This window comes from Panicum virgatum, chromosome 3K (assembly GCF_016808335.1).
Source record: "Panicum virgatum strain AP13 chromosome 3K, P.virgatum_v5, whole genome shotgun sequence".
NCBI lineage: Eukaryota > Viridiplantae > Streptophyta > Magnoliopsida > Poales > Poaceae > Panicum > Panicum virgatum.
Genome location: NC_053138.1, coordinates 8,855,941 through 8,925,813, shown reverse-complemented (window position 1 = coordinate 8,925,813; position 69,873 = coordinate 8,855,941). Strand labels below are relative to the sequence as shown.

The window sequence follows — 69,873 nt, the reverse complement described above, 5'->3', positions numbered from 1 at the left end:
AAAACAGAACTAAAACGGTGATTCTATGAGATAAACGATGCTTCAGGGATCTAGTCGCGATTAACTATAGAGTTAAGAGCTAGCGGAAAAGATTTGTAAGACACAGAAAATTGTGCTCACAGAGGATGAAAAGGTTATAAAGCTATCGCACACGTCACAAGGATCACGTGAGCGCGAGAATCGATGAAAACGGAGTTAAAACGTGGAAGATATGGCTAAAACAAGGTTCTAGGGGCTTATTTGCGAAGAAACAGAGCTTCCAGGGGTTAGATTTGAAGAAACCAGGGGCTAAAACCTAATTAACCATAGACTTCAAGGGCTAGCACGTAAAAACACCTAAGCAGGACTGCGGGTTCTATTTTGGAAAAGCAGAGGGGTTAAACCATAAAAGAAAGGACTGGTTTGTAAATTCTTTTCACCTGGAATGGACCGCGGGTTGAAACTGGGTAAACAGAGGGGCCTTTTTGAAAGTATGCAAAAGTTGACCGGTATCTTGGGGCTGACTCCGGTTGGATAGATCTGATCCCATCCGTTGGATCGGGGTCGGGCGGCCAGAGGTCGATCAGGCGAGCGGGCGGCGGCGCTGGGCGCCCGACGGCGAGGCGTGGCGGCGGCGTGCGGCGGTGGGTCACCGGAGTTGGCGTTCTAGGCGCCTCAGGCCCGATTTGGCTCGGGACCAGGACAGGGAGCACGGGTATGCCATGGCGAACTCAATTTGGGCCGCGGCGCGGGCTATAACGGGCGGGGTGGATCTCGCGGCGGCGCATGGCGAAACGACAGCGACGGCGAGCGGTTCCAGGCGGAGCAGAGTGAGAAGGAGGGGGAGAACGAGCCTGCGGCTTCACTACCTTGAGGCGGAACTCCGGGGCGGCTCGAGGTCGTCGGGAAAGCGGAGGAACTGCGGCGCGGCGGAGAGCTCCGAGCTCGGGCGGAGCTTCAACAATGGCGGCTAGGGTTTGCGCGTGAAGGGGCGGCGGCTTCGGCTTGATAGGGTTCCAGGGGAGGTGCGAGTCCCTGCTTATATAGGGGCGGGGATCCTTGGCGTGCGGCCCAAGGCCGGCAGGCGCGGCCGGACTCGGGAGAGTCCCGGTCCGTCCCGAGCTCGGGGACGACCCCGACAGGCGGGCCCCGCCTGTCGGTGGGCTGCGGGAGGGGGCGGCGTCGGGTTGGGCCTAGACGAGGAGATGGGCCGCGCGCGGGGGAGGTGCTGGGCCGCGAGGAAAGCGAAGCGGGCTGCGGGAGAGGGAAACGGGCGGGCCGCCGGGGAAGGAAAAAAATGCTGGGCCGGCTTGGAGTTTTAGGCTGAAAGAGGTTTTTTTTTCCATTTGCAAGAGATTCAAACAAATTCAATTTGAATTCAAATTTGAAGAATTCTAATTCAAATTGAACCAAAACATTAAAACAATGCAAGGGTAGCATGAGTGCAACACGCAACAAACTTCATTTTATTTTATTTTTTAAATCCAAACAAACTTTATTTATTTTTGCTAAATTCCCTGTGAACAAAAGAAAATGTTGCAAAATTTTAAAACTATGAGAAAATTGTTTATTTATTTTTAATTTTAATCACATCCTGAAATCCAAAAATTTCAGGGTGTGACAAAGACACGGAGGACCATGGTCCTCTTGCGCTTGTGCAAGGACTCGGAGGATGTGACCTCGAGAACGGCGCCGAAGATCCGCTTGAGTGACTCCGGGTACCAGATTTGGAAGGCCCTGTTGTCTTGCCTGAGCACGTAGCTGTTGACCTCAGGGTCAAGGGATACAATCATGTCTTTGCCTACCAAGTTAGTCTTGAAAACAGGACCATACCTGGAAATAAAAAAAGATTATATATGTGTGCAAAGTTCTCTAATGAAGTAAAGTTTCTATACATTGGGCACCCACGAGATAAGATTGACGATGCCGTTACCGTACCTCTCCAGCCGTCTCTTGAAGAAGGGAAGCACTTCAAGCGATGGTATCCGGGCAAAGAACTCAAGGGACTCCCCAAGGAGAGGAAGGCCCATCGAGCCAGGTGGCAGCGTGAGCTCACACCGCCGTCGGCGTCGATGGCCGCTGCTCCATTTCAGGAGCAGGTGGAACCACCAGGCGGCGATCAGGGTCACACACATGATGACTAGAAGAAGATCCGTTTCCATCGAAACGTACCTAGCTAGCTAGTTAATCGACGACAAGCTAAGTGTATGATGTGCTCGATTCTTTTGCACGGTGCATGACTTGATATATATAGGCAGGGCGTAGCAGAGGGTCCTCTGCTCAGTTTGCAGCCAGCCAACCAGGTGATGTTATGCTAAAATCTTGTCCGTCACAATATCAGCAGGTGCACCAGAAGTGTTAATTATGTAGAAATGCGATCCTGCATTTATCTATCTATTATATAAATATTTGAGTGTTAGAAAAAGTCACCACGTTCGCTGAGAGAGACTAGAAATTCCCACATTAATCTAAAAAAGAGAAAAATTCGGACCATTGGATTTTATAAAGATCTAATGGCTTAGATTAATCAAAGAGTCCATGCCAAATATAATCAAAGATATTTAGTTATTGTAAAAAAGAGTATGCATATATTAGATATAGAAAAGAAAAGTATTATATAAATATTTGAGTGTTAGAAGAAGCCACCACGTTCGCCGAGACAGGCTAGAAATTCCCACATTAATCTAAAAAAGAGAAGAATTTGGACCGTTGGATTTTATGAAGATCTAATGGCTTAGATTAATCAAAGAGTCCATGCCAAATACAATCAAAGATATTTAGTTATTGTAAAAAAGAGTATGCATATATTAGATATAGAAAAGAAAAAAATGTAAGATTAATACAAAGAGTCCATGCCAAATATGATCAAAGATGTTTAGTTATTGTAAAAAATAGTATGCATATATTAAATATAGAAAAAGAAAAGAATTTAAGATTAATTCAAAGAATCCATGCTGAATACGATCAAAGATATTAAATTATTGTAAAAAATAGTATGCATATATTAATTATAGAAAATTAAAAGAATATAAGAGTAATAAGATCAATATATCTCTTTACTAATTTCTCATATGTTCTTTCCAAAAAAAGAGAAACAACAACCAGTCATACTAATAAAAATAGAAAATTAGGGCTTTATTTTTTGTTTTTATAAGGAAATAGTAGAGAGGCAAACGTACCATCTTTAACTAATTTCATTGGCCGAATTGACCAGATCAAAACTAAAACAAATTTATAGAGGGTGCAAATCATAAAAATGTAGAAGGGAAGGTAGAGAGGTTAAGGCTATCTAATTTCATGCACTAGGTTTAATTTGGACATCAATAAAAAATCATGTTTCTTGGAGTGTGCAATCGATCTCACAAATATGACATAAATGACAACAAACTGTACTCGGCAGTATATTAGTTTTGAAAGAAAAAATGAGGACAATTACATATGCATGTGTCAATCAAGCCAACCATGCAGCACTCTAAAATTTGTTTTGGATCATCATCATCTTCCTTTGCCTCGCATGTCAATCTTCAGTCTGTTTGCTTGATTCTTAATTACAAAACATCCTTGGTGAGAATGGCTCAAGGAGCCAAAGTCGAACTAGATATGTGGATATCGATTATCACATATTTGAGGCTTTTTTAGTGAATCATCATCCATATTCGCCTCGCGGTCTTCATATTTGCTTGATTCTTTATTGTGAAAGCATCCTTGATGAGATTGGCTCGAGGAGCCAAAGTTGAACTAGATAGATGCATGGAGATCGATACATCATAAATCCAAGGCAATGAGATGCATGTCACCAATAGCATAACCATCAAGAGGGACGAAAAAGGGTGTGGCACTCATCCAGTTACCGCCGAAAGAACAGGCAAGGGAGCGTTAAAAGAAGCCACCACGTTCGCCAAAAGCATCTAGAAATTTCCACGTTAATTTTAAAAAGAGACACCGTATGCCATGAAGAATGAACGGTCTAAACTAGCCTAAAAAGGCCATGTTTAAAACTAGCCCAAAGAGTCCATATTAAATACGTTCATCGAGAGGGTCTATAAATTCACACATTAATCTAAAAAAAAGAATATACACCGTTGGATTTAATGGACATCTAACAATAAAAATTAATAAAAAAAATCTATATAAAATATAATTAATAAATATCTAATTTTAGAATAAAAAAATAGGATATGACCGTTCGAGATCGGCTGGATGTTACTCAGGTGCTCTAACAACTAGGCTAGACTTTCTTTCACTTAATATTATTCAAAATATTGCACAAATCAAAGTTCAACATCTAAGTTACAAGTTGTTGGCTTCAACATCACTAACACATACATATAAATATATTTGGTACCTACATATAAAAACTTTGTAAAAAGATAAACATGTATCCAAGTTGATCCCATCTTTTGAATATCGAATTTAAATATTATGTGCTACAATATGCGTCCACATTCAAGGTTACCTAATATTATTGAATCATCATATTTAGATTTTGCAAGTTAAAATATTATAAATATAGAAATGTGATATATAACAAAGAAATTTAAAATATGATGATTTAATACAAACCCATAGGAAGCTGCAAGTAGTATTCAACGAGAGCGAACGAGAGGTACGGTAAATAAAATACCAAATAGACTATTCTGTTAAGATAAAAAATTTAAGAAAATAAATAAAAAATTAGCTACCCGCGCTAGCACGGTCCACCATGAAAAAAATGTGGTTTCACCATTAAAGTCAAAACTAAAGAAGTTTTAGGAGGAGATGATGTCCAACCAAATAAATTGTTAGTGTGCGATCTAGGAAGAATGTTAGCAACTAAAAAACCATTGGCATGGCCATAGAGAAGTATAATTTAATAGCATTGTTTAAAAAAAAACTATGAGTAGAAAAAAGTGAATACGGGTGAGACTTTGAGAGAGTGATGACGACCATAGAGGATGGTGAACATAAAGAAGGAGATTGTACCTTGTCGGCTGTAATAATAAATTTGTAGAGCCCGTAAACAGCATGTAATAGAGAAAATATACTGTGACTATAAAATAAAATAAATGCATATATGCATAAATTTTGGGGAACTACAGATGGAAGAATAAAAATAAAAAATAGCCACCCGCGCTATTTGCGCGGGCCACCTTGCTAGTTAATCTAAAATAAAGAGACTCTTTACAAGACTGTAAATGAAAATTTCCAGAAATGGGGGAGAGGGAGAGAGAGGGGACAGGCGAGCCACTTTGCCTCTGACTTGTGGACCTCAAAAGGATGGCACATGCATAGTTAACATGCCAATTATGTGATTAAATTTTGATTATGAGGTTTCGATGGAGTAAAACACTAACAAGTTGAATGACATAAAACTATAAATTAGTACTAGTTTGGAGACCTAGATAACAGCTCCAAACAAGCTATTATACTTTCGTTTACTCTTTTATAGACTTTTAACCTCTACAAATATTTAATGTGGTGATTCCATTGGATTACCAATAGTTTCGACCAGATACATATTATACCTACCCAAAGTCCAATCAAAACTCAAAAAAAATCCCAATCAAAACTGAAAAGATCTAAATTGACAAATGATGGCTATTAAGAGAGAGTTGCGGGATTCAATCAAAGAATGGGCCTCATCACTACAAATAATTGGCTTTGAGCTCTCACCCATTGAGTGCTGAGGCCGGATATTTTCCTGAATCTAAAAAAATCACTAAAAATAAATACCCGTTCAGGACATTGATGCAGAGAGTTACACCCTCATAGGCCTCTATCACAATACTAACTGATGGTTCCGTTGCTCAGGGATAAATTGACGTGCCGATGAACGGACAAGTTCGAATCCAAGACTACTTCCGTGTACCGCTTGGTTGACTGCTATATGACAAGACCCATTTCTTGGTGAATGAATTTTCTTTTCAAAAAAAAATCTTGGTGAATGATATGATGATGATACACACATCAGCAAGATTTTATCTCAAGACTTCTAGCCATATACATCCAAGCAAGAAAAGCAGCCAAGCAGGCATGTCCCGTCCCGTATCCTCTAAACAACGGCAGTGCCAGCAACCTCACACACTTTACCATCGTCCTCGCATGCTAGCAAATCCTTGATTGCGTTGCAGGTCATCTTTCAGCTTTTAATTATTTCCTTATTACAGAGACTAATACTATGAGCCTCGAATGCTAGCAAACTCGATCGCACACTTACCAATACCCTCTCCTCACCTTGGTATAGAGAAGTGATCCTTTGCAAACTTTCCACACAAAAAGTTCAGACACGCCAAGAACCTGATGTCTAGTTCCGTCGAAACTTTATTTTAAAAAAAGTTTCTGTCGAAACGAGACAAGGCAATGTCTTGCCTGATCAAATAGCTTACACATTCTCAGATACTACTACCCTTTTAGTTTGTATCCAAATGAATCTTTTCAAAAAAAATTGTATCCAAATGTAAATACAGTGTTCCCTAATTCACCGCACTAGTCTATCAACCCGTGCTCCCGCACAGGCTAGTTAGAGATATCTAATAATTATCTACCTTACGCTCTCTTTAACTAATTAAATATTTTAATTCAATACTGTAAAGATACATATTTATCATTATGTAGTTCTAATAAACGTGATAGGTTTAGATACTAACAATGTTTTCTTACTTTGCATCACATCTCCATATATGTTTCATATGTATTTAATTGAATATTTTGTTTGAGCTATGTGAACAACATAAAAATTGGTATTCTTATCTCTTCTCTTATACATGAATATATGGTGACACACACATTATGGTTAGTATTTTTATATAAATAATAACATATGATAGAAATAGTAATTTAGAATTTTATATTGATGCATTTTAAAATTTTATTATAATAATATAATTTTGATTCAGATTTGGGATTTATTTTAACTTTTTATTATGATATCATTGGATAATATATATATAACTTTATATATATATATATAACTTTTTATTATGATATCATTGGATAATATATATATATATATATATATTATCCAATGATATCATAATAAAAAGTTAAAATAAATCCCAAATCTGAATCAAAATTATATATATATATATATATATATATGAAAATTTATGAGGTTACTTAATATTATTTTATAATGGCATAAGTGAGTAATTTACATGAAGATTAGGGGGTTACTTTAGATTATTTTTTTATAATGGCAGAGGTGAGTAATTTAGATACATGTTGAGGGGTTACTTTATTCTATATTCATAATGGTAAAGGTGAATAATTTATTAGAAAAATATAGCAGATCTTATGGCTATTATGATTAGAATTGCTCAATTGATGGCTGAATGTTTCTGATTTTTGTGACAATTTATAGAATTTTTTTATTTTTTTAGACTGACCGTCTAGGATTCTAGGTGGCTTCATCTGGAGGCTTCAAAAGGAGCCTCCAATTAGTAATAGTAAGATACTGTGAAAATAATATGCACCATTCATAGGGAAAAATTATCAGACATCAATTTCCTATCTTAGGGAGACAAGACATGTTTTTTTTTTCTTTCAAAAACACACAACACGCACGTAAGGTGTGTAGGTTCAGCTATTTCAGTCAAAAATGACCAATCGATGCCAATTTTCCACCCACAATAATGACAATTGGACGGTCCCTCTCACGGAGGAGTCTATTCATCGCACTTGCTGTTGGAATTTTGGCAAGACAAGTGCCCCAGCCCCACCCTCTGTCCATCATCTCCGCCGCCCACCTACTCCGACATCGAGCTTCCCCGCTTTAGTCCTAGTCCACCGGTTATCCTCACCGGTGGCCAGAGGCGCTCGTAGCACCCCGTTCCCGAAGTCCAGCCGCCGCAGCTGGAGGAAGAAGATGAACATGGTCTTCTGATACGTGCACAATGAATAGAAATTCCACCTTTGCCCCCTTCCCCTGTCCTCCAAAAAAAAAACAGTGTGATGCATATATCTATCTTACTATTACTAATTGGATACTCCTTTTGATCCTCTACGTGAAGCCACCTAGAATCCTAGGTGGACACTTAAAAATAGAGAAATCCTATAATTCTCATAAAAATTAGAAACATCCGGCTATCCATTCGACAACTCTAACAATAATAGTCATTGGATCTATTATTTTTCTTAATAAATTACCCACCTCCGCCGTTATAAAAATAGATAAAGTAACCCTCTAAGTAGTATCTAAATTACCCACCTATGCCATTATAAAAATAATGCAAATAACCTCCTAAATTTGTATATAAATTATCTAATTATGTCATTATTAAAAGTTAAAGATGACCCCTAAATCTGAATCTAAATTATATAATTATAGAAAATATTAAAGTGCACCAATGTAAAAATCTAAATTACTATTCATATTGTTAATAATATATTATTTATGTTATTGTTTATATAAAAATAACATCCATGATATGTCTCGCCATGTATTCATATATGATGAAAGAGATAAGAATACAAATTCACAAACAATTGGTTCAAAATATATATTGAACAACACATGGAGAGAGGTGTGTTGAAAAATAAAATCTATTGCAACTAGATAATGATAATATATATTTAAAGTATGTGACAGAATATTTACTAGATGAGAGAGCGCATGTGATAGATAATTATAATTATTAGCTACAAATATTATTTTTATATTAATTCTAATTAGTTCGGGTGGGAGCACGAGTTATTAGGTTAGTTATATTAATAAGGGTGTGTTTAAAAAAAGCCACCACGCCCATGCTGACTATCAAGTTTTCAAGAATGGAGCAAATTTTGGTTCATAGGGTTCTAGAAATTCTCTCGGCGAATATAATGATTTCTTTTAACACTCCCTTATTAATAAAATATGATAGATAATAATTCTTGAAAACTCTTGAAGCGTGTGCATACCATTTCCCTAAAAATTATTACACCGTTTTCAAATGTTTATCTTGTTTTTTTCACATGATGAGAAAATTACGCAATGCGTACCAAAAAGCTAACCATGGCCGCATACCATTTCCGTAAAAATTATTACAGCGAGGAGGCGTGAAGTAGTACGGCACGCCTGCTTCTTTCTTCAGTTTCAACGAACGCTGATGCTGGTCGTTCAGCCGTCCCCGTCTTGGACTTGGACGGCGGCGAACACTTAACCTGCTCATCAATATTCTTTGGCGACACTGGTCCGGTCAGGACATTCGTCTGCTGGCCCATTCACTCCTTCTCAGCAGTAAATTTTGACAAACTTGCACAAACAAATCGACAAGGCTGGACCAGATCACGCAGCCAGTAAATTCAGGAGCGTTCCAGGCAGCAGCAGCAGCTCTGAATCTCTGATCAGACCAGGAAGTAGTGGGCTTCACAGGTGGTTGAGGTCTCATGTTACCACTTGCCAGGCATGGCAGCCCCCATCTCGATGAATTCTCCCAAGACCTGGTTTCTCTCTCGATTAATCCGTGTGCTTGACTTTCCGAAAGGGAGACAGCAGGTTGATTACTGCTCTTTGTGACGCAAATGCGGCGGCTAATTAGTGTTGATTAGTTCTCCAATTTATGCAGAAGCAATCGGTGTTTTCTCAGTCAATATTGACTGACGTATGAGTTGTCTGACTTCTGCTTGCTTCGTTTCTGACTTTTACCATACGTAGCGATTACACGAAGGAAAATTCTTTGCGACTGTGATCGAGACGGTTGTGCTCTGAATATTTGGAGAAAACCAAGATCCAACATTTTCTGGATGTCTTACTACTTGCAATTTACAAACAGGAATCTCTCTTCCGATCCGAAGACTTACACATGGCAATCAAGTGTACGTTATCAGATCAACGAAAGTTCCATGACCAAAAAAAAGTCAAAACGCATCCCAAAAATAACGACGGATAATCGTTATCATCAATCATCCACACCTTCTACGGTTCTACCTGGCCTCTACCCCACTCACTGAGAGCTGGTTCAGCGAGAACGGCGACTTGTCCGAGCTCGACAGAAGAGACGTCGATCCTGAGCCGTCGCTCTTCGCGTTGGACCCCTTCACATCGATGAACGGGGGCTGTGTGGGCCGGGGAAGCACCTTGTCCCTGCCGCTAAGCATCTCAACCACCTTCCACATCGGCGGCCTCAGGTTCGGCGACGCCTGGGCGCAGAGCAGCCCGACGTGGAACACCTGCAGGGCTTCCTCCTCCGAGCACTGCTCGCGAAGGTTCGGGTCCAAGAGTTCAATCAGGGTCCCTGCGTTGTAGTGCTTCCATATCTGAAGAAAGAAAGACAGAGCAGTGACAGCTCTATCAGGTTTCCTGAAAATGCTGCAGTAGTAGGTAGCACTACTGCTTGACAGAATTTGTACCAGTGCCATGAGGGAAAGGCCTTCTGCCGATGAAGCCACCGAGTTGTGGTTCTTCCGACCGGTGACGATCTCGAGGACCAGCACGCCGTAGCTGTAGATATCGGCCTTCTCTGTCAGTTGCCCGTGCACGATGTACTCTGGAGCCATGTATCCACTGTGCAAGAGAAATGGAGTATGAGTGCCATTTCTTCAGACAAAATTTGGTCCATGTAGTATTTTTTTTTCTCCCTTCGTCGCATCGCCTGATCTTGCGATCATTTTATGATATCTTGAGGGGATCGAACTTACAAGGTCCCAGCCAGACCAGTGCTGAGGTGGCTCTGATCTTCCATGAAGTTCCTCGCCAGGCCGAAATCGGCGATCTTAGGCCTGAACCTCTCGTCCAGCAGTATGTTGCTGGCCTTGATGTCCCTGTGAATGATCCTGATCTCCGAAGCGTTGTGCAGGTAGGAAAGGCCCTCCGCCGTCCCGAGGATGATCTCGAACCTCCGCTCCCAATCCAGTGCGTTCTTCTTGAACGCGTCTGCATCGCCATCGCGAGCACGGAAGTTATTCAGAGATATGCACCCACACGTTTTCAGGTGCGGCGGAGATTCAGAGAAGGCTATTCAGGATTACCAAACAGGTAGTGGTCGAGGCTGGTGTTGCAGAGGTACTCGTAGACGAGGAGGCTCTCGGGGCCCTCGACGCTGCAGCCGAGCAGCTTCACCAGGTTCTTGTGCTGCACCTGGCTGACGAGCCGCACCTCGTTGAAGAACTGGTCCGCCCACTGCCGCGTGTTGAAGAAGAGCCGCTTCACCGCCACCTCCCGGCCGTCCGGCAGCACACCCTGCGCCACCATGCAGGTCAGAAACCAAAGCCGTCGTTGCAATCACAAACAATTCACAGGACTAGTAACAGCAGTAGTTGCAGACTTGCAGTACAGTAAATGTTCAGACAATTCACGAATCTGAACATTTTTCAGAAAGGTGTCAGCGTAGGATAATGTACTGACCTTGTAAACCGCCCCGTAGCCACCCTGGCCGAGCTTGTTGATCTGGTTGAACTCGTCGGTCGCCCGGCGCAGCTCCTGGTACTTGAAGCTGAGGTGCGACGCGGCGATGGCACGGATGATCTCGCCGGAGCCGTCCATGTCTGTGCAGTGTGGCCAATGGCATGGCGCAATGTCACTATGTCAGTTATCATAGGGATGTGGCATCAGGTGTCCAATGGCATGTTGCAGTTTACATACCGTCATGGAGATTGTCTCTTCTCGACCGCATTTTCGTCCAGACTAACGCTATGCCGATGACGGCCAGTGCAGAGAAGACCGAAGCGATGACGATGATAACTATGTGCCGTGCTGACATGAAAAACCAGAGGAAAAAAAAAGATGTTAAGCTCAGAAAAAAAAGATGTTAAGCTCATAATAACTTTGGAGGAAGTAATGTGATGTCCTTATCTACGGACTTTGCAGTTTAACCCAATGGATCTTTTCTATTTTCATTATACTCGCATATCCACACAACAAGCACATGATTTGTTGCCATCACTAAAATTCAGACACGGCACGCATCTCTGATCTTCCCCGTGAAACTTTTTGGACCAAGAACAGACCAGAAAGTCCAACAAAACGTCCTTTTTCCAGGAAGAAATAATGGGGGCACTTAATAATAATACAAAGAAATGTACTCACAGGATGATCCGCCGCCGCCGCTGGCGGCCTCCGCCGGCAGGTAGAACGGCCGCGTCGAGTACCTGACGACGCAGCCGGCGTTCAGGCCGTACCCCTCGGCGGCGCCCGGCAGGCACTGGCGGAGCACCCGGTCGCGCGCGCTCTCCACGCACGCCGCGCACGCGCTGGCGTTGAGCGATCTCCAGCACTGCGCCGCGGCGTACGCGCGCCCGGGCTCCGCGGACGCCGACGCGTAGTAGTAGTCCCTCGCGCCCGGCGCGGCCGCCGTGACGTTCCGCACCAGCGCCGCGGCGGCCGCCGCGAACGCGAACCCCGGCGCGGGCGCCCCGCCGCCGGCGGTGGAGTTGGAGCCGCACACCGCGGTGTCGCTGGCGTCGGTGGCGGCGGCGGCGAAGTTGTCGGCGCCGTAGCGGAGGAAGCAGCCGTCGAGGTAGATGCGGCCGGCGTCGGCCGGGAGGCAGTGGGGCAGCTTCACGCGGCTCTGCGCGTAGCAGAGCTGGCAGTCGGTCGGGGAGAGGTAGGCGAGGCACTGGCCGAGGCCGAAGACGGTGTTGTTGCCGGCGCCGGAGCCCGCGGCGCCGAAGCCGGAGCGCGTCACGTTCTGGTAGATCATCTCCAGGGTGGTGACGAAGCTGACGTCGAAGCCCTCCGGGTCCGGCGTCTGCGTGGCCCCGCACACCGTGGCCAGGATCGCCGGCGTGCCCTGTTCATCGGCGGCGGCGAGGAGGAGGAGGAGGAGGAGGAGGAGGAGGTGGGTCAGGACGGCCGCCGCCGCCGCCGGGAGCAAGGGGTGGAGGTGCGCACTTCCAGCTCGCCGCCGGGGCATGGCGCCGCGGTCGTCGTGTCGCGCCGAAGCAGCCGCCGCGCTCGTGCGACTGTTTCGTTCTGGGCTTCATTTTTGTACGAGTCGTGGCGCGTGCCCGTTCTGGGTTTGGACTTGGCTGTCTGAACTGGACGAAATAGCAGCTGGCTGGCTTCTTTGCACTGGCGTCAGAGAATGGATTTTTTCGGTTTGAATATTGGCGTAAGTAACGTGAACATCAAGTGTTAGGGTGGTGACGTTAGTCACTAACAAAATGGACCGCCCAAAATCAAGAATTGATCATCTACGCATCTAGAACATAGTCTTGTGTATGGACATTTCAAACGATTACATGGTCCAATGTATATTTTCTAGCTTGCGTAGTGTTGACTGTTGAACGTAATGGACAACATTCCGTGTTCGAACTTCGTTCAGTGGCGACATTTTGTCAGTTCCGCTGCAAAAAGAATGTTAAGCATACGTAAATAATTACAGTATCATATTTTATTTTTATACAATATAGGATATCTACTAACATAATACTGTATTGCGTATGAGGGGTTTCTTAACCCCAGTGTCCTAAAACAAGAAATTGCTTTTATTTTTTATGCTTTCCGTAATAATTGTTTGCATTAATCTATTCTATGTGCTAAACAGTTTTTTTTAAGGTACTATGTGCTAAACAGTTGTGCACTGTTCATCAAGCTTAGATCTCACCACGGCGGCGCTGACATTGGGCGAGGCGAGATTAATGGCAACCGGCCGGCCAGCGAACTCTGGCGACCCCTGACGTCGACGCCGGCCGCCTAGTCGATACGCGTGGCACGGGCAGTGCAGCTCCGCGACCGCCACCACACTTGGCGTCGTCGATCCCCTGCCGACGCGCGGCGGCTACCCTGATTCGTGTGGCCGGCATCGCGCCAGCACCCGGCCACGCGCACCGGCCCCTCACCGGTCGCCGACTCGCCGCGCCGGCGGCCACAGGCGGCGATGTGCTACTGCTACATGCCTACATCAAAAAGGATTGCAGTGGGGGTCGAAGGGTCATGTATTGTATATGTCATCATCGGCTGATCTTTTTGGTTGTTGCGCGCTGCACAAAATTAACTTGAGTCCGAGGCTCCGAGCTCATTTTGGAGGCACCGGTTTTGAATTCAAATTCCGTACTCAAATATGAGGCAGTACAAATTTGCGTGCAATGTCCGCGCAGGAGCCAGCAACACACCAGTGTCTAGCGCGCTGGTGACAATGAAATCAGATGGGTGCAACCCAAGTGGAAATGGCACAAAGATCGAAAATAGTTAAAAAATCATCCAAAACATACTTTGAATTCTTCTTTTAAAAAAAATCAAGACGGGCACACCCATACTTTATCTATGGTTATGTTTTGTTGCAAAGTCTGACATTCAAAGTTGCCTCTAAAATTATACAAAAATGGTGAATTTAGGTCTCGTTTGGTTTTTTAAGTTACTGACACATCGAATATTTGGATGTCAATTCGAATGTTCAGATGCCAAATAAATATAAAACTAATTGCATAAGTTGCAATTAGCGCTCTAGACGAATCTATTAAGTATAATTAATACACATTTAGTGGATCTTAGCTGGGCTTCTGACCAGAATCAGGTATGGGGCCTAGTTAACTAGCTACTTCTCCCCCTGGCTCTCTCTTTCCGTTGTATCTCTAAACTACTTGGATTTCTGTTATTGTAATGGGAATGGGGTGTGACCTCGATTAAAAAAAACACAGTTAGCGGATGGTTACAGTAGCAATCAGTGGTCAAATTATAAACTAATTAGACTTAATAGATTCATCTCATGATTAAGTCACGACTTATAAAATTAGTTTTGTAATAAGTCTATGTTCTAATTGGTGTGGAAACATACAATGTGACGGGACGGAAAAAAACCAAACGTGTGCTTATCAAACTCCACGGTTTTTTGTTTGTTTGCTCAAACTCAAATTGTGGGTGACGCGTATTTGTAAAGACTGGCCCAGGCCCAGGACTAGAGAGAAACCTTTGGGCTTAAAATTCACATGCCTAAAGCCCACATCCCGAAACCACCACCAGCAAACCGCAGCAGCAAGCAGAGCTCTTCTCCCCCGACGGACGACGGCTCGACTCCGCTAGAGTCTCTAGAGCCTTCCGGAAGCCGCGCCTCCACCTCCCTTCGCCGTTCCCCGTGCGGCGGCGCGGGATCCGCCCTGAGGGAGAAGGGCGTCCCCCTCACGTAATGCTTCCCCGCGATGTTTTTCTTCATCTTGATGCTTGCTTCTGACCGCTGGGCGCTTCCGTCCGTTCTCGCCCCTCTTAAGATATATGAGCCCTCCTTTGATTTTCGGTTGTTTGGTGTGGATTTTCAGGGGCTGCTCGGATAACCTAACACGCAGGATTGGGCTGCGATTTTTGAGCAAGAGGCGGCGCCGATATGGTAAGAACCCTCGTAGACGGCCACCACCTCAGTAGGCTAGTGTGAAACTCTGCTGCTCTCAAGCAATATGGTTAGATAGTTAGTGGAATCCTCTTTCTGCGCCAATGCGGATTTAAAATCGACTGCTTTTTGAAATTTGGGGATACTGCAGAATATTTAGTTGATCAGAATGCCGAGATTTATTGGTGAATAACTGAATTTAGCTTAGGCTGTAGTTCATGAGCTTATTTCCTATGTGATTGCCTGAAATGGCGTGTGTCCAAAATCTCAACTTATACCTGTAGCTAGTTCTTTGAAACGTCAAATTATCTTGCTCCCTCCATCTTTGATTCTTTGTTGACTTGGACACGTGGTAGCTTTAGCTTAGCACTCCTGTTTTTTATAACTCTGGCTTAAAATTAAGAACAACCCTACAGGAGTATAAGGCGAGATCAAATGGGACTTCGGGAACTTCCGCTGGAAGTTTTGGCGGTCTGTGCAGTATGAAGTATTCAAGCTACTTAAACGATGAACCAATGCCTGATGCTGCGTCAGAAAAGGAGCAGGTTGGGACAAGTGTCGACTCTCTGCCATTTCTGCTTGAGGCTGTGGCAGAGACAAGCTTTGGTGAAGCTTAACCTGTTGTTTCCTGTGTTTTGTTTCCAGGGAAATGAATATTTCAAACAGAAGAAGTTTGCTGAAGCAATCGAGTGCTACTCCAGAAGTATTGGGTTGTCTCCTACAGCAGTTGCTTTTGCAAATAGAGCTATGGCATATCTTAAACTAAGAAGGCAAGTTATTCGGAGACTGTATGCATTCACTTCAGCTTATATTTATTCATTTTCTATGCTTTTTCTGCAAGTAGTTCACCTCAGTTGAATCTGGAACCTTTATTTTGGTTGGCATCATCAATTTAAGACTGTTGAATAGGGCATATTTTGTTTACGCTTGCTTATGATATATTTCATACTCTTACCAATCTGTCGTGGAACCTGGAAGTTGTATTTCCCAAAAGTTGATGTCTAGTGAGGTCTTATACTAGAAATTCATCAGATTCAAGGAGGCAGAGGACGATTGCACTGAAGCTCTGAATCTGGATGATCGATATATTAAAGCATACTCACGGAGAATTACAGCACGGAAAGAACTTGGGAAGTTTAAGGAAGCAATGGATGGTATCCACACTCTGACCCTCCTTTCTTTCTTTTTAAATTTTTTTGTTGTCTGTATATATGAACATTGACCACTATTGTACATCGATTATGTGTATAGATGCTGAATTTGCCATCAGTCTTGAGCCAACCAATCCAGAGCTAAGGAAGCAGTATTCTGAGATAAAAGCTTTGCACACGGAGGTGAAGAAACTCTACTTCAGAAAATCTTCACCTTATGTTTTGTTAATAGTTTAGCATTCTGGCAATGTACTAGTCTTTTATTATAAATTCTCAATATTTCCATTTGAGTTATGATGTTGAAATATTTGGCTTTTTAAGTTGCATGAATGTATGATTATTTGGTGGCAGCACCATGTGGATAATATCTGCAGAGATTATAAATATTTTTGCCCCCTCAAGAACACTGATGGGCCTATTAATTCTGCAGAAGTTGGCTAAAAAAACCCAGGTTCCAGCTAAACGTGCAGTTTGTGGATTTGACAAACCTGCTGATAAAAAGGAAATCACTTCTCATCCGCCGACTATCTCCCAGAAGGTAGGCTCAGCTGCAATACAGTCCCATAGTACTTAAGTAGTTTTTGTGTATGGATGATTCATATATTTAATGGTATCAGTTGAAATGTTGAATACAGTTTGCTTGGAAGTAAAATCATGGCTTTCATTGCCTAAAAACCTTGAACATGACATGACATGGCTTTACTCATTTAAACTAGCGTTTTGCCGTTTTCTCTGCTCCTTGGCCACCTTGGGTAGATGGTTGCATTCCTCAGTAGGTCTGTCTAAGGCTTTGGCCAACCAATTTCAGCCTATTTTGCTGGACATATATACCTGATGTCTGGATCTGACTCTACAGGACAGTTTCATGGAAGTTGATTTGCCTATTAGAGCTGCAGTGGATATCAAAGAGAGTGCTGGTGGCAGGTCTAAAGGAGGGTCTGGAGCAATCATCAATGAGAATATCATGCAGGTCTTTATTTTTACAGCTTTTCTGACTATTATACTATCCATGTTTATTTCTGTCTTGGCACTTGTTGAAGTCGTGCCATGGCAAGTTAGAATTCACCTATTTGTATAATAGTATGTAGTAGCTATGTCATTTGGGTAGTTTTTCTTGCAATTTTTTTAAGATGCAGTATGTGCATTTTTCTACTTTGCTTGAAAAAAAAAATCTGTCTTCTTGGATAAGGAAATAGCTTGCCATGCATATGCATTTATAACTTATGATGTGGGTGGATGGAAAACCTGAAGGAGCAGGTAGAGCTGTAGGGGCAACCCTGCCTCTACCCACTGCAAGATGAAACTACACACCTGAGAACTGGGTACTCTAGAGTTCTGTATGGAGGTTTATGCTTGTGGTTTAACAGTTTAAGAGTATTGATGTTTCTTTATGCCACATGTCATATGCTTGATGCAGCAGTCTCGGAATGCTAATCAGAAGCCTGGGCCAGAAGCTTCAATTCAAGAGCTTGCATCGCGAGCTGCTTCACGGTATATGGCAAGCACTGCAAAAAGCGTCAAGATACCGAAGACAGCTTATGACTTTGAGGTTTCTTGGAGAGCTCTTTCTGATGACACTGCTCAGCAAATACAGTTGTTAAAGGTTTAATTCCAGCTCTTTCTTTTCTACCGCGCCATTGCTTATCAAATCTTGCTGTCTAATTTCCTGCCAATGTTTTGCAAGCAGTCAATTCCACCTGCAAGTCTACCAGAGATTTTCAAGAACGCACTTTCTGCTCCTTTTCTCATTGACATCGTGAAGTGTTCAGCCTCAATTTTCCGGTGTGCTCACTTTTTATGTCCTTTTGCATGATGCCAATCTGGGATCATGGCTGATATAATTTGTACATATTACATACTCAGGGATGATGCAGCGTTAGCTGTGAGCATTTTGGAGAATTTGGCAAAAGTTCCACGCTTTGACTTGATAATCATGTGCCTTTCATCCATGCACAAATCTGGTGAGTTGAACTCGTGCCTCTAAATTTGTTTTCTTTTCCCCATTATGGTTGGCTAGAACTTATACTGTTCAAAGACTGGTAAACCATAAGAGGAATGGGTGGATAAGCTAACTGGGGAGTGGGAAGTAATTTGATATGCTTGTGTTGTTTTTGTGAGATGATAAAAGCGCAGAAGACAACTTGTTTCTTATTGCCCAATAGTTGGACAATATATTTTGGGCAACTCTTCTAATTGACGCTTTCATTTTTTTTTCATCAGAACTGAGGAAGATATGGGATCAAGTATTCTTTGCTGAAAAAGCATCAGCTGATCAGGTGGAAGTTCTTAGGCAGCTGCGAGGCAGATATATTCAGGGAGGATGGCAGGATAACATGTTCACTTCAAGCTAATGATGATGTAAAGACAAAACATTAGAAACCTTGTACACCCTTCTCTTGATTGCCGTCAAATGTTAGCAGCAAATGGTTGTGAGATTCTCGTCTACCTGGATGCACGCTCCCCAGTTGCAGTGAATGGCCGAATCATTTAGTTTAGGAACATATGCTCGCAGCAAGTAGTTCTTTGTACCTGGCGGAGATGGAACGAATGTATGTATGCTCATGTTGCTTCGGAACCTCTTACGTACTACTATCTGATTATATATCGCCATAAACACTTTACTGATCAGATAGATTATCTTAAATGTCGTGCATTTAGAAATGGAGAGTTGCAACAACGATTCTCCTGGGTATGTAGGATCATGTATGATGTATGTTATGAGTTTAGGACGTCATCGTTAGCTTGTTCCTTTGCCAGTGACTCGCCGTTATTGCATCTCTTCAAATTTTGTAATGCCATTTTATCTCGTTTATGGGCTTGATTCTGCCACGGGCCTGCATGTATGTGATGACGAGGGATGGATGAAAATAATACACCTGAAACTGCTGCAGTCTGGATGCATGCATCACTAGGAACACGCAGTGTTTCAGATGTTTCCGATGCACAAAGCAGTGTGAGTTTCTAACGACCCTTTGTGCACAATTGCCAGCACACTCACCTGGAGACCGTGGACCTTAATCTTCAGAAACAATGTAAGCACCAAAGACCAACAATGCAAACGAGTGACCAATCAAATCAGAGTAGAAAGGAACAGCAATTCAGGATGTCACTGGCGCCGATGCCGAAGCGCACCCCACCTTGTGCAGGAGGCTGTCGTCCTCGGCCCTGTAGGGATGGCAATTTTAGCTGACGGGTGAGGGTATGAGTATGAAATTTTATCCACGGGTACGAGTACGGATACAGAATTTTATCTGCGGATAAAATATGGGTAAAAATTTTTACCCGCAGGGACCCAACGGGTGCCCGAAATACAATAATTATAATCTAGTGAACTCATGTATTCTCAAATTTTATATCTCATTTTAGCCCTGCTAATGGGTTGGATTGAAATAGGTTTTATGGTGTGAGTTTTAATGTAGAGTGTGTTTGGATGGGTTAATATGGGTTGTATTAGTTAATGTGGTGGGACGGGATGGGTTCTATATAAATGCGGGTTGGTGCGGGTTGGGATGGGTTGAAACGGATATTCTATGCAAAGCAGTATAACTGTATATAAATGTGAGTCCCACAATGAGAGTTGGACACTAAAATTAAAAACAACACATTCACACCATAAAATTTTATCGAAATTGACTGAAATTTGTTGGAGATAACTCAGTATGACTGGCAGCTACTCTGTGTAAAGTAGTGTGGTTAGAACTACACGTGGGCCCACGTCAAGAGTCGGACCCTAAAAATAAAACCTCATGTTCACATTATAAAATTTTATCAAAATTGATTGAAATTTGTTGGAAATGACTTAATATGACTGGCAGCTACTTTGTGTAATCTGTGTGGCTGGAACTACATGTGGGCTCCGCGTTAAGAGCCGGACCCTGGAAATAAAACCTCACGTTCACATTATAAAATTTTATTCAAATTGACTGAAATTTGTTGGAGATGACATAGCATGACTGGCAGCTACTCGGTGCAAAGCTAGGTGGCTAGAACTACATGTGGGCCTGTAACACCCCAGGTGTTAATTATCAGTAATTAGGATTTATCATGTGTTTAACTTCATCATTAACACTAACTGTGCAATCATAAAATCATTTAATTTTATTTTTGCTAGTTGTTAACACATGAAATGATGACTAGTTCTCTAATCCAATGAAAAATGTTTTGAAGATAACTTTTAAATTCTTGCTCAAACGAGCTTTTGCCCAAAACCAAGGTTATAGGCTTTCGAATGACAAACAACTTTCATGTTCAAAGTTTTTTGAGTTACCACACAAAAATGGGAGAAAAATTTAAATTCCGAAGTGTATAGGATATTTTTTCAAATGCACTCAAGTTTAAAAATTTTATCTTTCAAATTAAGCTTCAAATGAATTTGTGCCTGAAACGAAAGTTGTAGTATTTGAAATTTTGAACAACTTTCATATTTAAAAGTTTTTCTTTTGAAGCCAAAAAGAAGGAGAAAAACTGAATTTACCAATTGCATTTTGAACTTCAGTTTATTTACGAAACTGCCCCATGTCCCTCTCTCCCCTTTCCTCCCTCTCTGTTTCTCGCCGTGACGGCGTTCGCCGCCGGCGTCGACGCCCGGCCGCCCCACGCGTCGTGCCCCTGTCAAACCCGCCCTGCGCGCCTCTGGTTTCGTCCGAAACCGCTCCTTGCTGTCACCTCGCGCGGCTGCCACGCGCTCCTGCCGTCCTCCGCCTCTGCCGCGCCGTCGCCGCTCTCGACGTCTGGGCCAACACACGTCGCCCGTCGATCCATTCCGCCGCCGTTCAAGTCGTCCTCATCCGTTTCCGAGCCAAATCCATTTTGGCTCTCCACTCTCGTTCCTCAGAGCCCGAGCTTCCTTTCCTCTGTGCCAGAGCGAGCCTCGCCGCCCGCCATGGCCGCCGCCCCGCCGAGCTCGCCGCAGGGCTCCTTCTTCCAGCCTCCCTCGACCCTGACCAACCCCGGGAACAGGATCCCCGCCTCCCAGCGAACCTCCCGAGCCCCGACGCCACCACCCAGGGCCATCGGCCGGCCGCCGCCGCGCCCTATGGCCGCCGACCGCCCTGCTCCATGGCATCGCCGTTCCACCCACACACGGCCCTGATTTGGCACCCCAGCTAGCTTCCTCACCTCCCACTGAACCTCCCGGACCCAACCGCCCCATCACAATGCCGCCGGAGCGCCGCCACCACGGAGCAGAGCTCCCGCCCCGCCCCCTTCCGCGGCGAGCCCGCCTCCAGTCGTCCTAGCCCGCGCCGAGTGCACCAGAGGTAGCCCACGACCCCCTCTTGCTCCTCCGCCCCGGGCCCTCGCCGCCGGCGAGCTCCCTCGCCGGGAAACGGCGGCGCCGCCCTCCCTGTCGCCCTCCCCTTTCCCGTCCGGCCAAGGGTCTGGATGCAAGGAATTAAAAGTTTCCAGGGGCCTGTTTGCAGAGTTCTTTTTCCTTTTTAGTTTTAAAAATAGTGAACTTCTAAATTCAATTAAAAATCATAGAAATTTATGCAGTGGCCTAATCTTTGTATGTGTAATCCACTGTAAAAATTTTAGGTGCTGGTGCTATGCACTTTTGTGTAAATCTAATCATGTTTAGTTTAACTTGCTAGGGTTAAAATAAATACTTTCTATCATTAATAAATATTGGAAAAATTTTGTGGCATGCTTTATCAAAATCATGTTATTTTGATAAATTCTTGTTTCTGGATCACATCTGTAAGTTAGGTCCTTGCTTTTAATTTGTTCCTAGCTATGTTCTTTTCTTTTATAGGTGTTGCTAGTTAATTCCTTCATGCATGTGAACTCCTGTTTTAGTCATTCTAATCTTGTAGGCCCAGGTTGATGCTTATTGTAGGTACCTTGCCTAGGGTTGCTTGATAGTAATTTCTTTTAGGTCCATAATTTAATCCATATTGCTTTAAGGCTGTGTTTAATCCTCTGAAGCAAGTTTAGTAACTGTTGTTTGGAGGAAACACTTCAGGCTAAAATAAATTGAATGAACTTTTGTGTTGCAACACCAACCCTTTTGCCTTTTGAGTTTGTTTGTTGTGTTTACTCGATAAATGATTGCACAGTCATGTCTTTCCTTTAATTGCATTGCATTTGCATCGTTGCATATCATCTAGGTACGCTAAATGTGCGACACGTGGAACCGGAGGGCAATGTTGAAGCCGAGCCAGAAGATGGTGCACGGGTGGACCAATCCAGAAGACGGAAGGACCGACTGGAGTGCATGCTTGGACTGGGCTGATGTCAAGCCGGTGCAAGACTACAAGCTAACTAACTGACTTTGTGTCAAACCCAGGCAAGCCCCGGAGCATAACCCCTAATTTGAGTATTCAATGTTTATTTAAGTATTTGTGCATTTACGTTTTTAGGAGTTGTATGGAAACCTAGTATGCATGTTTCTCCCTAGGTACCTATGAGTCTATACTAGTATACAGGTGTCGTTAGTATTGCCATGCTTAACTAGGATCCGGTAGAAGTCGAGTGATTGCTGTCACTCGCGAGTTATAGGTTTTTGTTACTTATGGAAAAGTGGCTTGAGAATGAATTTGTGAGGAAAGAAAAATGGAAACTGGACGGAGAGGAATTGGATTACGAATATGGAATGTTTGGAAAGTGGACCTCCACCTGTGTCGATTGAGGACCGTACCGTTGTTGGCCCTGATGACCGAGGATTGAACAGTACTAACCACATACCGGAAGTAGGAGGTAGTCGAAACCGGTAAACTGTGTACCACTTTATGATGATACTTTGAATTCCGTCCTGCTACGCTGGGCGTGGGATGATGACGGGTGTTGGATTGGATGTCGCCTCCGGGTTCTCCGGGAGTTCACCGTGAGGGGCCTTCACCTGGGTTTTAGCAGGCGCGGTTCAGAAGTCGTGGTAATGATGGAAACAGCTGACGCGTGTGGCCTGGCGTGGTTTGCATGTGTCGTGTGAGTTAGGTCCACCTTGCAAGGTTAAATCGGATCGATTCGCCGTGACTCGCGGATATGAGAGCCTTGGTCACTGCGTCATATCGTAGTAAAGATGTGGAATAAGAATTGAAAGACGAGGATGGAATATATGTTTATGGTACTCTTGGAAAAAGATAATGTGATCAACCATGCGTGCTCTAGATATTCAGACAAACCTAGTTGGTATTTATATGATAAATTTGAGCTAAAATATTGAAAGTAAGGATCCATTATTAGTAGCTTTTGAGCAAAATAACTCCAGAGCCAAAAAGCTTTGCATGTTTAGGAGTCGGCTAAGTATATACCACTAGTCGGGTAAGCCTTACTGAGTATTAGTATACTCAGGGTTTGTTGTTATCCTGTTTTCATCGTAGTTATCATTGTTTTTCTAAACTAAACTTCTATTTAATTTCTGCTGCATTTTGAACTCTGATATTTTATGTAAATTTGTTTGCAAAACTCCGCATTGTAAATTAAATTTGAGAACTTTTATCTGCTTGTAATCATCTGTGCTCGTCTTCGTGCGCGACTTCCAGTGTTTTCGACCCTTAACCCAACAGGCTGCCGGATTACACCGTTTTAAGTGCATGTTTACTTGATTAACATTTAAGATGATAGTTAGCGCACTTAAGCCGGTTTAATTTGGGCGGTTCTGTCACAGCTGGTATCAGAACCGAAATGCACTGGGGATGATTACTTGCATGCTTAATTTTGTTTAAAACTGGTATTTAACTAGCAAATTTGTGGTTTTGAAAAGTTGACGTTAGATGCGTTAAGGAATAAGATAGATAGCTCGTATGCCCTATTCAGATTTTATTAGTCATGACGGCATCTATGTATCTATTTTATTCCAGCACTTCCAGTACTTTACTTTCTGTTAAACTTACTTTCTGGCACCACCAATATTTAATATCTGTAACGACGCACCTACGCTCAGGTAAGTAAGGTAAGCATTCTTGGTAGTCCTTTAGAATAGCCCACGTGTTTCATACGTGCGCGGGTCCCGTATGGTGAGCATACGAGGAGGTGATAAGGCTCAATTCAAACGAGCCTGTCGCTATCTGCCGCCTGATATGGAGTGCGGATTTCCCACCGTGTGATTGTAATCACGACCATCTCGTAAGCCAATGTTACGAGGTGAAGACCTGTTATGTGGTTAGACATAACCGTGTACCTTGGGACACGTGTACCCTTGGGTGTCCCGTAAGGCGATTTGTACGGGAAGTGAATACGTTGCCCCGGTAACGTATGAAGCGCTGCCCATTCAGCGTCGAACGTTTGGGTGCCATCTCTATAGTGGATGGTAATGTATGTGTGAATATGTAGGAAACTGCATATGCGTTACCCGTGTGGCGTAGGACACATGGGGACCGTTCGTGTGTGCTGGCACGAAGGGTCCAGAAATGGAATTGTATATCTCTTTATATCTTGTGTTTGTCTGCAGGTACGCTAACCACGTTACGTAAGCTTTGAACGTAAGAACGACTAGTATATATAGGGAGAGTATGTATTGTGCCACCGGTTGTCCCCGTATGCCTAGTTATTAGCAATTATTTTGTGAGGAACGATAGAACGTGCATGCATCATAACATATCTTGAGTTTGTGTGAGTGTCATGCTTGTTGCGTCGGTTTACCGAAATGTGTTGCTTGTACCTAATTCTCCACCTAGATTTTGTGTTGTCAGTAGTGAGACCCATGCAATCTGCTAGTCTGACCTTGGTTGAGGAGATCTTCCTCAGTGGCTTTGGATCATGTGAGAAACTTTCCAGTAAATCATAGCTTGTCATTCAAGTCAACCTCTTGATCCATGTCTTGGACCTATTCCAACAAAACCACTGTTACTTTTTGTGGCTAAGCCTTGAATTTGCCAACAAAGTCCTTCAATCCATCGTTCAATGACCGGCCTATCATTGATGTCGTAATCTATATTGTTGGCTATTTTGATTCTAACACCGGAACCTTGTACACTCCATTCTTGCTCAGTAGTTTTGGATAAATTAAAAAGGTTCATGACAAAATAACTTTTGGAATATAGTCATTGCAACAATCATGCATCACGTCATTGGTCAGTGCATGGTGTTGCATCATCGTCGAGAATCCATAGATTGACTAACGGGAATGCGTTCGAGTGTAACATCGTGGGTTGTCTTGGGTTTCCTCTAACCTATCTTGCCTCTTCTGGCCTGTTGGGTTGCTACTCTTGATTTCTCTTGTGGTGGTGTTTAATCACATGACCATGATGCCGCGACGGAACCTAGAGCCTCATGTGTGCTGCAGCCACATGATTGAGCCACTAGGAGCGCGCTGGTGTCTCGGTATATGTGACATACCTCACCTCAACCCCTTCTTGTGCAACCCTTACTAGTGTCCTAACTTCTAATACTTACTCAAGGGTATAGGGTTAACGCGAGTTTAGTCACAAGTGAACAGTCATGAGACGCATGTTGCATTATGTGCATCGCAAACTCATGTGTGTATGCATCATATTTTATGCATCTCATACAAGCATCATATTAAGCAGGGCTATCTTATTTTCTTGTGATTGTATGAACTAGAAGATATGAAAGTGACATTGACATTTTGCTTATTGTTCGTAGTGAAGTTTATGTATTATTGTTGCATTTTTTAGATGAAATATTTTATACTTAGCTAGAATTGAATGCATTTATTTACATACAACTACAAAATATATGCTGAAGGTAAGAAAAAAAAGGTGTAAGATGAACCATTTAGCTTTGTATTCGCTTGTATGAGCGGAAAAAAAAATTCAAAATGTGTTAGTCTATATGACCAAATGATATGTTATTTATAATATCATCAATATATCTGATGGGTATCCGAAACCCGACCCGTACCCGGTGGGTACGAGTACGGGTATAAAATTCTACCCGCAAGACTTCGTGGGTACAGGTATGCCTTAGAGTTTCGGGTATTGTTGTCACGGCCCACGGGCCGACTGGGCCGCGTGGGTTACTGTAGCGCACGGCTACTGTAGCGCCGCGGCACAGGACCTTTAGTCCCACACTGGAAACAGTGAGGGAGCCGAACCAGCTTAAATAGCCGGTCCCTAGGAAGCTAGTAACTCCGGTTCGAACTTTTTACGCGAAGCGAGGACGAAAGCGCAAGAGAGTTATTTAGCAAGTGTGTTTTACTCAACGTACAGAGTAGATCTTAGCTGTTATCCCGGGCCGGGTTGTTACAGGGGTATCAGAGCCAAACTCTCGCGGTTTCACGCCACGTACGGGCAGAAGTGCGCGTACATGAGCACGTTGTGCACGTGGGGACACAGATGCCACCGGCATGTGGACAGACACACATGGGCTGCTGGCAGTGAACCCACGAACGTGGCACATGGGATCGTTAGCACTAGACGTATGGGACGTGGCCAAGAGAGGAGATCCTGCTCCTTTGTCCCGTATGGGTAAGCTAGTTCGACGGGGACGTCGAATCCTAACGGGGGAGATTGTCACGGCCCATGGGACGACTGGGCCGCACGGGTTACTGTAGCGCACGGCTACTGTAGCGCCGCGGCACAGAACCTTTAGTCCCACACTGGAAACGGTGAGGGAGCCGAACCAGTTTAAATAGCCAGTTCCTGGGAAGCTAGTAACTACGGTTCGAACTTTTTACGCGAAGCGATGACGAAAGCGCAAGAGAGTTATTTAGCAGGTGTGTTTTAATCAACGTGTAGAGTAGATCTTAGCCGTTATCCCGGACCGAGTCGTTACAATTGTCACGGATGGGTATTTACTTTAGCCGCACCTTACCTGACTCGTTGCCATCCCTAGCCCTGGCGCCCTTGCCCTCGCCCTCGCCCTCGAACACCTGGATGTATACATGTCCATTTCGGGCCGGCCCGCTGGGCGGCCCGTGGCCCGGCATGGCGAGGCACGGCCCGAGCACGGCCCGGCACGGTAGGCGGCGTGCCCGTACCGGCCCGGCACGCGGTCCGTGCCGTGCTTTGGCCGGCAGGTCGGCCCACGGTGACGGCCCGAGCACGGCCTGGTAAATGTGGCCGGCCCGGCATCGGCCTGGTATATATACCCACCCCTCCCCTCCCCCCCGTAACCCTAGCCATTCGGCCATCCCCTCCCCCGCAGCAGAGCCGCCCGCAATCTCCCTCGCTCGCCTCGCCTCACCCACCGTAACCCTAGCCATTCGCCGGAGAGTGGAGACGGACGCCGCCGAGCCGCCATCGACGCCTTCTGATCCTCTACCCCTCTCTCTCCCTCCTCGCTCTATCCTCTTCCCTCTCCTCCTCTCTCGCTGCCTCCGTAACCCTAACCCTAACCTCGATCTGGTCAAGTTCTGTGCCAAGCTCCGCTCGTCGTTTTCCCTCGCCGCCGGTGGATCTGGTGCTTCGGCTGCGCAGGTGAGCCGTCAGCCCGTCCCTCTCTTCCGCACAAGGTCTCGAATCCTAACCCTAAATCAGTAACCCTAACCTCTATGTTCTTCTTCTTTCTCTTGTGTTGCAGGTCGTTGGCTATGGGTCTTCTTCCATAGATCCGGTGCCGCGTGGCCGTGAGGGAGCCGGATACACCGGCTGAGGAGGCGGCCATGTCCATCGAAGATGATGCCATGGACGACGACTACTATGCTGCCGACGAGGCGGAGCGGGAGCTTGAGGCGCAGAACGAGGCCGAGGATGCCCGGTGCTTCATCCTGGGTAGCAGTGCAGATGCTGCCATCGAAGTGGATGGCGCCGGCGTGGGGACGGGGACGGGGACGGGCACGCGCACCGGATCCACGAGCCCGACGGGCACGGCCGTGGCGAGTGCATCTGGTAGCCGCACCAGGAGGAGGGGACCATCCTCCAAAGTCTGGCTAGACTTTGAGGAGGTGACTGAGATCCAGGGAGGTAAGGAAGTTCGTGTATCTGCCATATGCCACCACTGCAAGAATACCTTGTCTGCTAAATCCTCTTCTGGTACTGGGCACTTGCGCCGTCACCTAGATCTTTGCCCTGCTAAGAAGGAAAAGGATAGACACGGTAGAACTCAGTCTATGCTTAAGTTTAATGCTGATGGTTCTTTTGTGCACTGGGAGTACTCTCCTTCTGTTGCTAGAACAGAGCTTTGCCGTTTGATTGCTAGGCTAGACCTGCCTCTTTGCTTTGGTGAATCTGATGCTTTTCAGGACTACATTACCAATGCTCATAACCCTAGGTTTGTGAAGTCCTCTAGGCAAACTACTGCTAGAGACTTGATTGGCCTTTATAATAACCGTGTTGAACAGCTTACTGATGTCCTGAAAAACTCTGTTTCATCTGTTGCTCTTACATCTGACATTTGGTCTGGTAAAGCTAAAGAGGACTACATCTCTGTTGTTACTCACTTTGTTAACCCTGATTGGTGTTTAGAAAAGAGGTTACTTGGTCTAAAACCTATAGAAGTGGCTCATACAGGTGTTAACATTGCTGAGCGTGTTGAAATGGTTGCAAGTGACTATGGTATTACTGATAAAATCTTTGCTATTGTGCTTGGCAATGCTTCATCTAACAAAATTGCTATAGATGTTCTAAAACCTGTATTCTCTGGTTACATTGGTAGTTTGATGCCTAAACCTGCTAGGATTGAAGATGATCTAGCTGCTGTATTCTTGCATCAGCGCTGTGCTTGCCATATCATCAATTTGATTGTTAAGAGTTGCCTGAAACGTTTGAAACCATATCTTGAAGATTTTAGGACTGCTATTACATTCTTGAATTCTTCCAATCAACGTATTGCTTCTTATAAACAGTATTGCTTGAGTGTTGGTGTCCGCCCTCGTAAGTTTGGAGTTGACATGGATGTGAGATGGAACTCTACTTATCTTATGCTTAAGCATTTAGTTCCTTATCAAAGTACCTTCTCTGTGTGGATTCAAACAAATCATCCTCGCAAAGAGGATGGCTCTTTTTTACTGACTCCTAATCACTGGACTATTGCAGAGAAGTTATTGTCTTTTCTTCAATTATTCTATGACTCAACTGTTGCACTATCTGGTGTTTATTACCCTACATCACCCTTAATGCTGCATCATATTTTGAAAATTGCTAGGCATCTAAATGCATATGAGAACCATGAATTGCTAAGAACTGTTGTTGTTCCTATGAAAACTAAGTTCCTCAAATACTGGAGGGAGATACCCCTCCTGTATTCATTTGCTTTCATTCTTGATCCTAGAGCTAAGATGAGGGGGTTTCATAAAGTATTGCAGAAGTTAAGTGTTCTTAATGGTCAAGATTATGCTAGATACCCATCATCTATTCGTTGCAAGTTAACTAAGATGTTTCAAGTTTATGAGTCCAAGATTGGTGATGCTTGCTTGAGGACTTCAACACTGCCAGCTGTTTCTGGTATGGGAACTGAGGACTGGGATGATATATATATATATGGTGATGAGGAAGCTTTTGCAGGTAATCCTGGTAATGGTGCAGGTACATCAGCTAGTTCAGGTCTATCTTAGCTCTCTTCTTACCTTGATAGTGACACTGAGGTTAAGTTTGGACCTGATTTCAACATTCTAAACTGGTGGCAGCGCCATAATCAGACTTATCCTATCTACTATTTCTTCAGAATCCACTTTCAGCTTAGCTAGCAGGGTCCTCGAGGAGCGACGGCGGCGGCTAACACCAGACATGGTGGAGGTCCTCTCATGCATTAAGGACTGGGAGTTGGCGGACTTGCACAAGCAGCACACTGTAGAGAAGGAAACAAAGGACCTTGAAGCAGCCTTTGAAGCTATGTACCTGGACAATGAGGAAGAAACATCGTCTGGTACCAAGCGAAAGGAGCAAGAAGGAGGCAGTGGACCTGATGCTGCTGCTAGGAAGAAAGACAAGGGCCAGCAACTGAACCATCCAGTTCAAGAGGCAAAAGAGCTTGAACTTCAATCTCTCTTTCCATTCTGGCTATATAATATCTATTCATGTATCTGTAACTATAATGAACTATGACATGGACTATGAACAATGAACAATGAACTAAGGAGCTAGCTGTACTCTTTTCCTTCCTAGGGTTTTCTCACGAGGTATGAGTTTTTACCTAGGAAGGTTTTTAATGAGGCAGCATTGCACTAAGACTCCATTTACATTTTGAGATGTGTTCTGTGATGGTTTGAATGCCTGAATGATCTAGTTTAGTAGATTGAATGATTATGCCTGGTATTTTGGAGTTTGGTCATGAATTGTTGAATGCTTGAGTTTGAACATATGAAATCTGTTTATATTGCATTATTTGGAGTTGATTGAGCTCTTGTGTGTCCTGGACACGAGCACGGCACGGCCCGTCTAAGCTTAACCGTGCCGTGCCTGTGTGTCCTGGACACGGGCACGGCATGGCCCGTCTAAACTTAACCGTGCCGTGCCTGGGCAGGAAAACCGGCACGGCGTGCTGGCCCGGCACGGCACGAGGTCTCGCCGTGCCGTGCCTGGGCACGGTGGAACCGTGCCGTGCCCAGCCGTGCCCGTGCCGGGCCGGCACGGCACACCCAAATGGACATGTATACCTGGATGACAGGATGAGGATCCTAGTCTGGTTGTCGGAGCAGGTGGTGACGGCCCGCTCCTCCGGCCGTCGCCGGGATGGCGGTGTTCCTCGGGATCAGAACGGTGGTCACCGTGCCGCCGGCGGTCTCCAGAGTCCAGACCCAGGGAAAGCGGCGTCACGGCGCGCACCTGCACCTTCCCCTCCTCCCCGCTCGGGATGGCGGCCTGGACGGCGGCGCCGTACGCCGCGGCCTCGTCAGGGTTCGCGCTCCGCTCTGGCAGAACTCCCTGTCGCCGTGACTCGCAGCACAAGTTGTCGGAAAGGAAGCGCAGTCGGCCGCCAAGCTGCTCTCGTCCACTGTCTCTTCTCACAGTTTCCTCCTCCTATGTGCCCAATGATTGAATTCAAAAGCACTGTTTGCTGTTGCCTTGTGAAGCTGGAGGTCCATTCACAGTTGCAGGCATTTACCGCCACCACACCACCCTTTTCCTGAGCATCCTTAAAGCAGAGCAGTGATGTCTCAAAGATATTTCAAAGAGAATGTTTCAAAATACACACAACCATTTCAACATGCGAGATACAGATCGAATATCTTTCTTACAATGGCGAGTTTTTTTTAGACAAACCAGTTTCATTAATCAGAACATGCAGGATTACAATCAGTTTCATCCACTCTCACCAAGCAAAGTGGAAAGGAGTGTAACCAAAACTCATCCGGGTTCGACGGAGAAGCCAAGCAGGCATGTTGGCGAGATTGGCGTCGGCGACCATGTTACCGCATTCTAACGGTTGTCAGCTCCTGATTCCAGTCGTGCAGGCGTCCTGGGAAATGGAAATCCCCTTCTCATTCCGTGACGCCGCCGAATCCAAACAGAGGCATTCTTCGTGTAGCCTTGGTTCACTTCAGCGGTTCAGGCGTTCAGCCCACACCGACTGTCGTCGAGACCAACATGTCCTCACATGCTGATCGAGCTTCAGCGCCGGAGGCCCGCAAGGAAGGGTGAGTCGGCGCTTCAGCTCCGATGCGTCGTCATTCACGCCGATCGAGCTGCTTCACGGGTTCACTCAGCGCAGCCACGGGAGAACCTTGGCGCTGGTATGTCATGATTTTACTGTACTTACTCCCACGTCCATTGTTTGTTTAGGCTTTGGCTCTGCTCCTGCGTTGCACGGCACCTGTTCGATGTATTTCCTCACTGGGCAGGAGTGACAGTATAAGGGCCTGTTTGTAAGGTTGATGTTGTAGGAATTTTCAGGATCTTGTTGACATTTCCGCTAAATCCTAAGAATATTTACCTCCTACAACCCCTTTTCCAAACAGGGAATAAAATGTGCTGTATATACTGTTCTGTGCTCTACTGCTCTCTCTCTCTCTCTCTCTCTCTCTCTCTCTCTCTCCAAATGCAGTAGTCCGGGAGAATAAGCCACCATTGTTCCGTGCCATTATGGCCGTGCACCTCAAATACAAGATCTCAACAGGAACCAAGATTCAGATGTCTGTCTACACTGCTTAGGAACTACTAGTGTTTTGCTCGCCCGTGCTCCTTGTGACACCATGCTTGAATTGAATGATAATCGCAGTTTTTATGTCTTGTTTGTGATTGCAGCAAGTGTGACCACTCCCTTTCAATTCTGAAGCCCTTTCTTTTCTTATTTAACCATTCTTAATCGGAAGTGGTGCCAAAACAATACCATTCTGAATAACAATAATATTTGCCTGATCTCGCTGCTGACTTTAGTATGCCAAGCTGGAGTTAAGTAGTACACTGAGAGAGTAAGATAGCAACATCATAATAGTATAATTGAGTTCAAACTGCATGCGCATAGCTCAATATTAATAGTAATCAGACATGAAACATGTAAAATTACAGTGGTTTAATTGAGTTGCATCTTTTTACAGGCCCTAAATCACTGTCTCTCTCATCAAGGGCGCGAAATAGTAGCACTTAAAAGTCGTGCATGCTGGGGTGACATTCGCCTCACACTAGGTCGCACTGCTTGGTGGTTGTGGAAGACGCGTCAATAGAACAAGCAAAGGAGGGCAAGTACCTTCAATGATTTGGTTGGCAAGGGTAAGATCAGCACTGTGGTGGCAAAGTAGTAACCACTGCCAGGTCTGTTTTTAAGCATCCCTTGAGTTCATTAATACGGTTAATTATATTAATATTGCATCTCTCTTCCTTTTTTTGTCGAAGCCAATCAACTGCGTTGAGGGAGGCTCCTCTCCTCCTCTCGAACTCTCGAGTCCAGCTACAGTTGAGAGGAGGCGAAAAAAGCGGCGCGGTCGCCGCCGGCGGAGGCGGTGGTCTCCTCTGCCTCCGATGGCCCCTATGGCATCTGGAGGTGGCGGAGACGGCTGTCCTCTCGCCGGCTGGTGGTGGTAGTCCTAGTTTAGGGTCTCCTAGGTCTAGGGTTTGGTCTCCGGCGTCGTCGTCGAGGCGGTGGCGGCGGTGCCGCGTCGTCAGAATAAGGTCATCCCGAGGTCGTCCCCGTCTCGGCGGTGCTCCTCTCCGGCACCGACGGCGAGCTCGTGGAGGTTGGGCTTCCTTTGTGAGGTCCGTGTACAGGAGTCCAGCGCCTGAGCTTCTTCGTCTTCGTCGTCGGCGTGGCGAGGTGTGTTCCGGCCTTTTTATCCAAGGTTGCAGAGGCAATTGGGGTGTGCAGGTTGGTGGGAGGGCGGATCCAGCTCGAGGTCCCTGCGGTGGTCTTGGTTGCCGTCGGCGAGCACAGATCCGTGCCGGTTGGAGCTTGGGGCGCTGCCCCGGCCGACGGTGCGTTCAGCTCTTGCTCATCTCGAGCTCCGGCTTCGGGTGTCTTCTCCGGCTCAAGTTAAAGCCTGCGTGCGATGGAGCTCCCTCCGGTTTGGGTTTGAAGGAGACGGCCGGGTCTGCGGGCGGCGGCGGCGTCAGCCTCCGGCGTCGGTGGAATCGGCCTCACGAAGCTTCAGGTCCAGGGACTTGTTTGGATTTTCAGTTCTTTCTAGGGGCCTGTTCGCTTTTTGTATGGGACAGCTGTTCTCTGTATCCTTGTACGGTGTATCTATACGTGTACTCGTATGTACTCCTTAACCTTTAAATATAGGTCCGCTTTATCAAAAAAAAAGCCAATCAACTGCAAAAACACTTGAAAACTTGACTTTTGCAAGGCAGGTACCTTCCGTTGTTACAGTTAGGGAATACCTTATATGAAGTTCTATCTATTCTTACCTCGTGTCGATAGGTTCTTTCTAATCTGAGGTAGAGATTTGATTCCTGCTGGTAGGCTGGTAACGTTTCAACCGAAAGGAGAACAGAATTAATAGGTTTCTGAATTCTGTGTAATGCATAGTACATTATTGTACAAGTGTGGCCCAATTTATTGAGGCCCATGCTTACGAAAGTTGCCTATCCTTTTCCATTAGAGAACTGAAGGGAATTATCAGTAAAGATAAGGCTCTATCATAGTTTAATGCTGCAAATGGTACCTGCTGCATGAGAATCAAACTATAAAACTGGGGTGGCCCAAATCTCTCCACCTACATTAGGGAATCTGATCTCACTATCCTAACAGCTATAAATAAATGGTTCAGAAAGGACAAAAACCCATGATATGCCGACAATCTTTTGTGCTAGCCATTCTTTTATCACCACTTGTTGATTTATCCCTGGAGTAGATTCTTGCTCTTTCTATCTGTTGCAATGCCCTCTTTCCTTGATCCAAGTGTTTATCCTCTTTCTAATTTTGGCAAAAAAATGCCTGTCCCGATACTTAAACTAATGGAGTTACAGAAAAGATATACTTTAGACTAATGATTGTATCATTTGTTGGGCATAGCTAGCACGAAAGACTTCTAGACTTCTCAATGCTATAAACAAACACTGTGTGAGACAGTGTGCCTCCATTGTAGTACTACTCAAGTACAAAATCATCCATCTGATGGTTCCACTTCCACTACGGTATTATGTTCCCTTTTATCCCCTCTTTTTCCTATTCTAGAGTTCTGTCAAATGTTATCCACCAAACATGAGATTGACCGACCAGTTTTAGACTGTATATATGCAAAATGCTTCTGGAAATGTTCCTGAAAAAGGAAAACATTTTCAAACTTGCTTTTCTGTTGAGTTAATCGTCTGTTATTCTCTTGATAGATGATCAAACTGTAGTATTATGACACTTACACGGCAATGATTAGACCAAAAGTGAAAGCTGTAACTAGATGAGTCTCCATCAAGTCATACCTATGCCAGATGTAGTTATTAACCCCTTTAAAGAAAACATTACAGAAATGCTTAAGACAACTTATTTTATAGTAATGATTTGCTTACTATAAACAACAGTGCTGATCTCATTGCCATTCTGACATCATGGTTTATTAATAGTAGTACTCCATTTGTCAGTAGTTTACGGCATGTACACATCTCTAGGCTTTCTTGGAACTTTAAGATTGGCATTATAAAACTACTCTTGTCAAATGGTTGAATGATGATTGTCATTGAGATCTGAGAGTGAGAGGTTTCTGCTTTTGTTTGCCTTAGCTCCTGACCCTGCTTTTCGCAGTCTTGGTGGCAACTTAAAAGTAGCCATGTTTCAAGTTCCAACTTCAAGTTCTATACTCTCAAAGAAAGAGGGGACTCTTCCAAGTTCCAAAAACCATTGGGCTTTGCTAATGCACAGAACTCATCCAAAAAATTTCCAGGGACTCCACAACAATTTGGCAAGATACTATTTATTTTCTCTGAGCATTCAGAAACCTTATCACGTGCCAGTTTTCTTACAATTCAATTGCAACAATCAGATGAGACATGAGTTAAACCAGACAAAGAGATGGGTTTTTCAGCTGCATCAATCCAAAGGCAAAAAGGTGAGGTTGATTTGAGATGATAGATGCTGAATGGCTGGTTGGTTGCATAGATAAGTCACATTTATATACGTCGGTTTTGAAATTTTCATCCAGTAAACAATGGACAGTTCCACTGAAGCTAGGATTAGAGCACTGGAGCAGGTGATGGGGATTGAACACTCATCAGGTTTTATTTTGGGTACTGGATTTTATTTTTCACCATCATGGGTGGTGGAGTAGCGTCAGATAAGCTTCCGGTTTTCACTTTCATGCGTATGTTCATCTGCTGCCCGACTTCTGCTCAATCCTGATTTTTGGTGCTGTCTATTTGCTCAACAGTCTCATGAAAGGAAAATTTCTATATAGAGTAATTTTCGGGATGCGAAGGCCCATTGTGATTTGACCTCCTGAGAGGAATGTGAATGTGAGCACGTATTTCATCAGATTTCTCAGCCGAGTGCAGCTTCATACCAAACAAATGAAACAATGCATTCATGCTGTGCGTGTTTGTTGCTAGAAAGGAGAAAAGATGACAATGAAGGTCTCATGTTCGAAGTCACTGTCCATCAGAGCTGCTTTTTGATAAAATATGAAGTGGGGATTTTCTCAGTAACAATCCACGTGATGTTACCCTGAGCAGAAAATTCAGATCAGCATCAGAAACCAGATTTCAAATATTTGCTGGACCCAATTGCGACATCCAGGTAATTGGTCGGGTCCTCCCTTTTTCTCCGGAATTGTTAACGTAACTAGGACTATTTACATCATACAACATAACCAACCCAAAAAGTACATGTCAAGCAAGCACGTCTGTACCAGGGGCTACAATGTTACGTATATGGCTACACGCATTGTTAAAAGATCAAGGTGACCAAAACATAGATATGGCGTCGGTTAGGCCCTCATTTTCTAGACTTGACAGTGGCTGTCCTTGTCTTGAAGATATGTCTCAAAAAGAGTAGGGCCTATGGACAATAATGCATTATTGACTTATGTCTTTCCTTACCTTCTCCAGATAAGCTTTGCTTCCTCTTAAAAAAAAGCTAAATTATAAAACTACTAGAAAGCCTGCTGTGCAGACAACTAAATACTATTTTAGAAAATTATCTACACTCTTTAGCTAGAGAAAGAAGGCAATTTATTAATGATAAATCAATTTAAGCTCGTGTTTGTTGTCATGGTATCAGCTTTTATTTAGTATGGACACATAAATCGATATATCATGTCTGTAAGCACGAGGAAGATCATCCTGATCTTCCTCCCATCACACTACACCTAATAACAGCCCAACTCACTGTTCTTGCAATTTTCGCCACTTTGCAAATAATTATCACTATTATTGATACGGTACTTTGGAAAGCAAACATGAAAACAAACATGCATACACATACATGGGAGCTCTTGAAATACCTCAGGGATCACGAAGAATTGTGCAAGTTACTATCAAGGAAACATAAAGAAACAATTCTACTGATAAATTGTTGTTTGATGCAAGTAGGAGGCAGTTGGTGCTTCCAAGGAGGCAGTTTGTGGTCCTGGTGAAAAACCGTTTGTGGTCCTGGCTCACCAACAGTACTACTCTATTTCAGCACAGATGATCCCCAGGACGGCCCTCTTTTTATCTTTGGATGCCATCATCAATCATCTAAACTTGCCACATCTGGATGCTTTTGCTGGCTCTGAGATCTTCAGCTCACTGGCCAACCACAATTCCACAAGACTGTTTTAGCCCCTCCTTGGCTCCAGGCAGCATGCACACGGCTTTGAATGTGTGGTGGCATTTGGAAGTTGGAAGGGAAAGCTATAGCTTAGATCTGCAATGGGAACAGTACCTCAAGTACTATTCCCAGCTTTAGTAGTGTTAGGTATCGAATAATCAGGTTGCTTCGCTTTATTTTGAATATTCCCTTCCTTTTATCTCTCGCCTTTCCATGACTATGGTGGTATTTAGAACTGTGATATCATGATCCGCAAGTTCAATTATGCCCTGCATTGACCCAATTTTTTTTCTTCTTCTAGGATCTGTCTAGAGGGAGTATCTAGCAATCCAAGACATTTATAATTAGTTTTCAACATTTAAGGCCTCGTTAGGAACACAAGGAATTTATAAGAGACGACATTACTCTCACTGGAAACCCTATAACTCCCGCCTTTTTGAGTGATGCCGTAAAATATTAAAACTCATGAAAAAAACATTTATGCTGTTTTTCTTGTATGGGTGCACACATGTATAAATCTATAGCATAGCTGGTCTGATAAGCTGGCTAATTTTTGCTGATTCAATAGTATTCGGTGAAGGAAAATAAACGGAGAACGAACCTAGAGGTGGGGAACACCTGCAACAGGGAAAGGAAACAAGAAAGGCTAGTTCCAGTCGTGAGCTCGGGTCAGCTGCACTGTTTGAGACCCCTAAAAAAAAAGCTGCACTGTTTGAGCACAAACTCACATGCCTCCTCTTCCTTCTGTCCTTCGCTCGCCAAGAACCACCGTACAATGTACAATAGCTACGGGACCAAATGTGTATTTGACCTCTCATATCACTAGTACTATCTTGCTTTCCGACAGTTTTTAGTAGATCTTATATGAACAATACAGTAGCCATATTTCAAACTTTAAAATTTTCAACTGTGCATCACAACCAAAAGTAAAAGTCACTAAATCAGATGTCATGTGCCTATTTTTAGAAAATATAATTAAAATTACTTTGAGTCCACGTTGAGGCTAGGGATAAGAAAAAAAGAACAATAAATTAGGCAATGGAGCTACATCCTTACCCAGTTGACGTGATATTTCCCAAGTATGCAGTAATAACACAAAGGGACACATAAATTTCATCCCCTTTCACAAATTTGGCCGGTCTTCTTTTGTCGTCTTGGTCGTGCCACATTCAACCATACAAGCAATTCATACGGTGCCATTTTCCGAAAACTGAAAAAGAGTAACCATTTGCACGTTGTGTTATTTCTTTTTGGTTGTAAAACTTTATTTAAATTTTTTTTAAGATCACACAGTACAACTCCGGCACTCACAGCGCACGCACACTCACACTCCTATGAACACCTTACCAAACGCTACCCCTATGAGCATCTTTGAAGATTGAGTCGGCAAATCCTCGAGATTGACGAAGTCACCACAGGCGCCTCACTGTCGACGGAAACATCGCCTACCACTGAATGCACAACGCCGTTAAATCCCAGAATATTCGCTCTCATGGGGAGTCGAACCAAGTACCTCAGGTGGTACCGAGGCTTTTGCAACCACTAGGCTACGGGCCCTTTCGCAACTCTATTTAATTTGGCGGAGCTACAACGACCCAGTTCTATGCTAAAATAAAAATATTTATATGTATATGTCTCTATTAATTTAAATTAGAAATAGAACGAGTCAAGTGAAAAAACAATCTCAACCTATTTTTGAGCTGTGGCAAACACAGCCGCGATAGCTATTACCAACTGTTCATTTATAATAGGCCAACTGTTTAGCGATCTTAAGTTGTTGAAGCCAATAATCAATTTCTCTTTGATATTGTTGTCTGGTACGATGCAAAAGCCCTCATGCTTTTGCTTGACATTTTGTCCGGTGGAGATCGTCTGGCACGGGGGCAAATTTTCCAAAGATGAAAGGTCTGGACCCACCACCACTGCAACATGCATGTTGCAACCTGAAGCTCAAATACTGTACCAGCTATTATGGTCCATGGATGACCACGCGCCCACGCACACGGTTTTCCAGTTACCTCTTTTTTTTTAGTGGATTCATTTCATTGTTGTATACTAGAGCCAGTTACGATTGGCAAGAGTGTTTGTTTACTTTGGCCTTTGGGACTCAAAACACTAAACTGTAGTTCTGTCCTTGGGCACGCATAATATTTTGCTCTAATTAGTACTCTCTCCTTTTCACGCTAGTTGTTGTTCCAGCTTTGCCCTAAGTGAAATATTTATATCTTTGACCACCAACTCATAAAAGCCCGTATAGTTTAATGACATGTAAATTATATATTTATGAAAATATTTCTCATGGTTAATCTAAAACACATAAATCTTATAATTTTTAACTTAGTACTTTGTATTACTGGGATTAACTGTAAAAGTACCCTCAGAAGTGTTTCTAAATATAATTTTAATCGTATCAATTTTGTAGCGCATAACTCATGATTTTGGATCGATTGATGTGCGGGTCCCGCGGCCATAGTGAGAGTAGTCCGCCTGTGGTTACGGCAGGGGAACTACTTCCGGCGCAACCTCACAAGTTACTTCTCCAAATTAAAGGTGATACCCATGAACCCACCTTAAAAGAATCATTTGACGCAAATATTTAATGGATAGATGCATAGCAAAATCACAACCGATTTAGCTTTCCTAATAAAGTTGCAAAAGAGTTTTCTCATGACTCATGGTGCCATCGCTGTCATGTACTACCCCCTTGGCTCTAAATTATAATTTATTTAACTTTTAAATCTCAAGTTTAACCACACATCTTATTTAAAAAAAATGTGCAAATATAGCCAAATTTAAGTTATTTTTGAAGAATTTTTATTAACAAAATAAACCGCAACAAACGAAGTAATATTTTATATAATTTTTTGAATAAAATGAGTATTCAAATTAAAGATAAAAAAGTCAAATGAATTATAATCTAGAACGGAGGTAGTATTCATGCATCTCTAGCACCTTTCCTTACGAATCATGGGACGAGTCCGGTGAGGCTCGAGGACAAATAAGGGCCTGTTTGGGAGGGCTCCGGCTCCAAAACTGGCTTCTGCCGGAGCCCTCCCAAATGATGTTTTGGGTGATGGCTCCAACCATGCAGCTCCGTGGAGCCCCTGAAATCGCGCTCACTGGAGCTATTTGGACGAGGCGGAGCTGGGAAATCGTGGCTCCGGCCGGCTCCGCGCGGCTGCTCCTTGCCCTTTCCCAGCTCTGCCCCTAAGTGGGCCCACCAGGGCGCGCCCCGCGGGGAGATGGTGGCCGGCGGCGGTCGTCGCAGGGGCACGCACCTGCTGGGAGCCTGTGGCCGGCGGCGGCCGCTGGGGCGCGGCCCGCAGGGAGGTGGCCGGCGGCGGTTGCAAGGACACGGCTTTCGGAGCCAGGATGGAGGACACCGCGGGTAGCAGGGGTCCGGCAACGGCTGTGGGGAGGAGGATGCCGGCGGCGGCCGCGGGGGGCTGGCGGCGCAGGCGGAGGGCGGGAGGCGGCGGCGCAGGTGGATATCTGGACGCGGGGCAGAGGAGACGAAGGGGGACGTATGATTGGATAAGGAGAGGAGGAAAAAAAGAAAAGGAGGGGAAAAGAAAAAGAGAGAAAAAAAAGAAAAGAAAAAAGAAAAATATAGGGGAGGGCAATTTAGACATTTCACAATCTCAGTCCAATAAATGAAGCAAGATAAGTCATTTTGCCAAATATTTTTCAAAACCGCTCTAGCTCCACCAAAAAAATCCCTCCACCAGAAGATCCAGACCCCAACTCATTTTTGGAGGAGCCGAGCTCTCCTGAATAGCCCCTAAAACTACATCAACTGGTTATGCGGTAGACCGTTACTGTAAATTCAGACATTTCAAATTCCACACGGTACAAGCGGCAGGGGAAGGGAAAAGAAGAAAAATCTGACGGGTTGCACGGATTGGGTGATGTGATGACACGTGGCGGAATATCACGTCGGTGTTGGACTATTCAGTCCTGGCGATGGGACGGCGCGAAAGACGGGCGCCTGCCCGCGGGCCCCACTCCATTTACACCTCTCACCACACCCACCGGCCTCTGCCTGCTCTCACCGACATGCGGGTCCCGCCTCGCTGGGCCGCTTTCCACTGGACTGGCATGCGGGGCCCACGCACCTTCCGACGTGCGAGCCTCGCCGCAAGGGGCCCGGCCCTACGCGCCGTGCGCGCGTGTGTTCTGTGGGCCCCCGGCTGCAGAGGCCCATCTCCTCCTTTGAAGCAGCAAGGAGGCAACAGGACGACGAGCGAGGGAGGACAGTGCCCTCGGTTTACCCACTGTGCATGTCTCCCCATTCTTTTCACTGACATTTTTTCTGCCACGTGCCTGTAGAACTAGGCATTTGCATGTGAGCTCCTTGTGCATTTTTTTGAGAGGAATAAGAAAAATATACAAATACGCATACACATATAGGCACATACCCAGAGAATACAAGAGGGTAAACAACCACAGCCAAACTACAGAGGCCCCTTCCAAACAAGATAACCACGAAAAGGTAGACAGGTACTGTAATTTCCTTTTTAGTGGAATTAGTGCAAGTTGTTTATATCAACCACGTAACCACATGAGAGTTTTCCTAAAGAAAATACAAAGTTTTATTTTTTTTAAAAAAAAGAAAATACAATGTAAGCAGTTTTGTTGTGAAAATGCTTAGAGCATCTCCAGCAGTTTGGCAAATCGAGTTGACATCTTTGATTTTTGACAAAAATATTAAAAATACTCCTCCAACAGTTTGGCAAAAGACTTGACAATTTTTGGCAACTTGGGAAAAACTAACCTCCAGCGCGCAAATATACGCACGCGGCACGCGGTTGGCATCGTGGTTCCTAGTGAGGTGGGAGGGTGAAAAACAAAATAAATAACAGAGAAGGGTTCCAAATTTAAATTTTCAAGAGATGGAAGGACATAAATAATTTTATTTCTCTCTCAGGGTTCCTGATGTAAGTTAGATTTGGGTTTGGCAAGTGAATTATGCCAAATTGTTGGAGATAAACTTTTTTTTTACTTTGCATATCTTTTTAGAAGTTGGCAAATACAAAATATACCAAGTAAAATATGGCAAACTACTGGAGATGCTCTTAAAAGTGTGAAATAATCCATCTTTCCTCGTGTTCTAGCCACCAACATGATCGGAGCCTTGCAATCTGATGGCACCTTAGCAAGGGTATCTCTATAAATCCTACCCTTTTCTAGGCCTCTCATGCAAAAACAACAATCACCTAATCTTCTCAAAATAGTACAGGTTCTTCTCCCTCCTCCTACTTATAATAATGAAATAATGAAAGAAAAATCCCTACCATACAAAGAGTCCCAAACTAATCATCCATGCACGTTTATTTTATTTTCTTCCCAAAGAAAAAACACCTAACTTTACCTCCCCAGCTATTCCTTTGCCTTTTCCCAATCTTCTTTTGCTTCTCCCTGGCAGGCACTGCCTCCTCCATCATCCTCCCAGAGCAGCCTGCAGCCAGAGAGCCAGTTCACCCCCATGTATCCCGCTGCTGCAGAGATCACGCCCAGCTTCTGCGCCTGCAGCTCCAACAGCAGCTGCAGCAGGAGCTGCAGTGCGAACGGCTACTGCTAGTTCTCCTTCCCCTTCCTTCCTTGCCCGGCCCCTTTCTTCTTCTGCCGCTGCCGCTGCCTCCTCGTCTTCCTGGAGCTTCCCGTATCCACACATACCCCAAGAACCAAACAAATAAAGAAACGAAATCACCGGAGTCTTCTTCTTCTACTACTATTTCTAGCCATTTTATTATCTGGATGTATGCACAGATGCATGTAGATAGGTAGAAGAAAGAAGATTATAGCTAGAGAGGTACTCGCTGCTTGGCTGCTGGGCAGGCGAGCTACAGCAAAGAAGAAGATTGGGAGTGAGGAGCCGCGGGCATGGAGGATCTGTACAGCATCCACCCGGGGATCTCGCGCGCCGGGGGCGGAGGCGCCGCCGCCGCGGCCAGCGAGGCGTCAGGTGTCGCCGGCGGAGCGGGCTCGCCCCCACCGCCCCCGCCGCAGCCTTCCCCGCCGGCGGCGGATCTGACGGAGCTTGTCAAGGCGCAGATCGCCGGGCATCCGCGCTACCCATCCCTACTCTCCGCCTACATCGAGTGCCGCAAGGTACCTCGCCGTCGCATCATGTCGCTAGAGCTCGCTTGCCGAGAATTGCGGAAAGATTGCGTCGACTTTATGCGCTTGCTAGCTTGTCCGGTTCTTGATCGATTTGGCGTGGCAGGTGGGCGCGCCGCCGGAGGTGGCCACGCTGCTGGAGGAGATCGGCCGGGAGCGGTGCGCCGCCGCGGCCGCCGGCGGGGAGGTCGGCCTGGACCCCGAGCTCGACGAGTTCATGGTACGCCAAGCGCTCATCATCACTCGCGCGCGCACCACGCGCTTCGCCTCTTCTAACTCTCGTTGCGCTGTTATTACATGTGATCGGCGCGACGGCGGCGGCGCGCAGGAGGCCTACTGCGGCGTGCTGGAGCGCTACAAGGAGGAGCTGTCGCGGCCGTTGGACGAGGCGGCGTCCTTCCTCAGCAGCATCCGGACGCAGCTCAGCACCCTCTGCGGCGGCGCCGCCTCGCTCTCCGGTAGCCCCCCGGCCGCTCGCTTGCATCTCCCCTCCCTTCCTCCTCCTGCAGGTGGGCAAGGCAGCAAGTACGAGCTGCCATCGCCATTGCGGACATGGCATGCATCTGTGCAGTGCATTGTAGGGGGCCGTGGGTAGAGGAGTGTGGCTAGCTAGCTATGATGAATGCGTAGCTATGATGAATGCGTGTGCGTGTGCGTGTGCGTGTGCGTGTGCGTGTGTGGTCAAATCGTGTCCATGCAAATGGGGTGCAGGGGTGTCAGACGCCGGGGTCGGATGAGTAAAGTTCTGGGCGTGTGCCAGCTCGCTCGTGTTGTGTACTCGTAGGGTTTTTGTCCAAGGTTCCTGTAACGAAGCACCATGGCTTTGCCTTTGCATCTCTCTCATGTAGTCATGTGCAGAGAGAGAGCGAGCGAGCGAGCGCGCATGGAGGTAGCTGGTGCTTGTAGGCCTTTGTAGGCTGGCTCTGATGAGTGATGGAACTTGAGAGGGTGCTGCGCGCTGATGGGTAGTGACACTGCTTGGATGGCTTTGGGGAAAGAGAATCTTGCTCGTGTTGCTGGATAGTTACCAGTGGTGAAAATTTCTTGTCGTGGGGCAGCTCAAGTTTTTGCTCTGGATACTGGCTTGGCTTTCCTTGAAAATATATCGTATGATTTCTGATGCTATATATATGATATCTTCCATAATTTTGTTGTGGTAACGAGTGATTAAGGACAGCAATTAGGCTTCTAAGTAGTAGGTCTTCCTTGTACTTTATTATTTTCTGTGATTCAAGGTAAGGTTTTGTTGTCGATACATTTACAGATAAGGACGTAAGGTCATCCTTTGTTACTAAAAGGACGGCGTTTGGTAACTATGGATGCATGTGAAACCTTTAATACAACCTAACAAATAGTAGCACAGTTCTCGTCAGAACAGTTCATGTTTTGTTTTTATTGCCATTCCAGTCTGTTTAGGCAATGCCAAGAAGAACCGTAAGGTTACTGCAAAGGAGCATGAAACACAATTGTACAAATGACCTCAAAAAAATGTATCTCCTGTCTTACTCAGAAGGATAATGATTCTATATATGTCTAATGTGACAATTCGATCAAACCACTAGAAGTATGCACACATGTTAATATTAAATGCATGCAAGGAGAATCTGCTAGTGTGCCGTGTGTATATACAACTAATATTGGCAATGTCAGGTAACTGAGATAAATTATTGTAAGAAACTGAAATATTTGACTGTATCTTTGTTCTACAATATATATTAAAGATAATACTAAAATGAGTATTCTTGGGTCTATTCAGTTATGTAAATATTCTAAAAATTAAACTTTTTTGCAAATTGCACGCAGAAAGTAGCACTAATGAATGCATATATATTTTTAGTTCAACAATGTATTATGATCTCATATTCTAACCAAACAAAGATTAAGTAGTGTCATATAATGCATCTCAATTAGAACACCAATTTTGAGAAGCTATAACAACTACCAAGGTTCCTTTTCACATTCGCGTGGACTAAACATTTGAACATTTGTTCTTAATTTGACCTTTTTTCTTTCTTTCAGTGCATATGTGCTGACCTTGCATGTTCTAAAAATGATAGGGGTGATCAGAACTCCTGCATATATTTTTTTTTATTTTTCTTCAGCAAAAGAACAGTCCCAGCTGTGGGACAAACTTATCCTAATAGAGACTAGCTGAATTGTCTAGCATAACTTGTCTATGTATCTACAAAGCCATTATATATGTTATTATAAGTTAATTTATTTATTTATTTAGAAGATCAAAGATCAAATTGATGCTGCCTTCATGTGCCATCTGTGAAATCCCTCTAACGTCGATTTCTAGCCCCATGAGCTCCAGATGACTTAATAATTAATCGGTGACCCTTTTTTGGGAAGCTTGCAAGTCAAAATATGCAAATGAGATACAAACTCTCCGTGCTCAGTAATTAAATTAACTTGTATACTTATTTTCTATGCTTTTGCTTTGAATTAATAATTTAAAATAGATGAGTACAGAAGCAATACTCAAACTTAACCAACGCTACGAGGTTTCTACAATATGACGTCTATAGCTTGGCAAGTGATATCTTGATCACGTGGAAGTTGCAGACAGTTTCAATTTAAGCTGGTCTGCAATGCCTGAATAGTAATACAGGTGAAGATAACTGTTTTGGTAGTTCTATTGGGCGACAATAGAAATGTGATTTTCTCTGTATCTCAGGAACACTACTTTTTTGGTGGTTCTAGATATTGTTTAATTTATGTTTATTGGCATTTTAATAATTTACTATAATAAATCATTAGTCAAATGACATATCCTTGGAGTAGATAATTGAGTATTTTGATATTTAAGTATGTCATCGATTGGTCTGTTTGTGCAAATAGCTGGAACCCCTTTAGCTATGCTGATTTGCCAAAAAAAAAATGTCGTGAACAGTGCTGCCATGGAGATCTGGCTGTGTTATTATCTTTCACTACGTCACTGGACCTGCCACTGCAACCACATTGTTAGGATTCTTCTAATACAAATCTGCTATAACTTCAAAAGACGTGGCATGTGACATATATTTGGATCCTGCTAAAAGAAGTCATTAGTTTTCATATATGCCATGGACAATGAGAGTTATCTCATTAATTGAGATGTGACATGTGACGTTACTTCACAAACAAGGTTAGCTCACAGCCTACAAAATATTGTATGAACTGATGCAATGAAATTCTAATAATCTAGCATCAATACTTGAAAATCATTTTGATGGTAACTCATATATGCTTTGTAGATATCATGCAAAAAATTACAGATCCTAGCACTTAGAAGTCCAATAGGCAATAGCTGCATGAAGCAAGAAACACAGTAAAAGAGGTCATTTCGTATTGCACATGATACCATTGAAGATAGATGCCACTGCTGTGTAGACTATGCAGTCTTACAGAATATTTTACAAAAGCTCACTATACGGTAGGGTCATGGCAAGGGAGAACATTGTATGAAGTCTATTATTTATTGGTTGAACTATAAACATGTAGTTTCTGGATTCTATGAATTGTTTCTGCAGATATCTTTACTGATATTTGTTTATTCTATTTTTTATATTATTTATATATGTAACATATAGGACTCAGTCTTCGAAACAAGAAAACCCTAGCACTGCGGTAAATTTTTTACCGCAATATCAGCTTGCATTCTTTAATCATACTTTTCTTTTGCCTCAGACCACTTGTTTGTAGAGTAAGTATGCTAAGCTTGCACAAAACAGGATTCGATGGTAGTGCACAAGTGGGCAGTTCAGCTTGCTGGTGATACCTTAGCCACAAAAATTATCTTTCCAGGTTTGTCAGCAAAGACTATTAAGGAAAGAGAAAGTTCTAAGACATAAATGCAGTTGCATGAGTACACCATCTCAAAATCAATTTCTAGCACTTGCTAGGTTTTCAACTAGAAAGTAGAAACGGAACCTGAAGTTTGCTTCAGAAGACATAAGGATTGCTGAAGTATATGTTGTTCTCAGATAGATGACAGCTTATAAGCTTCTAAATTGAGCTTGTGGACACACATTTATCTCAGGTAGTGCTAGAACATTATCAGGTGCCTACATGGCATGGACAGCAATATGGGGACCTCTGCAAAGAGTCACCACCTTATGTAGTAGATAGCTTTACGACTTAACACCTAATCATGCAGAAGGGATGCTAACAACCTGCTCTGCTTCCTGAAATATCAGTTCCACAATAAGTTTAACAGTTCTTTATGAGAAGGGAAAAAAACAAACTAGATTCCTTCATGCTTATAAGGTTTGCAGATCTAATCGGCTGTTTTTCTCATATTATCTTAGATGCACTGGGTGTTTTGGAAGAAAACATGAAACCTTTAAACTATCTGGTAAGGAAGGAAAACGTTTGAAGAATTAACCCTTGAGCACTACAGATTCGACAGAATATGTGGAGAATCACTTACTAAACATCTACTAATTGTGTTTTGTTTTGCTTTGAAGTTTGAGCTCGGAATTTTGTTTTATTCAAAAAAAGTAAAGCACATTTTCATATGGACTACTACTCGCTGCTGAAATCCTTGGTTTTTTTTTTGAACAGGAAATCCTTGGTTTTCGTTGTAACTGAGAACAATTTTTTTCAGTATCTGCCTAAATTTTTGCTCGTTAGTCCAGATGTGCCTTATTTCTGAATGTGATTTAGTTTCTGTTTGGTTCTTGGATGTAAGAATTTGGTCAATGAACAAAGGGATAATTGTTAGTATTTATCAGCCTGTGGATTGCATCTTGTCTCTGCTTCGAATAATTCTCCTGTAGTCTAAATATCTAGTATGCTCTCCTACCGCACTGAAATCTTATTATGATGCTTGAATCCGCCTTATTCTGCCTAGTAGTTTCATCATGTTGGGAATTGCATTCTGATTTGGAGTTTCTGCATCAAGATGAAATGGTAGGGTCCTCGGAGGACGAACCATGCTCGGGAGATACAGATGCGACCGACCTGGGCCAGGAGCACAGCTCGCGCATGGCTGACCGTGAGCTCAAGGAGATGCTGCTGAAGAAGTACAGTGGCTGTCTCAGCCGCTTGCGGTCCGAGTTCTTGAAGAAGAGGAAGAAAGGGAAGCTACCGAAGGACGCTCGATCGGCTCTGATGGACTGGTGGAACACGCACTACCGCTGGCCGTACCCTACGGTAATGCCCTGAAAACACCTATTGGCATTGTCAAAACTCAAACTGTAACCAGATATTACCTGTCCGTGATCTTGGGATGACATGGTCCTGCTTGGCAGGAAGAGGATAAGGTGAGGCTGGCGGCAGTGACCGGCCTGGATCCGAAGCAGATCAACAACTGGTTCATCAACCAGCGGAAGCGGCACTGGAAACCGTCTGAGGACATGCGTTTCGCGCTCATGGAGGGCGTCACCGGAGGCGGATCCTCCGGGACGACGCTCTACTTCGACACGGGCACGATCGGGCCGTGAACGAGGCTGACACGCATTCCCGCAGGAAAAAGGCACACATTTACTGGCAACTGGGACGCATGGATCGCGCTGCACCGCACCGCACCGGTTGTGTGATGGGCAATTGTTGGTTGATATGAAGATTAGTCACATTGAACAAATAACCGCGTCATTTTGTCGGATTATTGTGTATATGGGCGACAACGTGCCGGGACACAGTATCTACAAGGGAGTTGCTGTTCAGGTGGCCTGTAAAAACTCTGTCTGGTAGTACCATAACATGAATTACTACCTAATTGTATGTACGCCCATTGATCACCCGATTATTAAATCTAAAATATACTGGAACTGGGAATTGGAAATTAGAAGTGATGATACTTGTAGCAATGGAACTGCCTATTGTTCACGTGTGCATTCAGAATCTCAGACAGTGTTTTCTGTGTGCAAGTATCTGATGCTGTCGCGATCATGCAGTGCCCGATTTTGCTGCAAGTGCTGTTGAGAAAACTTGTGCCGCTGCGGCGGCTCGGATGTGTATGAGACTCGAGAGAGATTCCCTCCAGGTCTGCTGACCGGAGCTGCCGTTTCTTGGTTTGCTTCGTCTTCGTGTCGATCGTTTTGGCCGGAGCAGACGAAAGAGGATAAGGAGATGTCGCGCTTCTGCTCCGGAACCTTTTTTTTTTTTATACTTGTCCAGAACCCATTGATATTGACTCGGCCCTGTTCGAGGGTTTGACGGAGCACCGGAAATGGATCGAGCTCTAGGAGGATAAGCTGTGACGCTGTTTTTTTTTTTGAGAAATCGGGTTTATATTTCATATAAAGATTTTGATGGTTATTACAGCACAAAAGTTACAAGAACACTCTTGAGCAGAAAGAAAATTACAACCAAGTTCTTGTAAGCTCCCGATCTTCCTCGCCACCGGCAGCCGGAGCGCACTGCTTGAAGCTGACCTCCTCTCCGGCGAAGCAACACATATTTTTTTTCGCCATCTTGTATAGCACGTCGAACTCGACTTGCTTTGTAACCAATGATCGACCCAGCTAGACATCGTCGGATACTGAGGAATCTGACGCCACATGCACCAGAGCTCCCACACCACCGGACGACGACGAACCCCGAGGGAAAGCAAAACCATCGTAGAAGGTGGGACACAGATTCCAACTCGGCTTCTCAGCGAGCTGGTAGGCGAACCTCCAGATCTTCCGCCGACAACGACGGAGACGAGGAAGGGACAACACCTCCTAAGATTCCACACAACCGCCACCTTGTAGTAGCTTGCGAGGTCAGCGTCGCCGTTGCTGCCATAGGCTTCGACGGCACAGAGAAGCATCCAGAGGAATCGGTCACCAACGCATAGGAAAACATAACGAACCCGTCGGTACCGAATCCGCCGCATAAGACGTCATCGGCAAGCACCATGCACAGCGCAGCCACAACCAAATCCCGCTCACCACCGACACAAGCAACGGCATAGGAGCTCGGGAGGAAACAAAAGAGCTCACCTTCGGCATTGCACCGAGGTCGAAGAACAACGACGGCAACCGAGCCGAAGACAAGGAACCAAAAGACCCTCAACGCAAACATCGCCGAGGGGAAACACATCTCCTTTGATCTGCTCCAACGAGATCCATCAGCTGCATCAACACCGGAGAGGATCGACAGGAGCAAAATAGCCCCAATCGACATCAAGGCCAGGGGACACTTAACCCTAGCCAATCTAAATCTAAGTTAGATAGGAGGGATATATACACGGATTGCCAATCCCGTGGCTCCCATCCACCTCCGGTGCCGGAGAGGCAGCCGGATGCGAAAGGGAGCTGACGAGATTGACGCCGGAGAGTGAATCGCCCCTGGGTCGCCCTTTCCTGTGTCGCCGCTGGAAGGGGAAAGAAGACGCGAGCGCTAGCTGTGACGCTGTTGGCTTGTTAGAATGGTTCAATCAAGCAAATGAATGATGGACCCGGCTAGAACTAAGGCCTTAAACTGGCCTATAAGGATAGCACTAGTGTCCTAATTTGAGCCCATGAGCCTGAGATTTCTTGATCCAGGTACATCCACGATCCATGGAACTGTGCAAGAACAGAGGGACACCACCAGTTTCGGTTGCTGTTCAGAGTTCAGACAGAACTATTTGTCAGAAGGAGCGAAGAAAAATAACGAGCTCAAGTTCAAAACTGAATTCAGAGTAAGCACGGCTCTTCTGAACCAAAGGAGTTGTAGAGGTAAAATGGAACACTGCTGGTAGGGTGCGAATGAATTTCATAGGATGGGAAGACTGTCTAGGTTTCCATGGTTTGGAGGAATCGTAGCATGATCCCCAACCTCATTTTCCAATCCCAAGTTCAAATGCAAATGAACATCCAACACCAAAATTACCGTGGTATTATAGATTTCTAGTACCTGTTTAGACGGAACTTTTGGTCAGGACGAGCTAAGAATAGATTAAGTTCATAACAGAGTATTCTGATCTGAGAGACCCTGTAAGAGCCTTTCTTCTTCCAATAATCTTCCCCAAACCCTCTAACAGCAAGGTACAACCATTTGATCTCTCCATCTTACCAGCCCTTCAGAGTGCAGTACTGCAGTGCTTAGCCTCCCCTGAAAATTCATTTGCAGTTTTGCACACACACAAGTAGCTCACAGAATGGATACATCATCATACCATTCAATCACAGAGAGTAATGCTTAGCCTCGCTTGAAATTCAATTGCAGATTTGCACATGTACAAGCAGCTCACAGATAGGATAGACCATCATACCTCAATCACAGACAAAAAATCAGCATAAAGGCATTACAATCACATAGAAATTCATCATTTGAAACGAAACCATTCATAATATATGCTCCATGTCAAGATATTACAATCACAAACCATGTGCTCCCACACATTCATGGATCCACAACATCACACAATAGGAGCATATTGCTATATAATGCAAACAAAAGTTCAGAATCACAAACTGATTATTACTAGTGGTCTAGATTAATAGTAACACCAAGCAAACCATGATTAAGAACATCACAACCAGACCTAGTACATGAGTAAGCAGTAATCATAGTAGTAGTAGTAGTAGGTGACCATGGCAACGCCACGGCCATGTCTTGGTAGTCGAGGCGGCCATTGACGCCGCCGGGGGCCAGCTCAGAACTGGAAGGCGTCGGCAGTGATGGGCTGCATCGGGAACGGCGGCTGCCATGGGCGGAGCAGCGGGTCGGGGATCTCCGGGATGTCCACGGGGGCGCCGGCCATCTGGAGCACCTCCAGGACGCTGCCCAGCGACTCCAGCCGCCCGGCTAGCTCGCCGTGGCGGGCGCGCAGCACGGTGTTCTCGCCGTCCACCTTGCTGAACTCGCGGTCGAACGTCGCGATGCGAGACTGCACCTGCACGTTCTCGGCCTGGAGGCGGGCCACCTCGGCGACCAGCTCCTCCAGCCGCTGCTGCTTCCGCGCGCGGGAGCGGCGCGCGGACTCCCTGTTGGACAGCATCCGCTTGCGCTTGCGCTCGTCGGCGGCGAATCCCCCGCCGCCGCTGCCGCTGTCGGTGTTGCTCTCAGGGCTCGAGCTCCGGCGCGACGACATTGTTCCTCTTCTTGGACAGACTCGGCTAAAAAAGGGACTTTTTTGGAAGGAAGTGGGGGGCAAAAACCAAAGATTCAAGAAACTAAAAGAAATCTAACAACCTAGAGACCGGAAGAGATGCTGGCGTTCTTGAGAGAGGGCGATTTGTTCATGAGAAGACGTAGAACCAGTACAGGAAGGCGACGGAGAAGGAGTGGGAACGGCGGATGCGGAGCACGTTCAGCTTCATCGGGGGACGGCGGACGTTAGAGAAACTGGTAGGTAAACATGGGGGCGGCCGCAGGTTCCCCGGATCTACACAGGAGGGGCCGGCCAACAAGAATTCGAAAAACCTAAGGGGGCTGTCTGCGAGAGTTTCTCCAGAAAGGAGGAGGCGACTCTGAAGGAAAAGAAACTACGAGGACCTTGATGAAACAAAAGAAGGGAGCAGGAACTTAGCTCAAGGAGAAGACGACCTGGGCGACCAGGGGCTCTATTGCATATGGCACCAGAAAGCTTATGAAACGGGGAAGGTTTAGAATTGCTCCCGGAGGGTCTATTTATAGTTGAAGGGAAGGGTATTTTGGGGATTTCAGGAGGGGATGGTGGACGGCATGGTGCCAGCCTGTGGTGCGCGTTAAACCCACCCTACCGTCAAGTTTATCTAGCACTTTTGCAGCTTGGTACCTGACGATATTGGAATTTGCGTCACTGGTTATGCTCAAGATATGAGCTGAGTTTCCCCATTGGTGAGGTTATGATAGTTGTGGGCAACACAAACTCTGCGTGAAGGTTCTTTAGATGAAAGCATCATTTAGAAAATAGGATTCTTAAATTTCCTGAAATAGTATTCTTGGCGTTTATGTTCACTTAGGTCGCCAAGAAAACAACTTTATTAAAGACAATATTCCCAAAATTGTGATGGTAGACCTAAATAGAAACTAGAAAGGTCCGCGGCTTTGCCGCGTGGGACCTATATCCCGGGTCGTAGTATGGTAGTTGATGCGAATTTTAGTTTATGCATTTAGTAGTTGTTGTGTATAGGCAAATGTATAATTTGTTTAAAGCACCGTAGTTAAGTTAAATCTATTGTTTTGTTATTTTCGCATAGATGTCATGGTCAGCACCCCACTGTTGGACTTGGTATAATTTGAGCATTCTATTGTCGTGATGCTATTATTTAAGTAGTATATTTTTTGGATGACAAAATATATTTATTGTGGTGAGGGAATGGGTGAAATAATTTAATAGGGAGGGCAGTGTCGCGGAGCCCAATCCGTCGGATACTTAATGCAGTTACAAAAAATATGACCATGATGTAATTAATAGATGTGATGTTTTTTTAAAAGCTATGTATATATTGAAATATATCGCGTTACTGTGAAGGTTGCAAGAGAAACTATAGAAAAACGGTAGTATAATATTATATTTTTATGGTGAAAGAAGGAGTAAGATAATTTAGTAGGGATGGTGGAGCACAATTACTTGGATACTTAATGTATTCGTGTTATTGTGGAGGTAGCATGAGAAGTCATAAAAGAATGGTGGTACGATATTATATTATTATCAATTAAGATGTTATGTTGAACGAATTATAAAAATACTTTGAATTTAAAAAAATGCTATATAGTGAAGTTGAAGATTTTAAAATTGTAAGCAACTTTTGTATTCATCATTTTTTAAATTGAAGATATTTTGTAGTCCAAATTGTAGGTACAACGGGTCGTATGCAAGCGTTTGTGCAAATGAATTGTGAAAGCATTTTGAATTTTAAAATTTGCTCTATAATGAAGTTGTAGTTTTTGAATTCTTGATCAAATTCTATGTTGAGCAACTTTTGATTCCAATGCGTTTTGGTGTTCAAATTGTACGTATAATGTTGCTCGTGTAGAAGTAATGAATGATACGTGTTGTGATTTGATTTAATTAAAATTATTTTAAACCAGAATGATTCTAAAAAGGCAGCATTGATCAATAGCTGAATGGATAACTTTGTTTGCATTGCACAGTAATGCATGAAAAGTATATCTATGCATCTAACCTTTTGCGATGAGAGTGGGTAAAGTATAGTGCATCTAACCTTTTGTGATCAGAGTAAGCAAAATATATATAGTACCGAGTATTATTAAAAGTTTTTGATACATTGTGCTGCAGCTCTAGTGATCTAAATTAGTGATTGAGGTCAAGAACAATCTATTAATGTATGGAAAATACCAAACATAGATCATATTTATCCATGGAATGACTATGTACTTGCATCCTTGGACCAATTTGAGTATACTTATAGTTTTAGCTACCCTCTTATTCATCTTGGAAGCAAAATCTATTAGAATTATTGCATTTCTTAATATCGCGACACTAAGCATGACAAATAATTACTCAAATATGTCTCATGTGACTAACATAGTTTTTCTTTGCTACTTTTTTTTTCCTTTCACCAGTTTAAAAGCAAACACATTTCAGGAAAGAGCGCCTATATATTAAGCAAGGGAGGTGAGAGCCATACCAATCGCTTCTCCTTGAGCCTCCTCCTTGGGCATACGAGTTGAACTTGTCAGCAGAGACAAATGCAGAAGCAGAAATCAACCTTGAATAAATAAATTGGCAGGGGATCATTGGACGTTCTTTGCCATTATCTTCATATCTTGAGGAAGAGGGCTGAGCGCTGCTTGCACCTGATGGCACTCGGCCTAGATTTTAGTGTAGCACATAATCAGTCTCGTCGGCACTTGTTGCTATATCTGTCACTACAGTAAATTAAATCATTCGATAAATACATTTTACTGGACATGGGGGAGGAGAATCAGTAGCATCATCTCTCGTAATCAAATCATCGAGCACATCGTGTGCATCTCCTGTAGTGGCATGCACACAAGCATTTCCGAGACTGCCGTCGCTGTCTGCCATCATCTGCAACAAATGTCACGGTGGCACAAGCCTGTACGACAGATGGGCGGCGGGTGTTTGGCCGCATTGTGTTATGCGACGGGGTCGACATTAGGCACGGCGCTTGCTCAGTTTTCATACGATACGACTCCGAGCGCAGCAATATTAGTGGAGCAGCCGCCGCCGCCATACGTTACTGTCTTGTGGCCACATCTCTCTGATGATTGCCAGCCGCTGTGGAGCCCTCCAATCCAATCCACCTACTGGCCGGCAGGTTCTACGCCGATGGATATGAGGAGCAGCAACAATGGAAGCGCTCGCACTGTTGATTGGGAACGACGCGAGACACTGCGCGAGGAGAGCCGGTGGAGAAGAAGAGAGGAGCAGGGAGAAAGGATGCGACCGTCGCGAGCTCCTTCTGCTCGTTCTGGAGGGAAATAGATGGTGGAGCAGCAGTGGACTGGCGGGAGGAAGAGGAACATCAGGGAAGTAATGATGGTTGCGCGCCGTGCTACTTCGCAAGGGGATGCCGTTGCCTGAAGTGTCGAGAAGATGGCCGAGAAACGCCTGCGCGTGCGCCCGATTTTCACCGTAGAATCGTAGATGCAAGATCCAATGGTTGAGAAATGCAAGCGACGTGGCCCAATAGTTTTGCTCGGTTTGGTGCAGGAATCGTAGATAGAGATTTACACATTGGTGGAGGATGAAACGAGAAAAGACAGATGAGGGGGCCCGCTGACCAAACGACGCGGACAGGGACGACGGTGACCCTCCAAATGCACACCCCTGCAAGCACCCAGCTGGTCCAGGTCATTAAATTTTTCCCAAAAGTGCCCTTTTTTATACCGAATTTGCCCACCATTTACATGTTTGAAATGCAAGCCATGTCTATCCACACTACTGCACCAGAAGAAGCCGGTAGGAAGACGCCCTCCCTAGAAAACAAATCAAGAAGCCGTGTCGCACCTGCCATCCACTGATTAATAAATTTATTTGATTTGCCCACTAATACGGCACAAACAAAGGGCTCTTCTTGTTGTGGGAGGAGATGAAGAGTCATTTGACCAAACTAACCTCGCCTCCTACCATGGGGATTTATTAAATCAGCTTAGAGAGAGCGAGCGGGCTGGTTGGTAGAAATTTGGGGAGAAATATGATGAATTGATGATAGATAGTGACATCTTCCTCATCTATAGAGGATATTCTTCTTCTAGACTTCTCGTCTTTGGATCCATCCGTAAACCACTTCAATCGCGCTGCTGATTTGTTCTTGTGACCATAATATCTTGTTGGTGTCCTTGTTGCCGCCCTTGTTGCGAGGGTTGAAATAAAACCTTCACTATAAATTACTCTACATAATAAACCTATGATTTTATTTGTTGCCATTTGAAGGTGAAGTATGTTTGTCATTGTCATGTGGCGTTGGATTAGTAGAGAAGGATATCTTACCCTTTCTTTTGGTTTGCATCCTGCTAGAACTTGTTAACAACATCACTTAGAAACTTGGCAGAATTATATTAGCGTTTCTTGGATATTTAGGTGGGGCATGTGCTCGATGATTTAAAATTGGACCATGTACACTATTTTTCGTATCACGTGATGTTTAGTAGAGTAGAATGTCTTTCCCGTAGACCCTAGTGCTTGACTGTAGAAGAAAGAAACAACTCCTTGAAAATAAATTGAACTTTGAAGAAAGTAACACCTTAACTCCTTGAAAATAAAAAGAAAAACACATCGATAAAAACATGCGCACAACTTCAGAATTTTTAAAACTATATCTAATTTCCTACATAGTAAGCATGCCCACAACTTGAGAGGCTTGTTCAAACCAATGTTAATTTTTCATGCATAATAATATATGCGCACAACTTCAAGTTCCTTAGAACCGGTGCTAATCTCTTTCCTGCTGCATAATAAACTTGTGCATAGCCTCAAGCTTCTGAAAACTGGTGTTGAACTCTTCCATCATGCATGATTAGTACTCAGTAAATAGCCACGTTATGGCTGTGTTACCATGTCTATGCAACCTGCCAGCCTGACCACAAGGATATGGAATCTTGGAGAATCCCACAGATTGCCATTAGCTGTATGTGACCGTGGTTTTGTGCCAATGGATGGTGGATGGTCTGCTGAGGTGGTCAGGGTCACGGATCTCCCGTATCAGCCGCTGCAGTAGCATAACGTGGGCTGCTGATCGACGCGGGGCCCCGGCAAAGTCAGCAGGAACAGCCTGCTGATTGTGCAAGCTGGTACGGCGTCCACCGACGGGTGACGCGGCCCGGGGCGCAGGTATTGGACGACACGGCGGATGGCCCCCCCCCCACCGCTGCGACCAAAAATGTAGCCGCACCAACGGACCACGCAAGCACATGCCACCCTGCTGCACCGTCTCGGAAGTATCGTATCTTTTCTACTATTTTCTTTTATCTTTTTTAGAATACTTTTATGTGCAATTATTTTTTCTGTCTTTTAACTTCAAACACTATGTTCGGCTGGTGTGAAGTGGGATTGCAGCAGCAGCCGCCAGCAACAGCGAGCAGCCAGCAGCCGAGCGTCCAGCCTAGCGTCCAGCAGCAATGAGCAAGCCGAACGGCAGCAGCGCAGCAGAAGCAGCCGGAAGCAGCGCAGCAGAAGCAGCTCGGCTGCTGCTGGCTGCTCGCTGCTGCTGCAGTCCCACTCCACACCAGCCGAACATAGTGTTTGAAGTTAGTCTCTGGCATGTACGACGCCCTATGACTTACTTGTGCTTACCTTTTACGGGGCCATTTTCCTTTTCTAGTCTAGGCTTTTCTATTACAGGAGAAAAATGCTTTCTGTTCCGTTTCTCAGAATTGCATTCAAATATTTTTGTTCGACTATATATGCAGCTTTCGGATTCCGGATTCAACTTTGTTTTAAAGGAACACAAGTGGGAGAGCACAAGCTTCGGCATTAAGGCACCATCATCCATGGCCCTTAACAGTTGTTTCTTTCTGGAGTCCTTGACCTTTTTTTTTTTATCTTTGCTATGTGCAGTAAATAATCATTTCAGCGCCTGCAGCATGCTCTTCTTTTCACAAACATGTGTCCTCCGAATCCTCTCGTCAATTTATTTAATAGCCGATAAAAAGGTGTTAATAGCCAACTAATACTCATATGGTAAAAACACGATAATTGTATTTATGCAGTTTGGAAATAATACATTCGTGATAGGAAAGAAAAATCTATATATTAGTCTCTTTAAACAATCACTTTGTTAGCGGCATGATTTGCATGTGCTCGTGGACTAAAACATGACCTTAACTCGATCGGCCTACTAGATAGCTTTCCTGCTACTGAAACATGTCAACGCTGCGTGATGCTCTGTGTTTCTAGATACTTTCCGGAATCTAGATAGCATGTCCACGACCAGAACCCGAATTGATAGACTCTCTATTAGATTTAAGATAAGATGCTATAATTAGGACAATTTAGGGGGATTATATTTGTAAAAACAGCATATAACATACGAAATAATTAGTGTGCTAGAGAACATTAGCAACTTTGGTTTTACAAATTATTATAGAGAATCATTTGGTCGAAAGGAAGGACCTTATATATAAAAGATATTTTTGTATTATATCATGAGAAAGAACTTTATATTTCAGCCACTCGATTTCTTCAATGGACGGTTGTGAACTTGTGGTGTTGGCTCTATCGTACTCATTATTTTTTATATAATTTAGATATTGAGATTTCGAGATCATGGGAGTGCGCACATAGACAGCGAATTTCTTGGGTTGGCGACAGTTTACGGAAATGCGCAGCTAGCTCACAAGTCACAACTGACGGGTACTTTTCACTTTTCCTAATGTAATCCCACTAACCTAACTTAATCATAACCTGACCCAGCAAATGCAAAGGCCGCAACAACATACTACCGGTTGCGGTGTCAGGCTTCAACTATTTAACTAGAAAAACAGCTCGCCTATCAACGCCAACGGAGTCCTTCCAAGACAAAGAAGGGCACAGATAGCAACTTTTTTTTTCTTCAGAAAACAATTCTATTTTATACTGTACAATTATTGCTAGGGTGAGCCTTACATCATTGCTGATGAAAGCCATGGCCAAACCGTGCAGAATAAAATTTAGGAAATAATGCTTGGCGAGCACGGGAGGGCACTCTGGTTTTGTCTTCAATTCACAGAAAATCGAGTGGTGGCCTTTTTTTTGCTCTCTCCCGCCCGCCCCCCCCCCCACCCCCCATGTAGACTTTAGCTTATTCTTTTCTAGTAGATTCACGAGAAGGCGACTGGGGGTTTCAGATTCTGCAATGCATGATTTGTCCGCGTGAATCACAAGTTTCACATCCTTTTCAGTGAGTTTTAATGACCATACAGATGTCTCACAAGTAATGTAATAAGTTCAGTTTTTTGCTCATTGGTTTTCTGGGCAAATTCAGGTATATATTCAGACATTATATTTCAACGCCTCGAAATCATCCAATACAAAAGACATTTATGCTGGATTCAAATCTGTTCCTTTTCTACCCTTTAAGGCCGGTTAAACCATGTGCATCATTCATCTATATAAATGGATTCAAATCCATTTCTGCTCAAACTTTTCAAAAAAATCCATTTATGCTAAATTCAAATGGCTTTCTTACAGTTGCGCTGCTTTGTCCCCGAAAACAAAGACTTCATATGGCGGCTACCCAAACGACAAACGGTAAAACAGGGTCCTCTAAGAGTAGAAGCGAAATAAAAAAAAAACTAAAAGAGAGATTGGGCTAGCCCACAACAATTAATTTTGGTCACTGGTGACCCATCACGGCCCAAAATTTAGCCCACTCTGCCAATTAAGTTTCTTGTGCCGCAATAATAAAGCAGCTAATTCTGCAGGGATTAGCGCTGCAATATGCGTAGCACTGTAGCAGAGGTTTGGTTTTTTCACAAAGTTCTATTGAAGCAGTGCGAAGACATAAAAGGAATTGTCGGTGTCCTGACCCGGCGGTCCGGACCCAACAGTGATGATGCTGCGTGTTTCTCGTCCCAGATGTTGATGCAAGAGGCAACACAGTTACGCACGGGTTTATCCTGGTTCCGGCCGTGGTTCCGTACGTCCAGTAAAGGGGTGTGCGTGAGCACTGTACTGTCTTGCACCGGGAGTGCCTGTAGTAGGGAGTACAAGCGAGGTGAGAGAGGGAGGGAAGCTCCCAGGTCTCTGCTAGAGGAGGAGTTGATTGAGGCGAGTGCCAATATCGGAGCTTAGAAGAGCGTATGTGCTCTGTGGGTGGTGCTGAGCGTTGTGTTCTATCGGATGGGCCGACCTCCTTAAGGAAAAGCCCGCCTCCTCCTTTTACAGACACAAGGAGGGGCGGTGTACATGCACAGGAGATCGTGGAAGTCGTTGTCTTCTCCCCGAATCGCGGGGGTGCAGTGGTCAAGCACTGTGGGAAGTACACTGTGGGGTATGGCGCCGGGCGTGGCAGTTGTCCTGGGCATCGTCTTTGGTCTTGCGGAGATCGCGCCGGCGTCCTGGCGACACCAGCGGGTGGCGTGGTCGTTGCTGTAGGGGGTACCGTCCTCCAGGCGTGGCGTGGCGACGTCCCGAGGGTCTTACAGGCTAGGGTCTTGTCCTGGTCAAAGCCAGAGCTGCTTCCGAGGTTCGTGCCCATGCCGTTCGAGGGCGCCGCGGAGGGGAAAATTTGAAGGAGGTATGGGGAGTTGTCAGTACAGTAGCTGGAGCAGCGCCGAGCACGTCTCGCACTGCGTCGCAGGTTCCCACAATATCGCCACAGCGTCCGGAATGGTGGAGCAGTGACCGGAGTTGGCGGACAGGACTCCGGTCACAGCCACTGTGCGGAGTGGCGGCCTGACGCCGTCTGGCCCGGGCGCTGTGGAAGAGTGGTTGGAATTTAATGCCCCCGTACGGCGGGCGGGTGAGCGGAAGGGCCGTTTGTCCTTTCCGTCGAGGGGTGGCCTCGAGCGAGGCGGAGACGATCCGCTCCCCCGAGGGTAGGCTCGCTACCCTCGAGCGAGGCGGAGACGCGGGGCGCGGTCGACAGTCTCGGCGGGGAGCCCTCGAGCGAGGCGGAGATCGCCCCGCGGGTTCGAGGGGAGTGCGGATGGGCCGCACTGAGTATGTGGGCCGTGTATTGGGCTTCTTTGAGTCCTTTCCTTTCTTCCGGACTGGAAGGAGACTGTAGGCCTTCGTGGGCCCGATTTGCCTAACATGTGTTTGCATTTTTAGGACGATTTTAGTCCCATGACTAGGGTACCCCTAATCATGGTACCCGACAGTAGCCCCCGAGCCTTTGGTCGGGTCAAGGGATTCGGCCAAAGGGTATTTTTGCGATTTTACCCCTTGATGGGATCGATCGGCGTTGCGTTCCCGCCGGACGTGTCCGGGCGCTCGCCTGGCGGACGTGACGACTCGTCGGTCGGGGTAGTGCGCCTGCAGAAAAAGAACTCCGAGGCGCGCACCCCTTCTTGTTTTGTTTTGGTGACGAGGCACGTCAGCGTGCTGAGCAGGCCAGGGCCATGAGGGCGCCTGCTGCTCTGCAGCCGGCGTAAATGTCGCGCTGTCCCGCGTACAGGGTCTCAGCCCTGCTTTCCCTAGTTGCCTTGCAACACGCCGTTCGAGGGCAGTCGGCCAGCGCCGATGCTGCGCTGCTCAGCGTCCAGGGGCTCGTCTTTGCCCTGTCTTGTCACGTCTCGACACGGTAACCGAGGGCATCTTTCGCTCGTGGGGTGCCGTGCCATCATGGGCGGTCCAAACCTTCCCCCTGCGACAGGCTGAAAGCTTGGCGCCCGATGCAGCTATAAATAGGGGTCGTGGGACTCCTTTTGCTCTCCAACTTCCCTGCTCTTACTTCTAGCTTCGCCTAAATCTCATAATGTGTCCCTTTGCCTTTCACGGCCGTCCCCCGGACGGGGTGGCCGGCTTTTTTAGGCTTTGATGCTAGAAGAATGCTTGCGAGCAGCGGGGGAAAGCTGGAGAGGGCGTGCTCACCGTCCCTCGGCTTCAGTGGGATTAGCAGAAGAACATTGGGCCTGTGGGCCCCTGCCTCTGTGATGTCCCTCAGCCTGAAGGGGCGTTGAGACGCCTGATCATGGCGTCGGCGCCAGGTTTGGTGGCCGTTCTTCGCATCGTCCCTCTTGGCGACAACATCGCTCTCGAGGAGATGGTGCAGAGGGTGCTGTCCCCCAGCTTGCCCTCCCCCCCCGCAAGGTCTTCAGTGGAGGAGACGCTAGAAGAAAGCTTGCGAGGAGGGCATCCCGCCGGACCCGTGTGGTCTGGGGGCTGCTCCTCGCAATCCCGAGCAGCCTAGCCGTGATGTCGGCCAAGGACTCGGTGCTCTTCATCGGCGCTCGCTCCTCCCTAAGATAGGAAAAATTGCCACGCAGGTGGCAATGCGTTCGTACCTTTCGACGGCTTCGAGCCGGTGACCCTTTGTAATCTTTGTTTGCAAAGAGCAATGAAGTCTCCTTCTTCCTCGTGGAGAGGATGACCGAGGGTGTAAAGGTAAGCATCAGCCCTGCAGAGGATTAGCCCTTCGAGGCTGTCACTCGGGTACTGACCGCGGTGGTCTTGGTTTGCCCGTCGGGGGCGCAACGGCGCTCCGGGGAGCATAGTTAGAGGAGTCCGATCCAGGATCGGGGTTTGTCGACGGAGAAGCAGTGAGGTGGTCACTCCGAGTTGCCTATGCAGGTCATAGTCGCCTCGAGCACCATGGTGCCGCCGCTGGGCAGGTCGCCGTCGCGCTGCTGAGGGCGTTCGAGCAGGCCAGCAGAGGATTTTGATCCTCGAATTTGTGAAGTTTCCTCCGTGGGGGCGCGTCAGCGCACCCAAGGGTTTAGCCCCAGATGCCTTGGAGGAGTGTTTGCACTCGTCCAAGGGCTATAAGCATCGCCCTGCTTGGTTGCTTTACTGGGGTGGCCGTCCAACGTCTTTTTCAGCCGGCGTCGGCATTTTTCATGCTAGCGCAGCGACTCGGGGTCCTGTTGAACCATCTGGCGGGCACGCGTTAAGAGTGGGGGTTTTGGCTAAACACGTGGAACTTCATAATCGACGGTTGTCGACCCATTCGAGGGTGCGGCCTGAGCCGCGGTGTGCGAGGAGCCCCCGAGCCCCGGCCTGCGTGAAGGTGTTCAGGGGATCCTCGACTTTTATTATGACCCTCGTCGCCCTTCCGCGGGGAGGAGGGGTGAAGCGCACCATGCTACCCATGCCCGGGCTGCGAGCTATGGCTGCTTCAGTGAGCTGTTATCGGGTGGTTCAAGTGGACGTCCGTGCCCCGTTCTATAAGGGTCAGCTCGTGGTCCGTGGACACGTCACATAAAGCGCTCGCAAAGGTTCGCTACGCGGGGCTCGGACCCCTTCGATAGGGTCCGAGGGCTCGATGCTCTCCCTCGATGGGATCCCCCTGCTAGGCACCTTCGACTGGCCTTGAACACTTTGTAGGATGTCTCGAACTCTGCGTTCGAGGGTAGCTTGTATGTTACATCCATGCAGTCCCTGACTCTGATGATCTGGGGCGCCTGTCAAACCCTCGACGGGCCAGGCTTCAAACCCCTGATCAGTAAGACCTCGGAATAAGATTCCTTCGAGGGTGAAGAGCCCCCGAAGGGAATATTCCATCACGGTTTGCAAAATAGCACGGAGTCGCAGGTCGTTCGCGCGGGTCTTCCGCTGGTCGTGGGCGACGTGGCCCGGTACGTGCGGTGCAGTGCAGGCGTGCCTTTTCAGGCGGCTACCTCGGGTAGGCGGAGCGGCATGGGCGGTGGCTGACGGATGGAACAGCGCTACAGTTGCGCCGCTCCCGTCGGTTACCACACCGTAATTATTGCCAAGTGAGCGTGGGATACTCCACGGTCGTGGGGTCCAGCCGTCGGCGACAGCAAAACCTACTGCATTCAATGCGGTGGATTCGGGCCACGGCGGCGAATCCGCCCCTTTTGATGGATAAAAAGCGAGGAAGGGGGGATTGTTTGGGCTCACCTAGCCACTTTGCCTTCATCTCCCCCGCTTTCTCCGCCTCCCCTGCATCTTGAGCCCAGAGCCGAGAGCGAGAGGAGGAAGAAGGAGAGAACGAGAGCGCACCTTAGCCACCGTAGAGCTTGTTTTCCCGCATCCCCCGGCAGTTCGAAGCGATGTCAGATGTCCAGGAGCCATTGTCGTGGGGGAAGTCCACCGCCACCGCGGCGGTATTGGAGCAGCTGGTCGCTGACAGGCTGCTGCCGGTGAACATCAACTCGGAGAGGCCGGCGTGGATTCCCCCGCGGCCGGAGGAGACCGAGTCGAATCCCCCCGAGGGCTACGTCGTGAGCCTCGTGCGGCTCCACGAGCGGGGATTCGACGTCCCCGTCGGAAGATTCATGCGGGCGCTGTGCGAGTACTACGGGGTGGAGCTGCACAACTTCGGCCCCAACTCCATCTCGCAGGCGGCGGTCTTCGTCGCTGTCTGCGAGGGGTATCTGGGGATCGAGGCGCACTGGGATCTATGGATCCACTTGTTCCGCGGCGAGCTCTTCGTCGAGAACGTGCGGGGCCTGCCGAAGAGGTTCGCCTGCGTCGGCGGTCTGATGCTCCACTTGCGCCCAACTCGGAGGAATTTGTACATCCCCAACAGGATGACGACGAACAACGCCGGGTGGACCCGAGGGTGGTTTTACCTGCGCAACTTCGGCAACCGGCTCCCGGCGTTCACCAACAAGGTGCTCCGGGAGAGGCCGGAGTAGTGGGACTAGGGGGTATCGCCCCCACCGCATCAGGCCAGGCTCGAGGTGCTCACCAACGCGTTGCGGCATCTGGCGAGGATGGGGTTGACGGCAGCGGTCGTCATTGCAAACTTTCACCGGCAGAGGGTGATTCCTCTCATGGAGAGGAGCCTGCCGATTTTCGACCTCACCCTTGAGGCCTCGAGCGTGGGCTCGAGGACGTCGTACATGCTGCTCCCCCGGGACGTCGCTGCCCGGAGGGCGAAGAACGCGGTGGCGGAGTTCCCCGACAACCCCAACGATCTCTGGGAGATCAAGATGCGCCCCGAGATGGGGTACCTTTCTGTGGTGAGTTCCAGTTTCAATTCGTTGTCGATTTGTGCTACTCCTCTCCCCACTCCCTGATCCTGACTTGGTTGCGTTTGCAGGGGGTGAGCCGCAAGGGCTACACCTTGAGGCCTCCGGTCCCGGAGGAACGCGAAGTCTACCGCCTACACGCAGAGACTATGAAGAAACAGAAGGACGCGGCGGAGGCGGCCACCGCCAGGAAGATGAAGAGGAAGGAAAAGCACGAGAAGGCGTGCGAGATTGCACACGCAGAGGGGAAGCCGCGGCCTGCCACGCTGAAAGCATCTAGGCCCCTAATTCGAGTTTTGGTAATTAATGACAACGGTTTGTGGATTAACAATTTCATTTGAGATAATGAGTATAGGTTGATCCAGGGATGAAAGAGATTTGGTTGTGAACGTATGGAGTTTTGGAGATGATGAGCAAAGCTCGGGCTCAAGGCAAAGGTATAAAATAGGGCTTTTATATTTTACCGGTCACAAGGCGTTTAGTGGATGAAAAGTGACCGGATTTGTTGGATAGATAGCCGTACTATCAAGAGGGGTTATGTACTCATGCTTGACGGGTCTTTAGTGCCATTTTGCTCAAAATGTCTAGTTGCATGCATGAGGGCTAATGACGTTTTGAAAAGATTTGAAAAAGACTAAGTTTGAGAGCTGACTGAGTAACGGCGGACAGTCCGCACCAGAGGGGCGGACAGTCCGCGCCCGTTCCAGAGAGCTTGCAGAGGCTCTGGTGGGCTGGCGGACAGTCCGGCCCAGGTGGGCGGACGGTCCGCCACTGTTTTTCAATTTTGTACCAGAAAGGGTGTCTCTCTGGTGTGGGCTTCAAAGTTGAACGGCGGACAGTCCGCCCATGGGGCGCGGACGGTCCGCCGGCTAATCTCAGATTTGTACCGGAGAGGATGTTTCTCTGGTTTGGGCTGAAAAGTTAACTGCGGACGGTCCGCTGCTGAGGCGCGGACGGTCCGCAGGCTAATCTCAAAGTTGTTCCAGAGACGATGTTAGGCTCTGGTGGTGTGGAACTCTTAACTGTGGACGGTCCGCCAGGGCTGACATGCATTAAATGCACTCTGACTCACTGGTTTATAACTGCGGACAATCCGGTTTTTGAAACGCAGACGGTCCGCGACTTCGCAGAAAAGAGTGTAACGGCTAGTTTTTGAAGGGGTGTCTATATATACCCAATGCCCGGCCATTGGGTGTCTCTCTTGGCCATTTGGACAGCATTATTGACACATTAGAGCTAAGGCATCCCTCTCTCACACACACTTGCTTAGAGATTGCATTCTTGAGAGTGTGAGAGCTTCCTAGTGCATTGCATCAAGAGTTTGAGCTTTGTGGCATTAGGGAAACTTCAAGCAAGCGTCATCAACTTGTTACTCTTGGGAGTTGCCGCTCCCTAGACGGCTTGGAGAAGAGGATTTCGTGGAGCACCTCCAAGGAGATTGTTGAGGAGCCCCGATTTCGGTTGTGAGAGGTTTTGTGCTCACCTCACCAGAGTGGTGAAGAGCAACTCTAGTGGAATCGAGGTGTGGAGCGGTTTCTTGATTCAAGCCGGCTCAAGATCAAGAGGTTCTTGATAGAGGAGCGGTTGATTCTTGGAATCCACCTCAACGTGGATTAGGGGTGACCGGCAAGTCATCGACACCACGGGATAAACTCTTGTGTCAAGCTTGGTTACTTCTCTTGCTCTCTTTAATTGTTGTTTTACTTTGAGCAATTTACTTTACTAGAGCTTGATTTGTATCTTGTCACCCTAGGTTGCAAACCCATCTAGAGATAGTAGTAGCATGACATAGGGCTTTCCTTTGTTATTAATTAAATTTCTCTAGTGTTATTGGTTTTAGATTTTAAACCGCCTATTCACCCCCCTCTAGTCGGTGTTCTTGATCCTACAAGTGGTACCAGAGCTAAGTACTCCATTAATTACGGATTTAACCATCTTGGAGTAGAACAATGACTAGTGATCATGGGATTCATGTTGGGAAGCCACCGTTCTTTGATGGGAACAATTATGATTATTGGAAGACTAAGATGTCGGCTCATCTCAAAGCCATGAGTAGAAAGCTTTGGAGAGTAGTAAGTGATGGATATGTCATTTTGGACCCAAAGAGTTTGACACCCCTAGATGAGGAAAATGAGATACTAAATGATCAAGGGGTTAATGTGCTCTTTTGTGCTCTTGATGTGACTGAATTTAATAGATTCAAGAGTCTCACAAATGCAAATGACATATGGAAGAAGCTCATGGAAATTCATGAAGGCACATCTAGTGTGAAGGAGGCCAAGTTATATTTGCTTAAGGGCAATTTTAGTGAATTTATCATGAAGAAGGATGAGAGTATAGCCGAGATGTTCAACCGGCTAAATGACATTGTGAATGACCTCAAGGGACTTGGATTTGAGGTACCGGATGGGGATTTCAACCACAAGTTTCTTAGATGTCTTCCGGAAAGATATGACACAATTGTGACCTTACTTGTAAGGTCAAATGTGAAGACCTCAACTCCCACACAAATATTGGGAGAAATTCTCACCCATGACATGTTCAAGAAATCTCAAGATGAAGCTCATGGTGGAGAAATTGATATGAAAAATAAAAGTGTGGCATTCAAAGCTCAAGATAGTAAAAATGAAGAAGAAAGTGGATGCCAAGAAGAAGAATCGGATGAGGAGATGACTCTCTTTGTCAAGAGATTCAATAGAATGATGAGCAAGAAGAACTTTGGCAAGAGAGATCAATCATCAAGAAAAAATTCTTTTATGGACAAGACTTGCTTCAATTGTGGTGAAGTAGGTCATATCATTGTCAATTGTCCAAACAAGAAAAAGGACAAGAAAAATGATGAAAAGAAGAAGAAGAAGTTCATCAAGAAGAAGAAGAATGGCCAAGCTTATTTTGTTGAATGGTATTCCGATGCAAGCTCCGATGATGATGATGATGATGATGATGACAAGCCATCCAAGGGAGTTGCCGGGATCGCCATCAAGGAGGCTCCATCACTCTTCTCTACACCACATTGTCTTATGGCAAAGGGTGGTGCAAAGGTACAACAAGATGGTGAACTTGATGAACTTTCATATGATGATCTTGTTGAAATGCTTAATGATGCCGATGAATTCATGACTAAGGAAAAGGCTAAGTTGAAGGACTTGAAGTTGAAGTTTACTTCTCTTCAAAATTCCTATGAGGAGCTAAAGACTTCTCATGAGAATCTCAAAGAAACTCATGAGAAGCTTGAGGAAGCTCACAATACCTTGTTTAATCATGAAAGAAAAGCAACATTGAGCATTGGTGTTAGTTGTGATTTAATTAATGATAAATCTTGTGGCTCTAGCTCTACTAGTTCTATTTGCACCAAAATTGATAACCCATCTTGCAATGAATCTCTCTATGGAAAATAATTTGTTAAAGAAAGAGATCACTTGCTTGACTAATGATTTGAGAAAGTGCTATGATAGTAGAGCCAAATTCAACCATTGTTGGGCAAGCCAAAAGTTCACCTTGAACAAGCAAGGGTTTGGATATATTCCTAAGAAAGGGAAGAAGGCTTTTGTGCAAACCAAAACTACTTTTGTGAAGAGTAGTGGTAAGCCATATTGTGAAAAATGCAAGAAGGTTGGTCATGTTGAGAAGAATTGCACCAACAAGAAAGTCATATCCTTTGATTCAAGCTACATGCTTATGAAAAATTCAAATGGCAATGTTAGTGCAAAATTTGTTGGGATACCTATAAATGGTGCTAAAAAGAATGCCATTTGGGTGCCAAAAGTCTTGGTCACTAACATTCAAGGACCCAAGAAAGTTTGGGTACCTAAAAGAGTTACTTCCTCTTTGTAGGTGAATTACAAGTCCGGAGGAAGACATTGGGTGCTTGATAGTGGATGCACTCAACACATGACCGGAGATCCAATAATGTTTTCCTCTCTAAATGAGGATGTGGGTGGCTATAGTGACATCATCTTTGGTGACAATAGCCGGGGCAAAGTCAAAGGAGTTGGTACAATTCCTATCTCAAGCGATCATTCTCTTTCAAAAGTATTGTTGGTTGACTCTCTCAAGTTTAATCTCTTAGCGGTCACTCAACTTTGTGATTGTGGATATAAGTGTAGCTTCACTAAAGATGATGTTGTAGTGACTAGCTTGGATGGAAAAGATCACATCTTTACGGGATTTAGACATGAGGATGTATATCTTGTGGATTTTGCTAGTAAAGAGGCAAACTTGTCCACTTGCTTATTCACTCAATCATCTTTGGGTTGGTTATGGCATAGAAGGCTTGGTCATGTTGGTATGAAGCAACTCAACCGACTTTTGAAGTATGATTTAGTAGTTGGCTTGAAGAATGTAAAGTTTGATAAAGATAAGCTATGTAGTGCATGTCAAGCCGGAAAGCAAGTTGCAAATACTCATCCCACTAAGAGTGTCATGTCAACCAAGAGACCATTGGAATTATTGCATATGGATTTATTTGGTCCTACTACTTATAGAAGTATTGGTGGAAATTGCTATTGTCTTGTCGTAGTGGATGATTACTCAAGATATACATGGGTTTTCTTTCTTCATGA

The 69,873-nt window shown here is 45.5% G+C and overlaps 6 protein-coding genes across 9 annotated transcripts; 3 read left to right on the top strand and 3 right to left on the bottom strand.

Moving 5' to 3' along the window:
* Positions 1–1,589: 1,589 nt before the first annotated feature.
* Positions 1,590–2,183, bottom strand: LOC120700566 (cytochrome P450 87A3-like). Its single transcript, XM_039984817.1, has 2 exons — positions 1,918–2,183; positions 1,590–1,812 (listed from the first exon to the last, which is right to left on the bottom strand). Exons 1-2 carry the CDS (start codon positions 2,139–2,141, stop codon positions 1,590–1,592), a joined length of 447 nt encoding a protein of 148 aa, XP_039840751.1. The 5' UTR covers positions 2,142–2,183.
* A 7,452-nt stretch (positions 2,184–9,635) lies between these two features.
* On the bottom strand, positions 9,636–12,888 carry LOC120697349 (cysteine-rich receptor-like protein kinase 2). Its single transcript, XM_039980531.1, has 7 exons — positions 11,960–12,888; positions 11,516–11,626; positions 11,279–11,418; positions 10,903–11,113; positions 10,573–10,807; positions 10,285–10,438; positions 9,636–10,191 (listed from the first exon to the last, which is right to left on the bottom strand). The coding sequence occupies exons 1-7, from the start codon at positions 12,783–12,785 to the stop codon at positions 9,859–9,861; spliced, it is 2,010 nt and encodes a 669-aa protein (XP_039836465.1). The 5' UTR covers positions 12,786–12,888; the 3' UTR covers positions 9,636–9,858.
* Positions 12,889–14,784: 1,896 nt separating this feature from the next.
* On the top strand, positions 14,785–18,989 carry LOC120697348 (RNA polymerase II-associated protein 3-like). Of its 4 annotated transcripts, none has more exons than XM_039980528.1 (12): positions 14,785–14,993; positions 15,127–15,194; positions 15,603–15,739; positions 15,840–15,964; positions 16,227–16,348; positions 16,446–16,528; positions 16,776–16,883; positions 17,202–17,315; positions 17,766–17,948; positions 18,033–18,127; positions 18,209–18,306; positions 18,566–18,989. In XM_039980528.1, the coding sequence occupies exons 1-12, from the start codon at positions 14,800–14,802 to the stop codon at positions 18,694–18,696; spliced, it is 1,458 nt and encodes a 485-aa protein (XP_039836462.1). In that variant the 5' UTR covers positions 14,785–14,799; the 3' UTR covers positions 18,697–18,989. The 4 variants fall into 4 exon arrangements, with proteins under 4 accessions (XP_039836462.1, XP_039836460.1, XP_039836463.1 ...); XM_039980526.1 differs by having other exon boundaries at positions 17,763–17,948; XM_039980530.1 differs by having other exon boundaries at positions 14,826–14,993; positions 15,611–15,739; positions 17,763–17,948.
* An 11,866-nt stretch (positions 18,990–30,855) lies between these two features.
* Positions 30,856–37,556, top strand: LOC120700565. Its single transcript, XM_039984816.1, has 4 exons — positions 30,856–31,020; positions 32,843–36,003; positions 36,097–36,283; positions 37,078–37,556. The coding sequence occupies exons 1-2, from the start codon at positions 30,856–30,858 to the stop codon at positions 33,833–33,835; spliced, it is 1,158 nt and encodes a 385-aa protein (XP_039840750.1). The 3' UTR covers positions 33,836–36,003; positions 36,097–36,283; positions 37,078–37,556.
* A 5,062-nt stretch (positions 37,557–42,618) lies between these two features.
* On the top strand, positions 42,619–49,193 carry LOC120697347 (homeobox protein knotted-1-like 10). The gene is made up of 5 exons (XM_039980525.1): positions 42,619–43,408; positions 43,524–43,637; positions 43,746–43,875; positions 48,306–48,556; positions 48,655–49,193. The coding sequence occupies exons 1-5, from the start codon at positions 43,181–43,183 to the stop codon at positions 48,844–48,846; spliced, it is 915 nt and encodes a 304-aa protein (XP_039836459.1). The 5' UTR covers positions 42,619–43,180; the 3' UTR covers positions 48,847–49,193.
* A 2,433-nt stretch (positions 49,194–51,626) lies between these two features.
* LOC120697346 (ocs element-binding factor 1-like) lies at positions 51,627–52,937 on the bottom strand. Its single transcript, XM_039980524.1, has one exon. The coding sequence runs from the start codon at positions 52,407–52,409 to the stop codon at positions 51,972–51,974; it is 438 nt and encodes a 145-aa protein (XP_039836458.1). The 5' UTR covers positions 52,410–52,937; the 3' UTR covers positions 51,627–51,971.
* Between the last annotated feature and the right edge of the window lie 16,936 nt (positions 52,938–69,873).

Excerpts from the sequence above, each read along its gene's own strand:
- LOC120700566 (XM_039984817.1), bottom strand. The coding sequence starts at position 2,141 with ATGGAAACGGATCTTCTTCTAGTCATCATGTGTGTGACCCTGATCGCC. Across the intron at positions 1,813-1,917 it reads TTCAAGAGACGGCTGGAGAG|GTATGGTCCTGTTTTCAAGA; the intron begins GTACGGTAACGG and ends TTTTATTTCCAG.
- LOC120697349 (XM_039980531.1), bottom strand. The coding sequence starts at position 12,785 with ATGCCCCGGCGGCGAGCTGGAAGTGCGCACCTCCACCCCTTGCTCCCG. Across the intron at positions 11,419-11,515 it reads AAGAGACAATCTCCATGACG|ACATGGACGGCTCCGGCGAG; the intron begins GTATGTAAACTG and ends CACACTGCACAG. Across the intron at positions 10,192-10,284 it reads GCCTTTCCCTCATGGCACTG|ATATGGAAGCACTACAACGC; the intron begins GTACAAATTCTG and ends TTCTTTCTTCAG.
- LOC120697348 (XM_039980526.1), top strand. The coding sequence starts at position 14,800 with ATGCCTAAAGCCCACATCCCGAAACCACCACCAGCAAACCGCAGCAGC. Across the intron at positions 15,195-15,602 it reads CAAGAGGCGGCGCCGATATG|CCCTACAGGAGTATAAGGCG; the intron begins GTAAGAACCCTC and ends AATTAAGAACAA. Across the intron at positions 15,965-16,226 it reads GCATATCTTAAACTAAGAAG|ATTCAAGGAGGCAGAGGACG; the intron begins GCAAGTTATTCG and ends GAAATTCATCAG.
- LOC120700565 (XM_039984816.1), top strand. The coding sequence starts at position 30,856 with ATGGCGGTGTTCCTCGGGATCAGAACGGTGGTCACCGTGCCGCCGGCG. Across the intron at positions 31,021-32,842 it reads TACGCCGCGGCCTCGTCAGG|CACTGTGGTGGCAAAGTAGT; the intron begins GTTCGCGCTCCG and ends GGGTAAGATCAG.
- LOC120697347 (XM_039980525.1), top strand. The coding sequence starts at position 43,181 with ATGGAGGATCTGTACAGCATCCACCCGGGGATCTCGCGCGCCGGGGGC. Across the intron at positions 43,876-48,305 it reads CGGCGCCGCCTCGCTCTCCG|ATGAAATGGTAGGGTCCTCG; the intron begins GTAGCCCCCCGG and ends TTCTGCATCAAG. Across the intron at positions 48,557-48,654 it reads ACCGCTGGCCGTACCCTACG|GAAGAGGATAAGGTGAGGCT; the intron begins GTAATGCCCTGA and ends CCTGCTTGGCAG.
- LOC120697346 (XM_039980524.1), bottom strand. The coding sequence starts at position 52,409 with ATGTCGTCGCGCCGGAGCTCGAGCCCTGAGAGCAACACCGACAGCGGC.